The sequence below is a fragment of the Phaseolus vulgaris genome, chromosome 10 (assembly GCF_000499845.2).
Source record: "Phaseolus vulgaris cultivar G19833 chromosome 10, P. vulgaris v2.0, whole genome shotgun sequence".
Lineage (NCBI taxonomy): Eukaryota > Viridiplantae > Streptophyta > Magnoliopsida > Fabales > Fabaceae > Phaseolus > Phaseolus vulgaris.
In genome coordinates, this window is record NC_023750.2 from 38,095,425 (window position 1) to 38,167,513 (window position 72,089).

Sequence of the window (72,089 nt, forward strand, 5' to 3'; positions counted from 1 at the left end):
ATGAAATCAAAGTATTATGGATTGAAAGGAAATCAAATTATTGTGATTGATATTTGAATTTGGTATGACTGTGTTTGAGTAAGAAGAAAACTAAATTAATTATGAATTAATAATCAAATTAGTTATTTAATCAAATTCGTATGTCATAATAGCTTTGCCTTCTATATTTTTGTTTGTTTATGAACTGTGATGATTGTATTATGTATATGAGCAAATATATATACAGATGTAGGAGTGAGATTTGAAAAGAAATATAGAAATGATGATTTTTTTTATTTTCTTCTTTTATTTATAGATAAATTATGTTAAGTGAATTAATAAAGTTTATATATGACTTTTTGATATTACGAGGAGTGTTATGGATAATGTTTTAAATATTAAGCTTTAAGAATTTAATTCAATAAAAATATATTTTAAAATGTGTAGATTACTTCGAGACCTACATAATACTGGAAACACTAATGTTCAAATCAATCATGTCGCCCACACTCGTAATCATCTCGACTTGATATTAAAAATTATAATGCCTCACATTATAGAAATAAAGAAAAATAATTAAGAAATTTGAAAAAAAAAATCTATTTGATTTGAAAGAAAGGAGTAAAAAGAAGAAAACAAATATATTAATAATTTTATTATTTTTATTTAATATTTTTTAATTACTTATTATTATCACTTCTTTAAATTACTTGTTTTTTTCTTTAATATTTAAAAATAAATCTATTTTAAAAATAAATCATATTTTAGAAGATAACATAGCTTATCACAATATGACATAGTTAGAATGTGTTTTTCATAAATCTGGCGTTTGTAAGAGGTTGTTCTCGAACGCATGTTGAGGGTTCAATTCTTTTCTCTAATTTTGATTTCTTGGTTAGTTCATATTATTCTAATTAATCTATTGGGTGCATGATTCAAGAGGTAAAAGAGAAACATTCCATAAGTAGACACATGCATACAAGTAGGGTATTGAATTCATTCGTAAAAACATGCATACAAGTATTGAATACATTAGTAGACACATGCATACAAGTGGGGTATTGAATACATCAGTAGACACCTGGATACAAGTGGAGTACTGAATATAATTGGAGTAACACATGTTTGATTTAGTTTAGTCTTATGTGAGAATTGAAGGTTAATAATATTTAAATAACATGTGAAAAATTTATTGGTGGAAGAACTTGAAAGTCACATGCTTTTCGTTCATCTTACAACATCTATTCTATTTTCTTGCTAAACAAACACAAATTCCCTTATAGTTTACTTTTTTTTATTGCTAATTTTTGTTGCTTGCACATTTGTTTTGAATTTTGTTCAATGGAATTGTTGTTGGATTCACTAGGAGCAGACCCAAACATCTTCGTTGATTTGATTTTAATTTGTGTTTATGTGCTTGGTTGGTTCCCCTTCAGACCATCATGGACCTTTACATCTACAACCTGCATCAGGATGTTGATTCAAAAAAGAAACAATATGTTCAATTCTTCATCTGGTTGGAATATGGACTCTCTCATCCATTGTTGATCCATGTATGGCCATCCCTTACAAGCCAGAGAAGAAGTTGCAACAACCTACAAAACATAACACAAGAAACCAACAAGGGACACCGAGAGTACATACCAAAAATAGACCTCACACCTGATTATATAACCCATTGTTATTGCTAACTCAAGCCTGTAATACACATAATAGGATCTAAGTAGTAGTCAGAATAAGAAAAAGATGTTTTAGAATAAAAGTTCCTTACCCAAACCCCCATAAATCTTTGTGTTGTGTAGAAAATTTATTGGACATTAAGCCAAGACATCCAAAATTGAATGCAATTTCGTTTCTTTGTTTCCATAAAAACCATATCAAGCCCACCCAAAAAGAAAATTTATTCTTCTCTATGATATATAACGATTAATTTAGCATCACATTGGAGTGTTTTCATCCAGATTTTTGATTGACAAAAGAAAAATCAAAGCCAAAAATGAATTTTTCAAATACAAATGTGAAAACAAGATATACAATGAAATAAAGAGAGAATGATGTGATACCATTTGGAACTTCCTTCACTCCAATACCAAAAAATCAAGGTAACTCATCTCCTAGTTCATGCAAACCCTTGACTTCAAACACATGTTGTTATGAAACCATAGGTATCCATGAACTAGCAGCAGAGGCATACCATCATATCTTTTCATAATTGGAATGAAAGAAGTTTCAAATTGGGTTTGATACCCTATTTCTAACATAACTAAGACATTACTTTGATACATAACAAAGAGAGAAGGATTGTAATGCAATATCCATGTCTAAGAACCTCACGTTTATATAGGCTGGGAAATGGTTGATGAAGTGGACAATTAAAATTGATGAATTGAATATGAAAGAAAATATCAATGACATGGGTGACACGTATATGGTATTAATTAAAAATATTTTGATGCGATTATTACATTTACAGACATGGATTAATATTGGTACTAATGTAAAGGTAATAGTAAGTGGGGCACCATATTATTCAATTATTAATCTAAGAAAAATGTTACTTTAACAACTACATAGTTAAATACACCAAATGTTACTTTAAAAATATATCAGTCTACAATCTTTTAAAAAAAAAATCTCCTAACATGAATTCACATTTCAGCAAAACATTATTTATCTTTCAACTCTTAGCGATTGTAATATACATGTCATAACTTCATTCTAAATAGAATTGTATGGCCCTTTACTTTTTGATTCGTTGACTTTTTACACTTTACCACATTTGATTTTCTACCTCCAAATCTTACATTGAATCTACTATTATATATTCTTACAAAGTTTCTTAATAAATTAACAATTAACATTGACATCAATTCCACTTGCGATTGTATATTAATTATTGCGATTGTATATTAATTATTTCATGGATAATATTTCAACTTCATATCTAATGTTTTGTTGGAATTATTACATTAAAAATATTTTTTTTATGTACATTCTTTTGAGTCACTTGATTAGGTTACTCGTTTGAGTTTCAAAAATAAAGTTTATATTTAATTAATTCAAACATAATTGGTAACTATATATAAATATTATTACTATATTAAAGACATTTATAGTATTTTAATAAATATTAAATTCTGATTCATTAATTTTAAAAATATTAAATGTACATCTCTTTTATAAATAAACAAACTGTCATGAAATAAAATAGATGATTTTATAACTTTTTTAAAGGAATTAACATCAATATTCTAAATATTAAATGTTTCATTTATATTTTTGTTACGTGAACTCCAAGCTCCTCTCCTCTCACTTTTTTTCTCTCTTCTATCTTCACTTTCTCTCCTATGATTCATTGATTTCCAAATCCAATCATAACCCGGAGTAGTTGAGGAGTCATACTACATTTCTAGCCGATCAGATTTTCAAAAAGAGTAAGTTCATTTTTACCCTAAAGATCCTTTATTCTATGTTTTTCCTTAAAATTTAGTTATCAATCTTGATGGGGACAACTGAGAAAAATGTTTCTCTTAACTTGTTCTATCATATGCTAAATTTTAGTGATGTTTGAATAACTTGTTCTAGGTCTCTAGATTGTAGAGTGGTTCCCCTGCTTGAACACGAATATACTCGGGATAAGAAATTACTGGTAAGAGAAGTTATCTATATTTTTTTAATAGAATCTTAGATAGTTAATTTAGATAATAAGTTAATCTATTAAATTTATATATATGTATATATATATATATATAATTGATTTGAGAATTCTTAAATGATGTATGTATGAGTTATTGATATGCATTGTATGTGAATGATATGTGTTGTATGTGATTGAAAAAAGCTTGCATAAAACTGATGTCATACATTCGGGATAATGTATGAGATATTGTGTTTTGGTACATTAAGTATGAAAAACCTACAAACAGGGATCCTCTTGCTTTACTGGTGAACTAAGTCACATAGACTAAGGTATCAGTTGGTGAGAAGCTTAAAAGGGTGTTCATACACACTGTGACCGCTTGTAGTTACACGGTATGGATGTTTGGACTTATCCTAATCCGATTGGAGTTGATTAGATGTTAGTTTCTGGTGCATACTTCATGAGTCTTCCAGAAGATAATAAATCTATATGTTATCACTTATTGAAATGAAATAAATAAATACAAAAAAAAAATACTGGAGATTGAAAGGAAAACAAGGTACCACGAGACCAATGGATTTATGTGGCCACAATTTCATTAACGAGTCTTCTGGAAGACAATAGATTCATATGCAATCACTATGATTGGCCTGAAATCAAATGTACCGATGATTGCAAGGAAATCAGGCTACTGTGAGGCAAATGAATTTATGTCAAGTCAGTGTGATTGAAATGAAATCAAAGTATTATGGATTGAAAGGAAAACAAATTATTGTGATTGATATTTGAATTTTGTATGACTGTGTTTAAGTAAGAAGAAAACTAAATTAATTATGAATTAATAATCAAATTAGTTATTTTATTTCTATTTTCGTATGTCATAATAGCTTTGCCTTCTATGTTTTTGTTTGTTTATGAACTGCGATAATTGTACTATAGATGATTGTACTATGTATATGAGCAAATATATAGCCAGATGTAGGAGCGAGATTTGAAAATAAATATAGAAATGATTATTTTTTTTATTTTCTTCTTTTATTAATAGATAAATTATGTAAAGTGAATTAATAAAGTTTATATATGGTTTTATGATATTCTGAGGAGTGTTACGGACAATGTTTTAAATATTAATCTTTAAGAATTTAATTCAATAAAAATATATTTTAATATATGTAGATTACTTCGAGACTTACATAATATTGGAAACGTTAATGTTCAAATCAATCATGTCGCTCACACTCGTAATCATCTCGACTTGATATTAAAAATTATCATGCATGAGATTATAGAAATAAAGAAAAAGAAATAAGAAATGAGTAAAACAATCTATTTGATTTGAAAGAAATGAGTAAAAAGAAAAAAAATCTAATAATAATTTTATTTTTATTTAATATTATTTTAATTACTTATTATTATCACTTCTTTAACTTAGTTGTTTTTTTCTGTAATATTTAAAAAAAATATTTAATAATAAATCATAGTTTAGAAAATATCAGAGTTTATCACAATATGACCTAGTTAGAATTTTTTTTTCTGAAATTTTGCATTTGTAAGAGGTTGTTCTCGAACGCATGTTGAGGGTTCAATTCTTGTCTCTAATTTTGATTTCTTGGTTAGTTCATATTACTCTAAATAATCTATTGGGTGCATGATTCAAGAGGTAAAAGAGAAGCATCCCATAAGTAGACACATGCATATAAGTGTGGTATTGAATACATTAGTAGACACATGCATACAAGTGGGGTAGTGAACACATCAATAGACACATGGATACAAGTGGAGTACTGAATACAATTGGAGTAACACATATTTGACTTAGTCTAGTCTTGTGTGAGAATTGAAGGTTAATAATAATTAAATAACATGTGAAAACTTTGTTGGTGGAAGAACTTGGGAGTCACATGCTTTATAACATCTATTATATTTTCTAGCTAAACAAACACAAATCCCCCATTATTTTACTTTTTTTTTATTGCCAATTTTTGTTGCTTCCACGTTTGTTTTGAATTTTGTTTATGTTTGATTCACTAGGAGCAACCTCAAACATATTCGTTGATTTGATTTTCATTTGTGTTTATGTGCTTGGTTGGTTCACCTTCAAGCCATCATGGACCTTTACATCTACAACGTGCATCAGGATGTTGATTCAAAAAAGAACAATATGTTCAATATTTCATCTGGTTGGAATATGGGCTCTCTCATCCACTGTTGATCCATGTATAGCCACCCCTTACAAGTCAGAGAAGAAGTTGCAACAACCTACAAAACATAACACAAGAAACCAGCAACGGACACCGAGAGTACATGCCAAAAATAGATCCAACACATGATTATATAACCCATTGTTATTCCTAACTCAAACCTGTAAGACACACAATAGGATCTAAGTAATAGTCAGACTAAGAAAAAGATGATTTAGAATAAAAGTTCCTTACCCAAACCCCCACAAATCTTTGTGTTGTGCAGAAAATTTATTGAGCATTAAGTCAGGACATCCAAAATTGAATGCAATTTCGTTTCTTTGTTTCCATAAAAACCATATCAAGCACACCCAAAAAGAAAACTTTTTTTTCTCTATGATATACAAGGATTAATTTAGCATCACATTGGAGTGTTTTCAACCAGATTTTGGATTGACAAAAGAAAAATCAAAAGCCAAAAATGATTTTTTCAAACACAAATGTGAAAACAAGATATACAATGAAATAAAGAGAGAATGATGTGATACCATTTGGAACTTCCTTCACAACAATACCAAAAAATCAAGGTAACTCATCTCCTAGTTCATGCAAACCCTTGACTTCAAACACATGTTGTTACGAAACCATAGGTATCCATGAACTAGCAGCAGAGGCATACCATCATATCTTTTCATAATTGGAGTGAAAGAAGCTCCAATTGGGTTTGATACCCTATTTCTAACCTAACTAAGACACTATTTTATGCATAACAAAGAGAGAAGGATTGTAATGCAATATCCATGTCTAAGAACCTCACGTTTATATAGGCTGGGAAATGGTTGATGAAGTGGACAATTAAAATTGATGAATTGAATATGAAAGAAAATCTCAATGACATGGGTGACACGTATATGGTATTAATTAAAAATCTTTTAATGTGATTATTACATTTATAGACATGAATTAATATTGGTACTAATGTAAAGGTAATAGTAAGTGGGGCACCACATTAATCAATTATTATTCTAAGAAAAATGTTACTTTAACAACTATATAGTCAAATATATCAGTCTACAATCTTTTAAAAAAAAATTATCTCCTAACATGAACTCACCTTTTAGCAAAAAATTATTTTTCTTTCAACTTTTAGTGATTGTAATATACACATGTCATAACTTCATTCTAAATAGCATTATATGATCCTTTACTTTTTGATTTGTTGATTTTTTACACTTTACCACATTTGATTTTCTACCTCCAACTCTTACGTTGAATCTACTTATGTTCTTAAAAAGTTTCTTAATGAATTAACAATTAACCCTGACATCAACGCAACTTGCGATTGTAGATTAGTTATTTCATTGATAATATTTCAACTTCAAATTTAATGTGTTGTTATAATTATTACATTAAAAAAAAAATTTCGTACGTTCTTTTGAATCACTTGATGTGTTACTCGTTTGAACTTCAAAAATAATGGTTATATTTAATTAATTCAAACATAATTGGTAACCATATACAAATATTATTAATACATTAAAGACATTTATTGTATTTTCAAAAATATTAAATACTCGTTCATTAATTTAAAAAAAATATTAAATGTACATCTCTTTTATGAGTAAAAAAAATGTCATGAAATAAATATTTATAACGGTTTTAAAGTAATTAGCATTAATAATTTTTGTATGTGAATCATAGGCCCCCATCCCCACCTTCTTTCTTTCTTTCTCTTTCTTTCTCTTTCTTTCTCTCTTCAATTTATCTTACATGATTCATTTATTTCCAAATCTAATCATACCTTGTAGTTGCTGAGGAGTCAGATTACACTTCTACCAGATTAGATTTTTTACATTAAAGATCTTTTATTCTTTATTTTTTTCTTAGGATTTAGTCATCGATCTTGATGGGGACATTTGAGAAAAATGTTTCTCTCAACTTGTTTTGTCTTGTGCTTAATTTTAGTCATGTTTGGATAACTTGCTTTAGGTCTTTAAATTTTAGAGTGATTACCTTGCTTGAATAGGAATCTCCTTAGAATAAGAAAACAAATATTTTATTTTCTATTGATAATATTAATATTTTTATTTAATATTTTTTAATTACTTGATTTTTATCATACTAATTAAAACGATAATTGGAAGAATTGTGAGTTGCTTCTTTGAATCAAAACGATAAACGAATTCTAAGTGAAAGAATTGGAGAATTAAATTTGCAATATCTCAAAAACATAATGGTAAGAAAATCTTCTAGTAAACCTGAAATTAAAATCACTTGTTAAAAACACAAAAAAGTAGACATTGTTCAAGTAAACCTTCTTCAAATATATCTCACAACAACACTAAGTTTAATTATAATGAATGTGCAAATATGGACTTAGTTTGAAAGCAAAATATTTGAAAGAGAAGCGAGAACGAGATCTAAAACTTAACGAGAAAGAAAATATTTTCTTAATAATTCGAAACGGATAAATGAAACATTTGATAATTATAAAGAATGTCCTTAGGCTGATTATGAATTTGAATTTGTGCAAAGAAAAGAAGATTATAAAAAAGACGTTAGAGGAAGAACGTGGAGCGTTTTTTTCCTTATAGCGTCACAGCACACTCTAAACCTAGTTTTATTTCCTTTTTATATATTTTTTTTTGTTTAATCTTCGTCATGAAAGGCTAAACCTTTTGGGTTGATTCCCTTGTAATTCTCCATTGAGTTCCGAGACTCTGATCAATAAAAATTTTGTTTTTCAATTCTCTACAGCATTTTGTTCTAACCTTTTAATTTTTTTTTTAAATCTAGTTTTTGTAAGAGGTTGTTCTCAAACGCATGTTTAGGGTTCAACTCTTTTCTCTAAATTTGATTTCTTGATTAGTTTACATTTTTCTAATTAATCTCTTGGGTGCATGATTCAAAAGGTAAAAAATAAACATCTCATAAGTAGAGACATGCATACAAGTAGGGTATTGAATACATTAGTAGACACATGGATACAAGTGGGGTACTGAATACAATTGGAATAATACATGTTTGATTTAATTTAGCCTTTTGTGAGAATTGAAGGTTAATAATATTTAGATAAGATGGAAAGACTTTATTGGTGGAAGAACTTAGGAGTCACCTGTTTTTCGTTCATTTTACAACATCTATTCTATTTTCTTGCTAAACAAACACAAATCCCCCTTTACTTTACTTTTTTATTGTTAATTTTTGTTGCTTGCACATTTGCTTTGAATTTTGTTCAATGGAATCGTTATTAGATTTATTAGGAAACGATTGGGATCATCTATCAACTTCTATATTATCATTTTTTTTGTTCTAGACAGGTCTAACACAGTTGTTAGACGTCTTTGCACTGGATATTTGAGTGTGAATGTGACTTTTACTAGTATGAATGTGATATTTGAGTTGAATAGATTAGTCTCTATTAATTTAGCTACCTGTTTTGTTTGTGAATATGTTTTCTAAAAGCAAATTAGAATTTTTCAAAGTTTTATAACTTTTTTATATTTTCCTAAAGAAGCATAAAGAAGTACAATAATAAAGGTAAGAGGAATAAATTTCTTTTATTGAAACTTATTTGGATATTGATTTGTGGTTAAGTTATTGAGTTGGAAATGAAAGTGTTAAGATGATTTGGAATTAAGATGGAGAAAATGAAAAATTATTAGATTTTGGAGGATTATCATTTTAACTTTTGATTTTGACATGGTCGTTGATCAATTGTTTGTTTGAAGTAGTTATATATGCATGTTTGTAAAGAGGTTATAATGTATATATTAATTAAAGTGAGTTGAAATTAATTTTATCCAATGATATTTGAATTGTGAATCACTTGTCATTTATTTTTTAATCGTGAATTGAATTATTATGAATTGCAAGATAAATAAATTATATGATAAATTTAAGAAAAATAAGTGAAGGAGGAAAAAATATTAGAAATATCATATATAAAAATAAAGTTAACTAGTTAAGTATTCAACTCGTAAAACTAAAACATGATGATAAAAGACAACAATTTTCTATATCTAAATATTACATTTTAATACTATATTCTCTTTAGTAATCTTTGAGATTAATGCACTGCTTTCATCTTCTTCCAATAATTGACCTTTCCTTATTGCTCATCTGCATCATCTTCCTCCACTTCTCTAACCATATCCTCAATTTCACTTTCACCTGTTGTAATGGTAGATTTTATCTTTTTATGAATATTGATAGTTTAATTTATTGGACCTATTAAAAAAAAAAACATTACAAGTATCGTAGCATTTATAATTAACTTAACTGCACAAGTTTTAATGTTTAAACAAATAATCATCTTCCCTTTTTTATTTGGAGTTTCCAATTTAAGAGTAAAATATTCATTTATATTCATCCAGGAAATATTATTTGGTAGGTAAAGATCGAATCTTTCGATAATTCACTAATCACTTAATTCAATATCAGATAAACATATAGGATCATAAGTAATCTCTTTCTCCTCTTTAATAGTTTAACTCATCTCAAGTTGAATACTAAACTTAATAAAGACAAAAGCATTTAATATTTGTTGTTCTAAGCCATTTGTTCCTTTAATATGATCCAATTTATTTTGCACCTAGTAGCACTACAATTGAAACTCAAACCCCTCATTGCTAGATTTTATAACTCTTTATCCTCATTGCACAAGGAGACCAAACTAATTTTGTTTATCCTCTAATATCTTTTTTGCTCGTCACAAAATAAGAAGCATCATCGGCTTACAGGATTCTAAGAGGTGTGAATGAGGGGGACTGGGCGAGGATGTTTAAATTGTTTTAGAGGATTAAGGCTATGCCTTTAGCTCTGGTTACTGCTTGGAGGGTGTTGGAAAATAACATCGCTACCAAGACTAATTTACACACACGCGGGGTTGCGGTCGAAAGTGTTTGTTGCTGCTTTTGTGGGGTAAGAGAGGAGGAGCTAAATCATATGTTTTTTTTACTCTAGAGTAATTTGACTGGTGTGGAATCTTTGTCATGCGTGGTTAGGTATTTCGTCAGTTGTTCTTCTTCACGCTTACTCCCATTTTCTACAGTTCAGGGTGAGTAATGCTTCAGAGTCGGTCAATTTAGGGATGAGAAATATTTGGATTGCGGTGGTTAGTGAGATTTAAAGTCATAGGAATAACATTATTTTTAAAGGTGGAGTTTTGGATTCTTCAGAGATCTTTTCTTTGGCTCAATTGAATGTTTGGTCTTGGATCACTTCTAAATTCCCTTTTACTTGTTTTAATTTTTCTGATTGGTGTCTTGATCCGTTGGTTTGTCTTTCTTCGCTTTAGTTTGTTAACTGTAGGAGTTTTTGGCAGGGTTATATTTAGAGTAGATGTCTGGAAGGTTTTATGTTGTTAGGTTGTTCTTGTTTTCTTTGTATATGGGTTGGATCACCCCTTAAGTGGTTCATATGTATATATAGTTTCTTGTTGATCAAAAAAATCTATCACAACTTGCATAACATTATCCTCTCCAATTTCTTCTGTCACGGAATCTAATAGTTGAAACATTTGTTTGACATCTTTGATCACATTACCAGTAACAATAGATTTAAGAAAAGTATTCCACTTGAACTATTTACCAAAAGGTTGCTAAGAAATCTCTCTTCTCCACCTGTTTAACCACCACACATCAAAGTACAACCATATTTCTCTCATTCAACCTTATATTTCTTCAAAGTATCTTAAATATTGTTAATTGCCTTTTTCAAATAAGATATTCTAACTTCATGATAAGTAAGAGGTTTTAAACCATTTCTATGTCAAAAAACAAATTTTAACATTTGGACAAATAAAGAGCTTCTTGCCAAATTAAGTAAGAGCTTCATAATTTTTTGCTTTATATATAACTCCTTTTTTCCTTTTTGTCAAATGATAATGATGTTTTTTTTTATTTTTCTTTTCATATCCACCTCTTAAAAACAATCTTGACAATTTGCTCTTTTTTTTCTCTTTATTTTCTAATAATTTCAAAAATATATCTTTAATATCATTTTGAAAAAGTTGTACAAACAATAACATTCTTTATTAATCTAGTAAGATGATATTTCATTCTTACAACACGATAAAATATATAAAGAAAACCTTCACTTAGACTAAAAATATATAAGGAAAAACATTCTCACGATTTCATATATATTATATTTATTTCTTTCTTTCTCTTTGACTCATTACCTCTACTAAAAAAATTCAAACTTTAATTTTTTTTTCTAAAATATAAAATAAACAAAATCCTTAAACAATAACTACTTTTATAAAAAATTAGAAAAAATAAAAATTATTTACTTCAAACTGTTTTTCAGAAAATATAAATAAAAAATTCTTAAATATCAACTAATTTTGTACAAAAATAAATAAATATAAAAATAATTATAAACTCATTTAAAAATAATTTCAATTTTAAAAACTAAAATTAAAAAAATCATTAAACAACATTGTATTAAAAAATAAAAAAATATAATAAAAATATAATAATATATATATATCAATTTAAACAAGAATTAATTGTTAAATATACTTATCTTTAAATAACAATTAAATTCTTAAAGAAAAAAAAAACAAATAAAAAAACAAAGTATATCTTATATAAAATATCACGGTCGCTTAAAGAAAAGGTAAAAGTGGATTTACATCTTAAATTATTATAAAAAAAATATTAAAGTCGTAAAATCTACATCATATATTATAGGCATAATATTATTAAAAAATCATTAAATGAAAATTAAATTTTAAAAAAAAATAATTAATTATTGTATTAACTAAATTAGATACAAAATTAAAAAATCATTGAAATTTAAAATAATTTCTCTTATTAATAAAATTTTATAAAATAAAATTTAAATTAATATTTAATTTTTAAGTGCCAAAATTTTAGTTAGTAACTATTTATATTATAAATTAATGTATTATCAATTCCAAAGTTTACTTCCCAGCTTTTCATTTCTACATATCATTCCTCATATACCTAACAGAAAACATGTAACAAATAGCTTTAGATACTAATATACAATTGTAAATAGTTTAATTACTTATATTTGTGTTGTTGCAATAATATTTTGTAATCTCAAAATACTTACTATTTTCTACACTTTATTTAAAATTCCTAACTAAAATATGATTTTCATTTTATATTTTTTTATTTCTTGAAAAATATTTTGAAAGAGAAACAAGAATTTTAGTTTTCTAAAATAAATTGAAGCGGCTTTTGAAAAAATGATTTTTTAATAGTAATTTGGGATTTGAGAATAGTAACTTAAGAAATGGACAATATATTCTAAATTGTTATTATTAAAAAATTATTTTCATTTTATATATTTTTTATTTCTTAAAGAAATCATGCTGAAAAATATTAAATACATCTTGATTAAATAAAAACTATCTTGATATAAATAGTCCATGGAAATCTGAAGGCAAAACCAAAAAATTAATTAAAATTCATCCATGAAAACAGAATTAAATTTCTTAGAAATAAAATTATCAAAGCAGAAAAATAAATGAAAAATTAGCACTCTATTTGTTTGATGAATTTAAATTTAGATGTGATATTAAATAAAGCCTTCTAAGCATGTGCGAATCACAGAAATGGAAAGAAGTTAGATTAGGCTCAGTTTGCTTCCAAAAGACGAATCTACACAAACGAATAGAAAGAAGTTAAGTTAGGCCCAGTTTGCTTCCAAAAGACGAATTTACACAAACGAAACAACATCAAGAAAGCACAAAAATCAAAAGATAATTAAAAACAGAAAACAAGGAATTAAAATTCCAGCTTCTTTCTTCACAACTATAAAAGGATTTATAAATCATGAATTTCCGTAATGAATTATGTAATTCATTATGAATATATTTTTTTATATATTTTACAGTTATTATACTAAATATATATTATATTTTTATATTATTAATTCATTAACATTTATATTTTAATGATAAATATAATTAATTATATAATATAAATAATTATTATTATTAAAATAATAAAAAATATTATAAATTTATGTAATGATGACTATAATAAAATAATTATAAATAATAAATAATATTAATAAAATTAAATAATAATAAAAATTATTAACTAATTATAAAATTATTATCTATTATTTAGTTAAAATTAATTTATAGTAACATAAGTAAATTCATTATTATATATATATATGTTATTTTATAATCTTTTAAACTGTATTTAAACTTTTACTTACTTTTTCTTGTATTTACTTGATCCAAACAACTTGACCTCATTTCCTATTTAGCTTTGAAAAGATTACATGCTAGCAGGAAATGAGAATTTAAAACCTAAATAAAGAAAGGTGAGTGCTACGAACTGGAATAGAAGTTTACAACTAGAAACGATGTCAGTGTCTGATGGTGAGCTCAGCTCTAAGGTGGAGGACACCGTTGATAAAGTAAAGACTATCCTCAGCCATGAAGGATGTCCATGGTATAGCAAACAAGTTTCTGTACCCAACAGCCTTTCCCCCTGTGAACACATAGTTGCCTTTGTACTTGCTAACAAATTCCTCTGTTGGCCTAGACCTTGCAGCAAACTCATAGTCAACAGCAAAGCTCACTGAGCCCTTCTCCTGCATTCCCAAAAACAGCCCAAAGCAATGGAAAGAGCTTTGTTGATCCATGTTGCAATGTGCTGATAAGAAAAAACCTTGACCACCCAAATGGAATGCCTGAGAATAAACTCGGCCCGATGGGAATAGATTGGCGCACTCCTCCCGCTTCAGATCCAAGTACACCACACACTGCTGCCGGGGAAGTTCAAATTCTACCACCTTCACAGGGCGATATTTGTATGCCCTCTCCACAAAACGATGATTTGAAGATGCGGAGTCTTCCGCAGCCAGTGCCCGCTGACGGTGCGGAGCCTCAGCCTTGAAAAATAGGCCCTCCAGTACAAGTTTAGAAGCAACATCATGGTCGAAGTCAGAACAGGTCAAGACCTTCTTAAGCTTTCGACAGGTCATGTAAGGGAAGCGAATTAAACGAGCTAGACGGGAACCCAAGACTTCTCGCCTTTCTTCCAGTTTAGGGTACTGCAGTCGCGACCACTTCAGCACAAAATCATATACAGCATCTTCTGAGGCAACCTGGAGATCATCACTAGACAGTATTGCCTCTATTCCAGCTAGGGGCAAGGCCAAAACCTCTTCCTGGAACCTGGACGTAAACAAGATTCAGAAAAAAATATGATACGAAGACCTAAACGGTGAAAAATGGCAACCAAAGAAACAGGTGTTTTCTAAAGAATGGAATTTGTCATGGAATTCCATAATAGAGAAACCCTATCTAAAATATTTATAACCTATTAATAAAATGTTCAAAATGCCATTGTAAAAAATGCAGAATACAGATAGCTTTGAGAGAGACACTCATAACAGGCATTCAAATGCAGGATCAAACACACTAGAAGTTGATTCACTAAAAGTAGTAGCCATCCACCAAAAGTATTATACACAAGAGTACCAATTATTAGATGCAATGAACACACATATAGGAGTCTCTTCTATGAATATGAATTTTGTTTCCAACTCTTCCCAGTCTCCAACAATATGAGCAATTGAAAAAATTCAAACAAAGCACAAAATGTAGCCGCCACAACTGACAAATAAGATATTTTAGTACCATCACAAACAAGAGAGGCTGGATGATGAGGAGTATTATAGGCCATTCAATACAAGAAAAAAGACAGATCAAGGCAAAGAAACTCCATCCAATATATGTATTAGTTTGTAATGCTTGAGTGTCAGATAATATAACTGGAATTAAAATTCAAAAGGCAAACACTTACTTGGTTATATCCTTGTACCGACCAGCCAGATACTGCTTTGCAGCATCAGTCAATGGTTGGACTGCATCAGCCATTAAGACACTAGAAGGAAGCTCCAAATAAAGCAATGCAGAGTCAGGTGTCATAGGCATATTCCGCAATAACCGGCTACAGCATCTCATGCATGAAGCAACTTCAAATTTATCAGCAGCCATCAACACATCCAGTAAAGCAGGTGCTGTAGTAGTAGTATTCAAGGTGTTACTGTACATAAAATTCAGCAGCTCCATGAGAGCAGCTTCTTCTGCAACATGAAAAGAAGTATGGTAGTTGTAAACAAACATTTGAGGGAAAAGAAAAACAATTGTGCAAAGAATCTAAAAATCATATTCTTATGTTTATACCAGAAGCATTAATTCGGAGGGTGACATGTCTCTGCTCAGATTCTCTCATCCCATTTGAGAAAAGCTGCATAAAGTAAATAAACTGCTAAGAAAACTTAATTTTGGAAAAAATATTCAAAATGCATCCTATAATAAAGACAACGATATTCATCTACCTTATAGAAGAAAGGACTTTTTGCAGCCAGAATAGGAGAACTTATGTGCAGCGTTTTAACTCTTACAACTGCACCTGCAGAGCAGTCCATGCTCCAGTCTGAATCAATACTGTTGGTAGCTTCATCACCTACATTAATCCCACAAAACTCAAGCCTTCATAGAACAGAATTTATAACTTCATACTTAAAAAAAAGGAACCAAAAGATATCCATGTCTGTTTCCTCACACAAAGGGAGAATGTCATACTTTCTGGAAATTTTCTCTTTATTAAGTAAATCGCACTCATGTTTCAATCATATTATTCAATTAAACTGGAGCATTTCATTGGAAAAATGTAAGTTCTCAAAAACCTATACAACTGGGACATATTTGATTCTCTTCTCATTTTTTGGATTTAAAAACTGTTCGCTAAAACAATTTTAGACCACTCAGCAATCAATTTCTCATCCAGAATCATTTGAGTTTTAAAAACTATTCCCAAAACAAGTACGCCAAAACAACTAGGAGATTTGTGTTTCTTCTGTTTTCATCTTGTTTAAGCTCTCCCTCAATTCCACACTCTACGCTATGCCTTACATCACCCCCTCTACTGCCTGAACACTTCAAGTAGAATTTGAACATATTAATCAAAAACACTCTCCAAGCGTAATATTTTTAAGACATTCAATTCAAATACCAGAATTGGGTTCTTCAACCATTGCAACAGCATCCTCATCTTGGTTTTCACACTCATCCAAATCAGGCTGATTCCCGTTCAATATTTGCTCGTCTGGCACCGAAGCAATATCCACACCTGAATACAAAAGAGCATAGATATATATATTAAGCATACAATTTGAAAACACACGCTTCTACTCAAATAATATCCATCTAACACACTCTTTTTAGGCAAAAAAGACTTTCAAATTCATACAAAAAAACACAGCCAAATCGTATTTCCAATTTTAACCCTACAATGGTCCTCTTTTTCTAATTTTGTATAAAACAACATGTTGTAAGTGCAATAGCAGGACCATTTCTACTTCTACCAGTGAAGAATTATAGAAACCCTAGAATTTTTTTTTTCAAACAAACAACAGAAACAGATACATAGAGGGAGTGACAGAGAGAGGGAGAGATTACCGTTATCCTTTTTTACATCCTCGCGGCGGCGCTTGCGGTGGCGCGCCCAGTCGGCAATGGTGGTGCAGCCATCAGTATCGGGTCGGGCATCAACCGGGTCAGGCATGATCTCGATCCGGAGAACCCTGTCGGAGAAGTTACTGTCGTTGAAAGCGAAGGCGAAATCGGCGTCGGAAGTAGAACCGCCGCGGGACCACTCGGACTCCATGGCCACGACCGGGTCAAACAGATCCGAATTCGAATCCTTCATGCGTTAACGCAGAACCGAACCTAAGATAAGGTTGAAAGAAGAGAACAGGAGAAAACGGTTTTCCTTTTGAAGGATTTATTAGGAAAAAAAGTAAAGGGGTGAGAGAAACGCAGAATAATAACATCAGAACCATGATCCCAAGATTTATACTTATGAACTTCTTCGCCAAAGTAGACTACGCTTTTTTTTTTTCACTCTCTTAATTTTTTATTTACTTAATTTTTATAAATATTTTAGTTCTTGGATTTTGTTGTCAAATTTCTTATATTTCTTTGTTGCTAAATATGAGATTATGTTAAGTAATTTACATTTATTGAGAAAGTTGCTTGAATTATATTAGAAACATTAAATTAGTTTAATTGTCTTTATATTTAATAAGAAAGTCGGTTAATTTAGTAAGAAATTTTTTATTGGTAAGAAAGTTTAATGTTTATTATATTTAATTTTGTCTCAATGTTATTAATAAATTGCTCAATTCGATCATTTAAAATCAATTTAATTTTGTATTTTTTATCTAAATTAATTTAACATCCTTAGCCTGGATTATAGACTCTTCATGTACGTATTTAATTTGAACTAAAGTCTTTAAACTCGTCATATACTATATATTGAAAATTACTTTTATGTTTTGTAAAATATCTTTTGTATTTATTTATTATTTATTAATAATGAAGATTTAATGTTTTTCATAAAACCATGAGTTAAAGTGATAAGCTTTTCAAGATAAAATAAAGGAAGACTTTATACATCTTGAAAACCTGACAAATATCGTCGCATTGAAGAATGACCAAAATATAAAAATCAACTTTTAAAAAATTACTAATGGTGACAATAAAAAGTTGTCATTATCTAAAAAAATATGTTTTTAAATACGTGCATTTAAAAATGATTTAAATTATAAAAAGGTTAATATTATTTAAATTTTAACAGTTTGTGGATAAGAAAATTTAAAGCATTGTAATATATTTATTTAATAATTATCTCCTCTTGAATTCTTTACTTTTTTTCTATTATACATTAATGTACTATCTTCACATATTATTTCCTACCTAAAAAAAAGTGTTACAGGTTAATATATGATAATTAAATCATTATTATATTATATCAATTATTAATTATTATTTTTAGAAATTAAAACTATGCACCGTGTATATATGTCATCAAATGTTAAAAGCATAAACGTTTTTCATATATTCTGCAAATATGCGCAAAAGTTGGAGATTAAGAAAATGTTAATAAAAAGAAAAACATTTAATTATGCCATAATTTTATAATTATTCTTCACGTTTTTAAGGTAGTTTTCTTTAAATAATTGATTTTATTATACATAATTTTCTTACAAGTTTACTCAATTATAATACTATTTTACTAACTTTCTCTGCCTATTGTTAAAACATTCTTCCACTAGTTAATTAGGTAATGAATATTCAACCCTGGTCAGAGAAGAGAAAAATGGTTTTAAAAAAAATTGAATGAAGAGGTCAATGGAGGAGGCTAATTATCTTTGAACAATAAGTAAATTCAAAATTTGGAAATTCTTATACCAGAAATTCATTGTTAGCCTGTGCTTCTAATTTTATGATAATCTTATATGTTTTTGTGTCATAATATTTTAATAATCCTCTTCAAATTCGATAAAAAAAAATATTTAACAGAAAAAGGTAAGCATAGAGATTTAGTGTGGATGTGGACACCGTGGTGTTTATTGCTTTATTTCTATATAGATGGTAAGATTATTTAACTTTTAAGGTTAATATGGATAAAATATGATAGAATAAAATAAATATGTGATAATATAAAAATTTGCTATGTTATAATCATATTTAGTATTTGATGCACATAAGATAACAAATTAAATAATTAAATAGTATATTATAAATTATTTTTAAATGAAATTATTTTTTAATTTATATTTTTACAAATTATGGGAATTATAAAAAATATAATTTTAACTAAATTATATTTTATCTATATAAATACTCTCTATATTAAAAACTATATAATATTTTGAAAATATCTAAATAATTATTAGCATAAATTTAAATAAATAATATATAAATTTATTTTATGTATGTAGTTATTTTTTAAATTAGAAAAAAAATTATATAAGTTTTATAAAATTAATATTATGAGTGGACTATTTTTCTTTACAAACATTTAACTAAGAAGTTATTTTTTAATATTTTAACAATCAATATAAATATAATTTAATGGTGTGTAGGAGGAGAGAGGAGGAATAAAATCTGGTTGAACTTAATCCACCAATCTTTCACCATTAAAATTATAAAGGACCTATGATAAAAACTTAATAAATAAATAATTGTACGCAGGTTAAAAAACTAGTATTTGAACCGTTAGAATTTTTAAGATTTTATTTTCTAAATTTCTCTTTATTAATATAAGTTATTCTTCTTTATTCTTAAATTGAGTGTATATCCTTTTAAGCCCCATGATCTATCTAAGTGCATGAGATGGTTGAGGGTATTTTTTTAAAATAATTAAGATATTTTAATAAATAAAAATATATTTATTGATAATTTATAAATAATTTATAATATACAACATTAGTGTAAATTATATACAACATGAGTGTTATGTCTCCAATAAAAACACAACACTAATGCATATTATAAGTATATATTTTTAAATCCCATGACCTACCTAAGTGCATGCATGAGATTGTTGAGTGTATTTTTTTAAACATGACTTACCTAACTTAAAATATTTAAAATTTTAAGATATTTTAACAAAAAAAATATATTTATTGGTAATTTAGAAATAATTTATAATATACAACATTGTATAAATATTTTAATGATTATACTATAAATATAAATATAAATTCCTGCAAAATTAAAAATAGGGTGTTTGGATAATCATTAAGTATTGTGTTAGATCTTACTTAGGAGATATGGTTTGAGTAGAAATGTGTTACAAATCGTAAGTACAAATATTTATTGAATAAATCCTCATTCAAGTCTGAATATTGTAAGTGGTGGTTACTTTCACCACAAAATAGAAAAGATCAAAATAATCATGTTTCAAAGCTCATGAACATCCTAGATAGTGCATAATGATATTTGAGTGCTCGCATTGGTATATTTGAGCTTTCAATCATGATTTACAATCATCTCCTTTCAATTTCATATCAAAGCAAACTTAATATTGATCCATTAATTGAACACCCTAACACATTTCTAATAGTAGTTTGAGATTATTGAAAGTGTATAACTTGTAATACGAATGATTTTAATCTTAGTATGCCTTGGATTATATAGGTGTACCAACCCGTCCTCGGGCGTTGATCGAAGTCAACACTTGGTAGGACCCATTAGGGGCGCAATGAGGTAAAAAAGGGGGTCGACCAGGCCTCGGGCGTTGACCAACCTCGGGCGTTGACTGGGCTCGGACCAAGAAGTGCTCGTAGCTGGGTGGTGCCACCCCCCGATACCCATGGGTAGGAGTGACCGTGGAGGGGACGGCACGGTAGGGCGTGGAGGCCTCGGGCCTTGGTACCTCGAAGAGTGATAATAGGCGAGAAAGGTGGTTTCCAAGCCACACCCCCAGTACTAGCAGGGAGAGACCCAACTCACGGAGTATCTATGCATGAGGCGTGGGGACGCGATAGAACGCGCCACCGTCAGGGAACCACTGGGATAGAGACGACCCATGAGGGGGTCACGTCCGAGGGGGTAATCTGCATGCATGGCATGTGAGGAGGGCATAAACACTCTCAAGGTGAGTGACTAGAAGCTTGGGCGCATGAGTTGGCACCCACGTAGTCACCCCCCGCGGAGGATGCACTTCAATAAGGGAGACTTACACACTGGGATTTCCCTAAGTTGGGTTACAGTGTCATAAGGCCACCCACACAGAGTTACGCTTAAGTCAGAAGAAGACACGTCACAGAAGCACCGGAAAGGTATATAAGCTCTCGTTGTTAGCAGACTAAGGTACGTTTTTTCACACTTTACACACAAGTGATCTGAGAACAAGAGAGAGAATTCAGTTACGATTCAGTTACGCACTTCCTGAACACGATGTTTGTGGTGTTCTTGGTGTTCTGTTACGGAGGTGCAACGGTGTGTTCTGCCCTTACTGACTTGAGCGTCGGAGTACAAACGGTCGCGAGGGCACCCATTTGTCTCTCTGTTTCAGGTATTCACGACGATGAAGGGTAAGATTGGAACGAAGACAAAGGAGTCATTGCTACGCACGAAGACAATCTAGTCAACCGGCAAGAACAATAGGCATAAAAAAAGAAATTGAATTTATTGATTCATCTTGGTATATGATTTAAATTAAATGTTATAAATGTAATATTTAAAGCATTTTTCTACTTTTAAGATTCTTTTATAAAAAAATTCAATCACATCTAACATTTAGGTTGTTAAAAGTCAATTTTTCCATAAAACACAAGTTAAAGAAAAAACCATGCATCTTAATTGCTATGAAGGAAAAAATAATAAAGATCAACCATTTTAACATTGGGTACGATATTGTATGCAATTATATGCAATTGTAGTTGTTTTTTTGATAAACTTCGATCCCACAACTCATAAAAAAAGAAGAAAAATTGAGTAGTGCTTTCGAAATCTGGACGAATATCAATCATTTTAACATATATTGATAATATATTATATGGATGAGACAACCGTCACTATAGTGATATATGAAACTTCTGATTCTATTTATTATAACATATATGATTTCTTATTTATGAGGGAGGCTTTCTCTTAGTTCAAAATGTAGGAAAAGACACTAGAGAAAATTTTCCCAAATTTTTTAGAAAAGGTAATTCTGAACTAATATACTTTAGATATGAGATATGATATACGAGTTAAAATAGGTATTTCGGCAACAATGACACTAGAGAAGAGTTTTGCTCGTTAGAAAGAAATTTGCTCTTCGGTGGGATAACACCGACATAATTGTGTGTTCGTGTTCATTATAGAGCGACACTATAGACATCACAATGTGAATAATTATAATGGTTCAAACACCCAACCCAATAGTCTTGACGCTTTAATAGCTAAATTAGACGCTCACTGTAACTTTTAATTTCAGCAAGATGACTTGAATAACTTGAATTACTTGAGTTGCTCTTGTTTCATTCTTCACCTTCAACCTCTTTATATAGTTTTCAAAAAATTTCATCTAATACTTGAATATGTTCATTTTGGATTTTGCAGTATCCTAATATCTTCATCTTTTTTTGTGCTAGACGCTTAAACCAAAAAGATTGGATTTGTAATATTTTCAATTTGTTTTTGTTTTGAAACTGTTTAAGAAACTAATTTGAATGTATTTACAATATGAATTAGTAAAAATAAATCATAACATAATCAGAAAATAACTTTATTCTAAATAACACATGATGCAAAAACAAAGTACTTATGATTTTCATTTATTTAAATCATTTCCTTTAAGAAAATATTATAGAGATATTCACAATATATTAAAATAATATTTTCAAGATTTATTTTTGAACAATTCTTATTAAGAAAAGATGGATTTTGAAGATATTAAAAAAATAGGGTGAATTGAGTATTTTATAAACCACGTAAATTTAATTATTTTCATTTTTGGATATAATATATCTTTGATTGAATGTGTTTCTAAAAGATATATGTATTCAAAAGATTTCGTTTAACCATTATGATAAAAAAAAACTTGTTATTCGTTTAACACATTTATTAGATCGTCTAGCATAAATAACATTGTAAACCATCTAACATGAACAAAATTTGTAAAAGCTCAGTTGGTCTACTACATACTGTAGTTGTTCAAAACACTATTAAATCATTATAAACACAAGTAAAATATTCAATCTGAATTATTAACAAGTTTTATCATAGCATCTATCACGAACACATGTTATAGACTCTCAAAGGATCTACTAAGTACTATACTTAGAGAAACATTGTTTAGATCATTCAAGATACAAGAAAAAATTATAGTTAGTTTTGTTATCTTCAAAACATAAGATAATAAACTTCACAAAAGATTTTCTAGTCATCAAATTGTCTAATGGTCATAGGAGCTTGACAAATCATCTAGGTCTTTACACCTGTTTTTGTATATCTCTAAAATCTATATTTTCCTAATTTCAAATTAAATCTTGCAAATATCTTTTTAATATATTTCTAAATATTTTTAAATATAAACAATTTAAAAATCTCAAGTAATTTATTTCGGTATCATGTGTTATCTAAAATGAAAAGATTTTTTAATTATGTTTTAATTTGTTTTTATTAACCTATATTGCAAATAACTGAATTAGTTTCATAAATACATTTGAAGCAAAAACAAATTAAAAGATTACAAATCCAAACTTTTTTTTGTTTCGAGCGTCTATCACCAAAAGATAAAGATATTGCAAAATCCAAACTTAATCAATTCAAGTATCAAATGATAATTTTTAAAAACTATATAAAGAGATTGAAGGTAAAGAACAAAAGAAAGAAAAGTAACGCAATTCAAGGGATTTTGCTGAAAATACAAGAGCCACTATGAATGTCTAATCAAGTTGATAGAGCATCTAGTCTTTGAGTTAAGTGTTAAACCATTGTAATTCTTCACATTGTGAAGTTATACTCTTGTGAGCTTTCTCTGTGGTCCCTTTGAGAGTGTTTTTTTTTTCCAATATGTTGACACCCTCGACACATGACACACATTTGACGCTGTAGATGTGACAATGACGTGACATAGTGAGATTGTGCGCGAATGAGCAGTAGGGTAAAAAATAATATATTACATCGGTTCTTAGAAACAACCGGTGTAATATATATTTTTTACTCAGAATGGCTCATATTACATCGGTTAAGTCATCCAACCGATGTAATATATGATCCATATTAAAAAAAATTGATTTTTTTTCATAAAGAGTGGGTGGATCATAAACGTCACATAGGTAACCACTTACAGACACATGGGTAACCAGTTTTGCGTGTGGCAGTATATGTGGAGAAACCTACATCGGTTAAGCCATCTAACCGATGTAATATATGATTTTTACATCGGTTAAACCATCTAACTGATGTAATATATGTTTTTTATTAAAAAAAATTGATTTTTTTCTTCAGGAAGAGTGAGTGACCATAAACGTCACATAGGTAACCACTTACAAACACATGGGTAACCAGTTTTGTGTGGTGCCAGTATATGTGGAGAAACCTACATCGGTTAAGCCATCTAACCGATGTAATATATGATTTTTACATCGGTTAAGTCATCTAACTGATGTAATATATGGTTTTTATTTAAAAAATGATTTCTTTTTTCATGAAAAATGGGTGACCATAAACGTCACATAGGTAATCACTTATAGACACACGGGTAACCAATTTTGCGTGTCCCAGTATATGTGGAGGAACCTATGGCTGGGTAGTTATGGTAGGGTTATTACACTGATTAAGTCATCTGACCGATGTAATATATGGTTCTTATTAAAAAAAATTGAACTTTTTTTCATGAAGAGTGGGTGACCATAAACATCACATAAGTAACCACTTACACACACGGGTAACCAATTTTGCGTGCGTCACATAAGTAACCACTTACAGACACACGGGTAACCAGTTTTGCGTGTGCTACAGATCATATATTATAATATAGAGCCAGTGTCACATCCTCACCAAATGTCACGTCTGCAGCGTCAATTAATGTCACACAAGCGGTGTCAAGTCTGTGTTAGTGACAGAGGGTGTTAATAAAACATTTTTTTTTGTTTTCTTGAGAGTTCTTAATCTTAGGGTGACGTTAAAAAGGTATAACCTAGAGAAATTTGAATACTCATTGTATCCTGAAGAGATTCGAAGTCTATCATAGTCAAATTCTTTGGGGGCTATTATGGTATTGTTATCAGGCTCTTGTTAAACCACCCACTAATATCAAATCTCACACTTGAGATGTTCATTCCTCGACATGAGGGGTATGTTGGAGATCTCACATCAACTAATAATAAGGTTGAATTATAATATATAAGTGAGGTGCAATCCTCATTTTACAAATTGGTTTTGTAAGATTGCAACTCACTTACGAAGATGCACTCATACATATAAATTATACATCGATCCACATATTAAGGATTATTCAAAGAATACCTATAAACAACACTTTAAAAAACCCATATTAAGTGATGATGGTAATATTATCTCTGTCTAACATTTTTTCAAATAAAAAGAAACTGAATTTGATATCTAGATGTAATAGATTTAATGTTACATACATTATGTACATATGTAAATTTGTCCTTCATTGAAAAATACAACCTTATTTACACATAGTGATAAAACCTTTATTTAATGTTAAAACATAATTTTGAAGAGTATATTAATTAGGTTTTGACCTAATGTAATAATACAATTTTGATAGTCCTGAAATATACTTTCCTTGTTAATTTAATCCATGACGTTATAATAAATCAAATTTAGTTCTTTGCGTTGATAATTGTTAATAATACGATTCCAAAAATTTGCTGTAATAAGTTTAATTTCAAAACATTAAGAAATCAGTCAACTTAGTCATGAAACTTTACAATTTAATTGGAAGAAAGCTAAAAGAATTAGCTGAAAGTCGATAGCATGGTGACTTAAACAAAGGATTTTCTTCCAAATAAATAAATTCATTCTATTAATATTTTAGAATATTTTAAATTAAATGTGAAATAAGTTTATATTTTTATTTAATAAATTTTTTTATGAAAAAAATATTTTTACTCTTTATTTTGTGCTTATAATTTAACTGTTATACTGAAATTAGTTTCATATTCTCTTTTTTGGGTATAATTTAATTAATAAATATTAATCATAATTATCTTAATTAATTTAAATCAGATATCTTTATATTTTAATATTATAAAGGATAAAATTAAAAACAGATGTGTATATTAAAATATGTCTTAAAAAACTAGATGTGTATATTAAATATCTCTTTTTATATTGTTATAGATATTAGAATTATTTGAAATAAATTTTAATTAATAAAAAATTTAATTAACTTCGAACTTACTTATAAATTTAAGTAACTTTAATTAAGTTTTTATTAATTTTTTATACTGAATACTCAAAATTTTATATTTATTAACTTTAATTTATTCATTAGATGACTGTTTCAATATCTTACTTAATGACCACATGTTAATAAATGTGATTAATATAAAATTATATTATAACTATTGTAAAGAAAATAATTAACTTTTATTTCTTTTACTGAAAATCATATTTTTAATTAAAATAATAAAAATTAATTTTGTTTTAGATATGTAAAACTATGAAAAAATCATATTTCTTGAAGAAGAGTAAGATAAACGTTATGAAAAAAAATTGAACAAAAAATATTTAATTAAAAATATAATTTTTTTAAATACTAAATATATATAAAAATTTGTTAGAAATAATCAAATTTATAAAAAACTTAAAACTAAATTAAATCTATATAAAATTTACAGTTGATTTTAGAAAATCAGTATTAATAACTTTAAAAAATCGATAAATTAAAAAAATACAAGAAATTTAGTTTTATTCTATTTATTTATGAAATATTTAGTTTTTAAAATCTAATTCAGTTTAATTATTATTTTCAGTTAATTCAATTTTTTTTTGACAGCCTGATAAAAAGTAAAAAGACACTTTGGTTTAATTAGAATAAATTTTGAGAGAGAAAAGAAAAAGAAAACAATTTTACCTTAGTGATGAAGTTCAGAAATGTATGCAGTATATGGGGGTCATGGTTTTTGCTCCTTCTTCTTCTTATTATTCTGAGTTCTTTCTCTGTCAAACACACTCATCTCTCTCTAAACCCTTCAAAACCATAACCTATTATCCATTTTTCGACCTTATCATAACTTCGATTCTTCCATAGACGCATGAAAGATTCGATTTCGGATCTATTTGACCCGGTTGTGGCCATGGAATCCGACTGGTCTCACGCTGGTTCCACTTCCGACGCCGATTTCGCCTTCGCCTTCAATGACAGCAATTTCTCCGACAGGGTTCTTCGGATCGAGATCATGGCTGACCCTGCCGACGCCGGACCGGATTCGGACGGCTGCGCCACCATTGCCGATTGGGCGCGCCACCGCAAGCGTCGCCGTGAGGATATCAGAAAGGATACAGGTCCTCTCTCTCCCACTCCCTCTGTTTCTGTCGTTTTTATGGGAAAAGTAATTTCTAGGGTTTCTAGAATTATTCACTGGTAGAAGTGGAAATGGTTCTGATTTGAACTTACAACGTGTTTTTTACAAAATTAGAAAAAAAGGGCCATTGAAGTGTTGAAATTGGAAATACAGATTGAGTGTGTTATTTTGTATAAACTTGATAGTTCTTTTTTTTCTTGAAAGGGAATGCTAGATATTGATTGCGTAGAAGCGTGTGTTTTCTCATTGTATGGCTAATATAGATATTTATTCTCTTTTGGGTTCAGGCACGGATCCTGCTGCGATGCCAGACGAGCAAGTTTTGAACGGGAATCAACCTGATGTAGATGAGCGTGAAAACCAAGATGAGGAAGCCGTTGCAATGGTTGAAGAACCTCATTCTGGTATTTGAATTGAGTCTTGTACATGTAGTGTTGCTTGATTAGTATTTTAAATGACTGTTCCTTGTTTTCAAAACGTAATTAAATAATGTTGTCCGGACAGTTGATGGAGGGTAGTGTAAGGCGAGAGTGGAGTGTGGAATTGAGGTAGAGCTCAAACAAGATCAAATCAGAAGAAGATGAGAAAATATAACCTTGCTGTTTTTGTTTATTGGTTTTTTAAAGTAATTATTTTGGAAATCATTTTCAAAAAAATTGGATGAGAAATGAACTGCTGAATAGGAAAATTGTTTTTATATGAGAAGGGAATGAAACATGCCCCTAGTTTCCCAATTATGTAGTCTTTTTAAGACTACATTTTTGCAATGAAAAATGCTCTAATTTAACTGTAAATGGATAATATTATTTAAACACGAGTGTGATTTTTAGAGAAGTTTATTTGTTATCAGAAAATATGACCTTCCCCTTGCTTTTAAACAAGGAACGGATATAGATATCTTTTGGTTCCTTTCTGTTTTAGTATGAAGTTATCATTTCTGCTCTATGAATACTCATGAGTCTGGTGTGGTTAATGCAGGTGATGAAGCTACAAATAGTCATGATTCAGACTGGAGCATGGACCGCACTGCAGGTGCCGTTGTTAGAGTTAAAACACTGCACATAAGTTCTCCTATATTGGCTGCTAAAAGTCCCTTCTTCTATAAGGTAGATGAAGATCTTTCTTCTTTACCGGGTACATTTTGAATTGTTTTACCAAAAATGTATTTGCTTAGTAGTATTTATTTACTTTATGCAGCTTTTCTCAAATGGGATGAGGGAGTCTGAGCAGAGACATGTCTCCCTCAGAATTAATGCCTCAGGTATAGGAATGTACTTTTTAGATTCTTTTTACAAATTTGCTTCTTTTACCTCAAATAGTTACCTTAGAAATGACTTACTTCTTTGTATGTTGCAGAAGAAGCTGCTCTCATGGAGCTTCTCAACTTTATGTACAGTAATACCTTGACCACTACTACAGCACCTGCTTTGCTGGATGTGTTGATGGCTGCTGACAAATTTGAAGTTGCTTCGTGCATGAGATTCTGTAGCCGGTTATTGCGGAACATGCCTATGACACCTGACTCTGCTTTGCTTTATCTGGAGCTTCCTTCTAGTGTTTTAATGGCTGATGCAGTCCAACCATTGACTGATGCTGCAAAGCAGTATCTGGCTGGTCGATACAAGGATATAACCAAGTAAGCGTTTCAGCTTTTTATTTTTATTTTTATTTTTCTCTCATCACATTATCTGATACTCAATGATTACAATCAAACCCTTGTCTAGCTCTGGTGTTTTACTTGTATCAAGTGGCGTTTAGTACTTCCTCTTCATTTTGCCTCTCTTGTTAGCTGCTGGTAGTAAAATTGATAGCAGTTGTAGCTGCTTTACTGTATTTTGTTTTAATTTTTTTTATTTGTTGTTGGAAACTAGAAAGAGGCGGGGAAGAAAAAGTATGTTTTTGAAAGTGACTCCAATGTGTCTGCAATTGCATCTAATAATTGGTACCTTTTAGATAATACATCTGGTCTACTTTTGGTTAATCAACTTATGGTTTATTTAGGTCCTGATTTTGAATAACCTGTTATGCATGGCTCTCCTGAAGCTCTCAGTTGTATATTCTGCATTTTTAAATTGGACTTGATATTTCCCATTTCAGAGAAAAGTGTCCAAACAAGTTATTAATAGGTTATACATAATTTAGAGGCTTTTCTATTATAGAATTCCATGGCAAAATGTCTTTTGGAAAATACTTCTCCTGCTGTGGAATTATTTATTCTTAAATGAGTTCATTCTTTTGTAAAACACCTGTTTTTTTGTTGCTATTTTTCATTGTTTTCGTCTTAATTTATGAATGCTAATAAATCTTGTACATGATCAGGTTCCAGGAAGAGGTTATGGGCTTGCCCCTTGCTGGAGTAGAGGCAATACTGTCTAGCGATGATCTCCAGGTTGCATCAGAAGATGCTGTATATGATTTTGTGTTAAGGTGGTCTCGACAGCAGTATCCTAAACTGGAAGAAAGGCGAGAAGTCTTGGGTGCCCATCTTGCTCGTTTAATTCGCTTCCCTTACATGACCTGCCGAAAGCTTAAGAAGGTATTAACCTGTTCTGACTTTGACCATGATGTTGCATCCAAGCTTGTACTGGAGGGCCTATTCTTCAAGGCTGAGGCTCCACACCGCCAGCGGGCACTGGCAGCAGAAGACTCTGCTTCTTCAAACCGTCGATTTGTGGAGAGGGCATATAAGTATCGCCCAGTGAAAGTGGTTGAATTTGAACTTCCCCGGCAGCAGTGTGTGGTGTACTTGGATTTGAAGCGTGAGGAATGCGCAAATCTGTTCCCATCTGGCCGGGTTTATTCTCAAGCATTCCATTTGGGTGGACAAGGTTTTTTCCTATCAGCCCATTGCAACATGGATCAACAAAGCTCTTTCCATTGCTTTGGGCTGTTCTTGGGAATGCAGGAGAAGGGCTCAGTGAGCTTTGCTGTTGACTATGAGTTTGCTGCAAGGTCTAGGCCAACAGAAGAATTCGTTAGCAAGTACAAAGGCAACTACATGTTCACAGGGGGAAAGGCCGTTGGTTATAGAAACTTATTTGCTATTCCATGGACCTCGTTTATGGCTGAGGATAGTCTTTACTTCATCAATGGTGTTCTCCACCTTAGAGCTGAGCTCACCATCAGGCACTGACCCCCATTTCTAGTTGTGAACATTTCTATTCCAATTGGTAGCCCTGACCTCTTTTTAGATCTCGAATTAAATATACAGGCATGTGCACTAGGTGACTAGTGTTGCGTGTGATTGAGAAGATATCTAGGAGAAGAGAACTTGCCTTCCATTCCTGTTTGCAAAAAAAAAAATCAGTTTCTAAGTTATCCGAATTGAAATCATACCTTAAACATAGTATGACTCGTGTTTTAGCTATTTGCACTCAATGCCTTTTATCAAGGAGTTGTACAAGAACAATATTTTACAATTTTTAGCAAATTAAAATACATTGAATTTAAATTATTTTTAATTAAAAAATATTTTATTTAGACAAGATAATTTATACTTATTAAATTTCATTTTTTTTTTGTTTGGGTAAAGAAGTTGAATTATTACTAAATATAAAAATAACAAATTAGAAAATCTCCATAAAATAATACTAGTGACTTTGATTAAAATATAATGTTTACACCGATAATGACAATAATTAATCTCTGCACACTTGTACTATAAAAATTTGCTTAATATGTATTGAAAAATATTCAAAGTCAATAAAACTTTAATAAATGTCAATTGACATGGGTAGATAAATAATTCAAGAATGTTAATAGGAAAATAATTTCTATGTGTTTACTTAAAAAAAAGACTTATATCGGCCAAAAAATAGTTTTATTAATGTTGAAGAAAACTTTGATTAATAGAAATAATACTGACATTAATACTAACTTGTGTTATTAAGGTTGGTCGAAAAACTTAGTTAAAAATATTTTGGTTGACATTACCAAAAAATTTATGTACGAGGTTGATAAGAGTTGAATCTTAACTACCATTATCCTTATGTGAAAAAAAAAACTCCACTAACATCATTCAAACAAATCATATGTTAAAAAAACTCCACCAACATCATTCAAACAAATAATATCAAGTTGACTACGTCGAAATCGTTTGAGCCAATGACATTCTTACTATATTTAAATTGATGATGAAATTTGAAATTTTTAGTCTTAATTAATCAAATTATTCTTCTAAATTTTCAAAACTTTAATTTTAAAAAAATATTCATATAAATAGAAGGTAGATATGTGTCATTATTAAAACTATAAAAAATATGAATGACTATTGAAAAATAAGAAGAAATGTAAATGTCATTTAGTAAACAAACATAAGAGATAAATGACTATTTTAAAACTTTCTCAGGAATGTGAATATCATTTAACATAAACAGAGTGAAAGTAAGCGTTTTTTTTTTTCATTTTTAGGTTAAAGAAATTACTCAATAAAATAATTCTGCACTGTTCAGCAATTAATTTGTCATTAAGTTTTAAAAATTGTTTTTGAAGTAAGTATATCTAAAATAAACCGAAATAGCAGAGGTTTTTTTTTTCTGCATTCTTGTTGAATTTCTGATTTCGATTATATGCATTTACATTTAGAAAACTAAAACATTTCTTAAATTTAATGTGACAAGCTCTATTTTACATTCGTGTATTTCTTCCAATAAGAGAAAGGAAAAGAGATATAAACACAAAATCTGAACATGAGAATATCTGTATGATGAGGGCATGCAGAAGCATGCCTTTGTAAAATTAAGCAATGAGTAATGTAGTAGCATGAGAATATTCTTCTTGTTGCTGGACAGGAATCCAATTCTAACTGTATTAAATATCACAAAGGATAAGAATTTGAAGTGAGGGTGTGTGGAATCCAATTCTTTATCAACTTAGGATCTAAATTTAGAAGTTTCAACATGTCATTGTAATATAGCAATCTATAATGTGATAATGTTACCAGACTCTATCTACAATTCACATTAAACCAGATATACTAGCAGAAATAAGGTGATTTTCCACCACACATGTCACTTTTCAGAGACTGTGTGGTATCCATTTTTCCACATATGATTTGGAAATTAGCTTATTTTTGGAATTTTCACATAAGAAGGGGACTAAAAAGCAAGTTGCAGATATAGGAAACATTCCCAGTGAGCAAATTTTGCTATAAAATAACATGTACTATAACCAAATTCAGCAGAAGAACACATAACAAACACAAATATGAACACTACTCTTGAAAGGGAAGAGAAAGGAGATGAGAGAAGAATGGAAGATTGTATCAAGTACAAACCTATAGCATTGCTCCTAAAATCACTCAAAATAAAATAGAAAAGAGATGACAGAAAAATCGTGTCCTTTGTAACATCATGGACTATAACAACTAATAACGGCTCTTTTCCAAGGACATTTTACTTGCACCATGAGTATATAAACTATTTAACTACAATTCAAAAATGTTATTTCTGAAATGTAGCTCATACATTCTAAAATTGTTCTCTTCTGTGACACAAACTTGCCATTAGTATGGTAATGTTGTAAACTACTTTGTGTTTGGTGTTATTGCTTCTGATCTCAATTCCCATCAATGAGAGAAATTCAGCATGGTGCAACGTAATATATTTGGATGATTTCTAATCAAGATTTTAAAGGGCAATACCGTTCAAGATGTAAATTGATCAAAGCGTACGAACGTTTAAGAAGAAAAGGAATGCCAATAAACATTACTCTTGAGGCAGAAATATTGTGTTTGACATAGATTTATATTACAGTTGGGAATTTGTATATATTGTTTGTGAAGTAGTATCTTAGGAAGTTTATTTTATTTTTTTCTATTTTAGAAATTTTATAAAACAATTTGTCTAAATATATTATAGAAGCATCAGTAAGTTTGAATTAAAGTGAAAAATATGTTAGTTTAAGAATGAACATAGTTCACTAAGTAATTACTTCTTTTACGTAAATAGTCACACTCCGAGAACTAAAAGAGATATATTTGTTATTCATCCTACTATAAGGCCCTTAAATCTAACAATTTTTAAGTTTTTTTTTTCATAAAACTATTGAGAAATGATCAAGTTTTACATCCACAAAATAGTTACTCGATCCTTTGTCTCAGGTAACATCGAATCAAACATGACAAAGATAATCATTATGTCCCTTTTTAAGGTAGGCTTTCTTACTTCTCTCAAAGAATTTAAGTCAATTAGTTTATGCAATATCCTTTTCAAAGTCATCCAATGTGTTTATGACTCATCTACACTCACAATTGGCCTCTCTATATGCCCTTTCCAATGAAGTTTCATGTTGAAGAGATTGTCTTCAAATAATTATTCGATTGTTCACTATAAAAAAATGGAAGAAAAAAGATCTAATGTTCTAGAGCAATTTTGAAAATATGTACGATCATGTAAATTAGAACTTTTAGTTGTCTAATAGATTGTTCACTACCAAAAAAAAAAAAGGAAGAAAATGACCTAATGTTCAAGATCAACTTCGAAAACATGTATGACAAAGTGGACTAAAACTTTCAGTTGCCCAAAAAATTGTTTACTATAAAAAAAAAGGGAAGAAAAATGACCTAATGCTCAAGATCAACTTCGAAAACATGTATGACCAAGAGGATTAAAACTTCCTCAACCTCACCTTAAGTGACTTTGGCTTCCCTCGATTAACTTCTCTTATTATGAATTTAGGGTTTAGGGTTTAGGGAACTTTCAGGGAAACTGATATACCTTGATGTTTCAATGCTTACTGCCACGTATTCTTCTGACTTGATCGTTACTCTTCATGGAGGGCCTTACAGCGTCGTAACCCAACTTAGGGATAATCCATCGTGCAAGTCCTCCTTTCTCGAAGTGCATCTGGCGCAAGGGGGTGACTTTCTGGGTGTCAACTCATGCGCCCCAACCTCTAGTCACTTGCCCTGGGAGTGTATCTACTTTTCTCTCGTACCATGCACGTGGTTCTCCCCTGGGCGTGACCCTTTCATGGGTCGTATTTGTCCCAGGGTCTCCCAGCGGTGGCGTGGGTACTTCACGAGTGAGGTTACCCCTTACTGGTACTAGAACTGTGGCCTTGAAGCCACCTTTCTCTTCTCTTTATTACTGTTCTGAGGTACTGAGGCCTCTTGCGGTGTCGCCCCCTCCACAGTCTTTCCTACCCATGGGTATCGGGGGTGGCACCGTCGATGCCTTAACCTGGCGACGCCTACACCTGGCGACGCCTCACCTTGGCGACACCTCTTCTTGGCGGCGCCTACACCTGGCGACGCCTCACCTTGGCGTCGCTTTCAGCGGTCAACCTGTTGACTTTCTTCCCTTGGGCTCCCTTGATGGGTCATAACATACGTTGACTTTGACTTTGACTTTGGTCAACGCCTGGGGACGAAACGGTACAAGTATTATAATATGATACATTGTTAAAGTCCTTGAAATGTTAAGTTGTTTATGTAATAATAAATTAATTAAGATTGGATTGAGGTTAAGACTAATTATATGAATTGTGTGATAAGTAGTTACTTATATGATAATTTGACCTAATTTAAATATAATGTCAATATAAAAATTATGAAATCATTACATATAATTGCATAAACAACTTTAATTGCTGTGATTGCATGACCACAAGTTCAACCCATAAGAAGTTTTAAAATTAGGACACATCTTTCGTATTTGTCTTTTTATAAAGTTATATTTCACATGTATTTAGTAGAAAAACTTTAAAAATAGTAAATTTAGGACTTAGATTAACAATTTATACTTTTTTTTAGAATTGTTTTTAAATTGTTAATTTTTTATGTAAAGATTGCAATTTGATCAAACTAAATCAATCATTTATTTTTTTTATTTTTACAAATATTTCTTAAATTTTATATAAATCATTAATTTGCACAGAGAAATTCGTGGTTTGTGTAGTTTATAATAAGCCTTAGTTAATTGTCCTGTTATCTTTTGAATCTGAATTGATATTAACTAATATTAATTCTTAAAGTTTGTATTTTTCTCGACTCGACCGATTTCAAGTATTACAAACATATATGTCTTTATTTTTTTAAGATTTCTGAATAGTTTTATTGAATTTCGTGTTAATAATTAATAGACCATGTAACTAAATAAAAAAAAAACGTGACATTGAAGAAATGATAATCCTATCATTTAATCTATTTTAAAATAAAATTACACCTCTCATTCTTAATCTTTACCTAAATCTTGATTAAGTAACAAAATAACACTATTTTACATTAGAAAAAATAGTGATATTATTATTATTATATCATAAATTTATAATAATTATAATTTTTATTAAATTAGTATATAACATAAATTTACCAATATCATTACAAATTTTATTATATATTTCTATTCACACATGTTAAAAAGAAAAAATTAATTTAAAAATTGATAATTTTATAATCTTATAACAATAAATTACATGTTAAAAATAAAAAACTAATTTAAAATATATAATCTTACAATTTTGTAAGATGAAATCAAAAATTAATGTTCATAAGTTCATTTGAGCTTAATTACAGTTCATAAGAAGTAAAAGATTTGTTAAGTAATTTATTTATTACATTATAACAATAATAAAGTATATTTTTTCTTTAAAAAATAAATTATCATATTAAATGGAAAACTTATTTAATTATTTTAAAAATAAATAAATAAATTATTTTTTATTAAAAGATGAATAATTTAAATATTGTATACTTTTGTTTTGAAAAAAAAAATTACTATTATTATAATAACTATTAAAATAAAAATATGTTATTAAACTATACTTTTTTATTAAAATTAATTATAAAAATAAATAATTATTTTAATTTTATTGTATGTCATTTTTTTTTTATTGTGCAGGTGGTTTTTATTGAAAGAATTATTTTTAAATTTTTTTTATCTAAAGTGTAAAATTGTAAAAAAATTACATTTTTCTAAAATTTCTCTATTTTTTTAAAATTCAAAATTTCAATTTAAAATAAATAATTATCAAATTTGTTATATTTTAATATTATAAATTATTATCCACAAAAGTTAGTTAAAGAGATAAAAGAGGAAAATTTCAAATGCACCATCGGTACGAGAGTGACGTTATACCGGGGACAAGAGGGTCAATTCCAAACCACCCTTAATTCGTATTCCCCACGCATACCCAACCAAACAAATACCAAACGAGCCCAATTTTGCTGCGTCTCAACGCAAGGCAACGCAAATTCTCCATTCTTGAAACAGAAAAACAAGAAAAGAAAAGCAGCTTCTGTGTGCTGAGAGGATCAATTGTTAGGGTTTCGAATCGAGGATGCCGAAGAACAAGGGAAAGGGAGGGAAGAACCGGAAGCGTGGGAAGAACGAGGCGGACGACGAGAAGCGGGAGCTGGTGTTCAAGGAGGACGGCCAGGAGTACGCGCAGGTGCTCCGCATGCTCGGCAACGGCCGTTGCGAGGCCATGTGCATCGACGGCACCAAGCGCCTATGCCACATCCGCGGCAAGATGCACAAGAAGGTCTGGATCGCCGCCGGCGACATCATCCTCGTTGGCCTTCGCGATTACCAGGACGACAAGGCCGACGTCATTCTGAAGTACATGCCCGACGAGGCCCGTCTCCTCAAGGCCTACGGTGAGCTTCCCGATAGCACCAGGCTCAACGAGGGCATCGGCGCTGGCCTCGATGAAGAGGACGATGGCGCTGGCAATGATTATATCGAGTTCGAGGATGAGGATATCGATAAGATTTGAAATATTAGGGTTTCGGTAACGGTTTTTGGCTTCTTTTTTTGTTGAGATTATGTAATTGTTATGATGTGGTGCTGATGGAATGGATGGATTGACTTTGTGTGGTATTAAGGTGTTGTCTGTCTGTGTACTGTGCCATATATGGATGGTGAGTGTTAATGAAATAAGAGAGCCTGTTATACGGTGTTATACTTACACTGTTCTGTTCTGTTTTGTGTTTCTTGATTGATTCCTTTGTTCTATTTTTGTGTTGATCTGGTTGTTGTGAATGAGATGGATTAGAACATGCTTGGTTGACGGTTTTAAACGTACTTTTTGGAGAAGGGTGTTTATTGTGTCTTTTATTCTGAGCGTACTTTTGGAAGGGTTATCCAAGCATGTACTTATAAGTTATAGTGTGTTTTGCTTTGTTTGGATTCCCCTCTAGCACATGGTTACCAATAAAATGGGCGTGTTGGATGGTGATCCAAACACTCAATTTGTAAACTTGTCTTGGATGGAGGAATCACACTTGGCATGTAAAAGTTATAACCATTAATTCTGGAAAGTCATCTCGGTCATGGTTGTGGTTTTGTTCACAGGAGATTGCAAAGTGGCCGATGTGACTGTAATTGCAATCATAGTAATCCTTGATGATTGTGTACATTTGTTCACTCTTTTTAAAAAAAAAATTTGGTGGTTTTGGGGTGTAAGGATGATGAAATGGGGATGAAAATATCTTTGATTTAGTTTGAGGCCTTTATTATCTTTTTTTATTGAACATGTAACGGGTGTTCGGATCTGTCCTCCTGGTCCCTTTGTCTTTGTTTCTCCAACATCATCGGACGCAACAAACAAGGTCACGAGGAAGTTTGGTTTGAATGTAATTCTTGTTATGGTTTTAAAGGAGTTAAGTTTGTGTTGGTGGCTATAGATTGATATGTGAAATCTGTTTGTCATGGAAAATTAGTGAAAAGAGTGTTCAGTCTTCGGAGCATTATTATGTCTTTGGAGCTAGTTTTTCATAGGTTAGTTTGTCCTATATAGAATGTTAGCAAGGTAATGTTTCACAGATTCTACGTTTTATATTTCTTGCCTATCTGAGCAAACCTGGCCCAATCCGTTAGGGTATGTGATGGGATTTTTATTTCCTTGGCAGTTGTTTGTTGGAGTGGTTGATTTTGAGTAAACAAGCAAATTTGATATTTTTAGGATAACTCCCTCTTTAAGCAGTCATAAAAGTATTAATAAGTAGTCGCTTAAGTTTTATAAGGCCCTTCAAATAGTCCCTAAACTTAATATTCTTAAATAGTTTTATTATTATTTTATGGACTATTTATGCCTGTGTCTACATTTGCTGCTTGTTTTATAGTTTTGGTCTGGGTGTAAATCATGAAATGTATTTCTATGGTGATTAATGTTGTGGAACTGGGATGCCATCCGAAATATAGCTTCGTCCTGTTTTGGAAATATGAAGATAAATGTATGATGCTTAATGCACAGATCAGACTGCGGTTCAAGGTTTTTTTAGCAGAAAAGCATCATATTGTTAAACTTTATTGGTAGCAGCTACAGTAGTATGATGAAGATATAAAGAATGGACAACTGTTAAATGTCAGGTTCTAAATTTACTTAACAGATAATATGACTTTGCCTCATTCTGAAGCTGAAGATTATGCTTCGTTTGTTTAAAATATGAAGTTTCGGCAGCTTCAAAACTCAGTGGAAATACTGAGGATGGTTTCAAGAATTGACCCAGTGAGGCCCAAAATTTTATTCCTCATTCACTTCCCTAAGCCATGGCCCAGTTAGTGCATGATGCATATTCTGCATTCAAGCCCAACACCCCATCTTACAATGTTATCATCCATGCACCATCGTATTTTTCTCAACTGCAGCATTTTCTGTGGTGTATTAAAAACACATTCTGGATTTTACAAATATCTTCTGAATTTTATAATTTATAATATTTTTTTTCTTAAAAAAATTAGATTCTGGATTATAGAATTAGAAAGAGATTTTTGAAAATATCTTTTGAATTTTATTTCTTAAAAATAAATATATTGTGGATTTATATTTCTTAATCCAAAAATAATTTTGAATTATATAATCCATAATATTTTTTTAGGGTTAAATGGTCTTTTTGTCTTATTTATTAGATGACAAAAGAAACTATGGAGGTGCGGGAAGAAAACATCTACTTTTTTGTTCGGTCCGTTTTACCTGAGATTAATGAATTTGTCTGGTTCTGTTGGTCCATTCCCAGATTTCTGGAAGATAAAAAGTTAAAATATAAATAAAAAACTATTTAAATAAGTTTTATAATACTCTTGTATGGCCTTAAAAAAATGAGAGAATGAAACTTATCAAAAAAAAACTAAGACATCATGTCTCTTGCATTATAGAAAATTATCTTTAAAACTATGTCAACAAATATAAACAATTATAGTTATTTGAAATTTAAATTTTGTATATTAAGGTAGTTTGAACAAGATTTTAAGAGTAGAAATGAAAAAGAAAATTAAATGATTTTTTTATAAATTAAAATGAAATTATTTATAAATTTAGATTATTTTATTGACAAATCAAAAATAAGAATTTAGATAAAATATAGAGAAGAACTTTTACAAATTATTTTATATGTTAACTAATTTTAATTTATAAAAATCATTTTTTCTCTTAAGTTCTTTCATAAAAAATGTTTATAAATAAATTTAACGAAACATATCTTAGAAAGGTAATTGAGAAAAGGCCATGTTTAAGATATTTCAAATTATTGTCAGGATAAATCAGAAAAAAACAAATTCTTTTAAATAGATTAAATGAAAATAAATTTGAAATAATTTATTTCCACTTATTATTTTAAAAAACTCTCAATAAAAATTAAAACTTTGAAATTTATAATTTGTGTATGTGTATTTAAATTAATTGTAGAAAGAATTTATTAGCTTTTCGTGTATTTTTCAAAAGTTTATTTAGTATATAAGAACATTTCCTTTATGGTGATTACAATATTTAAAGTTGATGGCTTAGGGATAAGAGGTTTAAAACCTTAAATGAGAAGTATTATCAATGTTTTTTTTATATCATTCAGATTATAGTCTAAGAATTAATTTAATCCAAATGCAAAAGACATGTTAAAAGACAACCTCTAACCTCTGCCAAAATTGCTTGCAAAAGTATAGAAACCAAAACTGTTTTTAGTTTATTTTTTATCGAAGTATGATAATTTTATAAGTTAATTATCAAAATGAATTGGCTAAACTTACCTCAATTTATCCATTTCGATAACTTACAGAGTTTATGTACAGGAAACTGACAAGCAAAGAACTGGTCTATAAAAGAATTTAGATTGCAAAATTTAGTTGATCCATCCCTCAGAAACTATTAGCACCAAGCTGTAATTTAGGGCTTGTAATGTGCCAAAATTGCATAATCAGCCAGTGCAATGACTGGTTTCAGCCAGCAGCTACAACATCAGCTCTATGATTTGTATCCAGTAGTTAATGCAGTGTGCACCAGAATTTGGTTTGTTCTCAGAGAAATCATTCTCATTCTCTGCACTTTTATCATTAGACGGTCAATTGGTTTACACAATTCAAAACCTAATCCTTTCAAATTGTTCATCGAAAAACAAGGTGAAATGAGACAGAAACTTGCAACAACTAATGTGTAAATGTAATGAATTGAAATAAAATCACGATACCATTAGAAGATTTCATCCGATACCTCAAAATGAGAGAAAACAAAACAAAATCATCGTCACATTTCACTTCATTCAATTTCATCAAACTTCAAGCCATCTAAATCGGCTAACAATAATTGCATCGCATACCTCTAAACAATAACAAGTTGGTTCCATCTCAATCCATCCCATATGATCAATGAACAAACTCTCAAAATAACAACACACAGCAATCAAAAACATCAGACTAAATATATTTCATTGCCATCACATTACATTCTATTTCAATCAGTCCAATTACCAACCAACATTATTTGCTATTCCATGCCATTCCACCAAACAGTGGACAAAATTCACAAACAAAACCAATTCCATTCCAATACAAAAATCACCTAATCTTCTCCATCCCACTGATCTTGTTAGCAGCTTCCCTAACCTGCTCAATGTAACCCTCAATAGGAGGAGTGAGAGTAGCCATAAACCTATTAACAGGAAAAGGACTCAAATCAGGAACCAAAGCAGCCTCTCTCAAACCTTCAGGCAAAGCCTCAATGGCCTCCTTTTTCATCTTCAAAAGGTTCGATTCCGCAGCCTGTCTCGCCCTATGCTTCCTCATCAAAACCCTACTATATTCCTTCGCCAACCTCCTCCCATCTTCAACCGTTAACTCATACTTGGGCAACTTCTCCTCATCCACCAACCCCAGTGAGATATAGTCCAACCCTGGTGTCCCAATTATCGTGGGTTTCTCCGAAACCTTAATTTTGTTGTTTTTCTTTCTCATCATATCGATTTCCCGCTGCCGTTCCTTGCCGATGAGCCCCATCTTCTCGCGCTCCGCTTCGCGCTCGCGCTGCCGCGGGGTGAGGTAGCGGACCGGGGTGGGGGCCTGAAGACACCGCTCGTATAGATTCTCGCGCTCTTGGCGCTCGCGCGACATGGGTGGCTCAACGATTTGGGATGCGGATCCGGATTTCTTGATGGTGATGCGGGAGCGTTTCAGGGCTTGGCCCGCTTTGATCTTTGCCTTGCCCTTCGCAGTGCCGCTCACGGAGCAGCGCTGGATGAGGTGGTACCCGGAGAGAAAAGGGTTCGGCTTTGCGAGGCGGAGCATAATTCCGGTGACGGGTCAGTGGCGGTTTGTTCTCAACGGACGAGGAGGGTGGTGGTTTGAAGTGAGGTGAGTGTGGGTTACAGAGGTAGGGCAAGGAAGAGCAAGGGGAGTGTGATGGCTGGATAATGGGCCGCCCAAAAAGGAAAATTTAAATGGGCCGGCCCAAAATAATTTTTCAATGGGCTGGCCCAGCATAAAGGACCCAGCTTTCTTGGAGTATTGAAGTGAAGCAATTGTATTTAGTAGGTATAAGTGTAAGCTTGGTAGGGTTGATTTTGGGAGGAGTTGAAATTTTGATTGGGATGTGGATTTAGAAGATAGGGAAGTGGCCAATGAGGGAGCGAGGTTAGTCCACGTGTCAATAGGGTGGAATAGGTCTACCAGATTGTTTATGGTAGTGGATAACAAGTCAGTGTAAGCAACATCTTCTTCGCTTCTTTCTTTTATTTTTTTCTAAAAATAAATATATTTGAATAACAAAGTGAGACCAACCAAAGTGCCAAATTTCTTGGTTTGGGGATAGATAGAGTGTTACCCATCACACTATTCTCATTTCTCACATTAATTAATACTAATAATGGCAGCGGCGGCGGCGGCAGTGACGGTGCTACTCCCTCGGGTTCCAACCACCACCAACGTTACCCGCTGTTCAGCTTTGCCTTCTCTGCCTCCACGTGTCACCAGCACCACCTTGTTCTCACCTTCCGTCAACCACTTTTCAGGTTCTCTTTTTCCTTGTTGGTCTTGTTACATGTTTCAAAAAATTTAATCTTCAGGAATACTACGTTTTCTAGGAAGGTGTTTCAAAAATTTGTTAAAAAGAAAAAGAAAAAAGCGCCTTTTTTTTTTTTACAATTGATATGCATTTGCTTTTTCTCTCGTTTTTAATTTGGTATGCCATTCTCCTTGTTGGTCTTGATTTTCAAATCTTGTTTCCTCCCAAGTTAATGTACAAAAAGGTGTAAACTTTGGTGGCTCCAAAGAATTGGGTAGAAATGTTTTAATTGGAGTGATTTGATTTACTAATGGGGTTAGACTTCAATGAAGTGACGAACTGTTTTCAAATTCCTTTTGGGTGATGCCAATGTTTAGTTTCCGACCGCGAAGATTGGTTTCAGAATAAAATGAAAAAGGGAAAAGGGTTTCAGTTACATAAACTCATGAAGTATTCTGCATTATTATTGTCATATATAGTATGTTTGTATTTTTACATTGTTATATCTTTAATTTGAGGCCTGTCGGTGCTAATAAGCTGTTGTCCAATTCTTTTATCTTGTTCTCTCATGAAATAATTTATCTCACTTCCTCTTTTATGTGTTTTAATCCTTATTAACTGATTAAGAAGGATTGTTACGTACGTATCTAGCTTGAACTTATTCCATGTTTTGATCATCCCTGTCCAAGGTGATGCTCATTGTGTAATGAAACACTTCTGCATTTTGAAATTGATGAGGGTGGTAAACATCTTGTATTGAATGGATACACCTGGCTAAATCAAAGTTTAATCCAGAAAGTTAAGCTAGTTTCTGCAATGTGAATGGGCCAATTCATGCCCACCACCAATTAATACTTGTCCAAGGGTCTTAGACTTAGTTACTTGGTTAAGCCTTTCAATGCCCTTCCTACCTTTAGGACTAGTAATTCTTCTGTTGCTTATTCATTGTTCATGTTATTGTTTCTTTTCTTTTTTTTATTCATTTATCTAATAATAATTCTAAGTTGATGTTTCTTTCCTTTTTCAGTGTCCCGAAAATCTTTTCTGCTTCAGACCAGAGCTTCTTCAGAGGAATCATCCTCAGTAGATGCCAATGAGTTGTTCACAGATTTGAAGGAAAAGGCAAGAAGTTTACTACTTGGATGATTTCAGCAATTTGGTTTTGTCATGAACTTCCTTTTAACAAATCCACAAGCATGCGCAATGTTTGGTTCAAACTCATTTTCTTCCCCTTCCCCTTCCCTCTGAGCAAACAGTATGTTTAGTTTTAACCAAGTGGAAATAATATCCTCCATTTATCATAATCAGTGGGATGCTGTTGAAAACAAGTCCACAGTGCTTATTTATGGTGGTGGGGCTTTAGTTGCTGTTTGGCTCTCTTCGATTCTCGTGAGCGCAATCAACTCAGTTCCCTTGGTAAGCCATCACTCTTGGTGAATATAATTCACTTTTACCTTATTGTATTGTCACTTCTGGTTATATATGTTTGAGTTCATAAGCTATATAAAAAACCTTGGTGAACCATTCTGAAATACTACTGTTTATGTTTCAGCTTCCAAAGATTCTGGAGTTGGTAGGTCTAGGATACACTGGATGGTTTGTCTACCGATACCTTCTGTTCAAGGTAAGTAATACACATCATGAATACTTCACTATGTTAGATTTTAGAACATAAGATTTTACCATGCCTTCAGATTGCATTGGTGTTAACACAGTTGTACGTTTTGTTTTCATTTTTTTCCTTTCTGGTGCTATGATGTTTTGTTATGGGGCAAATGAGCTATTGAATAAATTCAAAAGTGATTGAATGATCACTTTTACCAAGAGATATGCTTACCCTTTTATACCTCTGCAACACGTCTTATTCAGTGTTCATCTTACAAGTAATTTATGTGTATTTCTATACAGTCTAGCAGGAAGGAGCTAGCTACAGACATTGAGGTACTGAAGAAGAAAATTACTGGAACTGAATAGAATGGTGTTGGCAAGTACCAAGTGAAGTTTATCTTCTGTGAGCACCATTTGTTTTTGTTTGCTCTTATCTGCTGTGTAAGAGTGGTATGTATCCCTTGGTGTAGAATAGAATTCCTCTCTACCTCTATTACCCCTGTAATGAACCCATTTCATTGTTAAAATAATGTAGCAAATTTTATGTATATGGCTCTGAATGGAAACCATTATCTTTTCACTTCTTCCCTGTGTAAGAAATTTAAGTCATATATGAGTATAGAATGAGGAATTATATCTTATATGGGACCAATTGTTCTGTGTCTAGACCACTTGTAGTTTTTAAAGCAGATAATTTGCTAAAATTGAAACTTTAATGGTGTGGATGCCTATGATGTGAGAGAGTGGATTCGGAAAGTTTGAAAAAAATTAGGTTGTTCGGATTAAGGTATATAAAGTGGATTTATAGGAAAATTTCATTGAGAGTGTGGATTTGATAGAAAAGTGTGAAAAAAAGTAAGATTGTTCGGATTAAGGTATATAAAATGGATTTATGGGAAAATTTTATTGGGTGAGTGAGTGATGAAATGGTTTAAGAGAATTTTTAACTTTTTTTAAAAGGTTTAAAATGTAAGTTTACAAAATTACTTTTATCTTTAAAAATATTTGAATAATAAAATATGAAATATATATATATATATGTAAATTTTAGTTAATTAAAAAATTATATATTATTTTTTATATAGTTAAATTTCTATTTAAAAAAATATGAGTTACTTAATATTGTAAAAAGGTAATAAAAATAATTTTTTTCTTTATAATAAAAATTGTAATATTAAAAATTATAAGAAATATTTAATTATCCATGTCTTATGTTAGGGTGTAGACTTTATACCTAGATCACTTTAATATTTTGGAATTTGAGTATGGGTTAGGGTTATGCTTATAATTTCAATTACTATTATAACTAATTATAATATCGAGAAATAGATTTTTATACAATAGAAAAATAATAATATTAAAACAATATTCTTAAAATAATAGCAATTATATATAAATATCTAACTTAAAAAATATAAATGATTTATTAAATAAAATAGAATGGAATTTAAATATTTATAATTATAAAATTTTAATTAAAAAATAATTTTTATACTATATTTAAATAATATTATTTTTTTATAAATAATATTATTATTATATAATTTTTTTTATCATAGATAATTATGTTTTTTTTATTATATAAATTTATTTAATATTATTTTATTTATATTATATATAATCCATTTTCCGTTTAACATATAATCTATATATAATTGATTATATTTTACTTAATATATGTTTTATTATTATTATATAAATTTATTTATTTTTATTTTATTAATATATCTATAAATTATTGTAGTTGGATAAGAAATAATTTGGATAAAAAAAATATATTAATTAAAGTAAACTTTGTGTAAATATAAAGGGTATCATGGTAAAATAATTCTTTCTTTCATGCTTAATCAGTGCCGCAACTGGAAACAACCAGGGACAATGAATGCTATAGACATTTTGAAAAAAAAGCATAATGTAAGTGGGAAATTTACAAATTACAATTTTACATAATTTAGAAATTTAGCATTTTTTTGTTATTTTTAACTACTGTCCATATAAAAAAAATCATATTTTTACTTAATTATATATTTTTATCGTTTTCATAAATTAATTATAAAAAGTGATTTATTTTACATGTGGATGGAAATATTTTTGTGTGTGTACATTTTAAGGTAATTTTACTCTATACATGGTATGACATTAATTGTAAAAAAAATAAATGATCTGGAATTTAGATGATTAACCCCTTCATTCATAAGATGGGATATTAGTATGCACCTATCACTACAACACCCTGAAAAAAAAAACTATTTACTCTATACTCTTTTTGTTATGAAAATAATTTTGTTTGAGGTAATGAATAGAATTACTTCTTTCATGCAAATGGTTTTTTATCAAAAAAAAGTTAACAACAAACTAGTATTTTATCTTATACATTGCTTTTGGGACAAAGTTTATTTGCATATAATCAAAATACAGAATAAATAAAACTAATATATAAATTATACTATAATTAAAATTTATAATAGATAAAATCTTTGAATAAATAAATTATATTATCAATTCACAATGGAGAAATTAAATTATAATTTTATCTATTAAGACTTTCTTTTAAAGAAACTATTAAAATATAATTTAGAAACAGGAATAAGTGTGAGCAGAATGAATGATATACAATTTTTTTTTTATAACTATTGTTGTTATATCTTTTTTGTCAGCTAATTTTTTTATATCCATTTTATGATTCTTTTTCACATGTAGGGAGACAGTGACTCAGTCTTCCTGATCGAGTTGACCAAGATCCACGGACAGTCTCGTCAATCGACAGATATAACCATTAATACTTAAACCAATGTCAGTGAAGCTAAACTACCATTAAGAATTAGGTAATACAACCATAAGTGTGATTCATTCCACTAATCAGATCCAATGAGGTAAGTCCATTAAAATAATATAAATAGCATACATTCAAAGGAAGAATGTGCGTCATTATCACTATACACATGAACACCATTTTTACCGACTTGAGCGTCGGAGTGACTTCTGCAGGTACCTTCCCCATTTGGCATTCACCCGAGACTGAGAGCCGAAGGAGTAGCGTGAACACAGTGAAACCCCAACGAAGGAAAGAGAAAAACGAAGACTTCAATAGTTCTCTATGTCCATCTCCCTAGCAGAAACAACACACATCTCTAATCAAACGCCATTAAATGTGAAATAATATATGATTCACAAATGAAGTTTATATATCTCTAGAACCTCAGCAATACTTCGGCAACGTAACCTACTCTGTCACCCTACTCTGCACAACTACAAAGATCCTGCACTAGCACCTGAGATGAATGAAGAAGATAAACTAACAAAGAAACTCCAGTACCCCTTTTCAAATAATAGGTCAAGATCAGTTTTGAGATTTTCAAAATTGTGGGGGACGATGGAAGAAGAAGCCTAAACATTTTGTATAATAGCCCCAAAAAATTATACTCGATCCATTTACGACCCAACCTATTCATGATTACTCACATTTGTTCGCCTAAAAAATTCACCTAATTATAATTATAATCTTAGATTGAAATTTAATTTTTTTTAATTTATTATATAAACAATTCAAACTCTTGGTACTGATAGATAAAAGTAATCTTAAAATTAATAAAACTTGAAATTTATAAGGATTGAAGAGTAAATTATTATGACATTTTTAATTTTACAATTTATTATATACTCTTAATTTTTATTTTATTCTGCATTCTGTATTTAATTCTTAATTCTAAAATTTTAATTTGTTATATATGTGTTGCTTAATATATAAGAAAGATTATTTTTTTTCTTATTTTAAAAGCAACTATTTTAAATGTTATGTGATCAAGTTAGAAATAAGTTAATATTTTTAGAATTATATATCAAGTAAATTCGACCGCTTTAACACCAAGTTGATCAACTCTAGTTAACTTATTTTTACAACTATACATCTTGTTATGAATAACTTATTTTAAATACAAATGTGTTGTAAGTAATGTATTCAATAAAATACTAAATATTTGTAATTAATTAACCACATATATATAATCTAACAAATTTTTTTGAAGATTTTTCTTTCAAACTACTTTACTATTTTCCTTTTTTTTTCTTTAACCTAAAATCCTCATTAACATTATTGTCATTCTAATTTCTTAAAAAAATATTATTTTGACATCCACCTTTTGCATTACTCCAAATTACACATTTCAAATGATAGTTATGAAATGTAAAAGAATATTTTTGTCATTTGAAGAAGTGTAATTTAGAGCCAGAGGTGTCAAATTATCATTGCTCAATTTCTTAATATACAATGTCGCCACAAATGCGTATTCCTAAAATTTGAAGATCCAGTTTAACAATGTTTATATTTTGAACAAAATTTAGTTATATAATTTGTAAAAAAAAAAAATATTTTTATAAATATCCACTGTTTTGCTAATGGCTAATTTTAATATTTAAAGAGAAGACTTCTCCTTTACCCATTTTTTTTCTAAATTAAAACCTGGAATTTTACTTAAAGAATATAAGCTAAATTTTAGCCTAACCAATGCCATCTTAGCAAATAATTAACATATATTTAACCTCACTACACTAATTACACCTAGACCAATGAGAATTATACTAGTAATTTGAAACTCACAAACTAATTTGTCATTCCAACAATGGTTTACCTAAAATAGGCATTGGAGGTGCATGCCTTTCGCCCCATGTTTTGTACCAGACTGTTCCACCCAAGTCCTGGTTGGCACAGGTGTTTACCAACTCATTCTTTCCCTTTTCTCTCCTTGACCAAAACTCTAAATATAATGCATGTAGGACCAAACATGTACCTCAATTAATATCCTTCTTCTTCAACAATCCAATAATTAATAATGACAAATGGTTAATAACAAAATAACACCCTATTAGGCATCACCAACTCTGAAAGGTTCCATGCCCCTTTTCATTTCTTGACCAATGTCATCACAATACAGCATATAGCCACATACACCTCTCATTTCTAGCCACAACAAACCTCAACAGGATCTCCACATGCATATAACAAGACTTCAAGAATTCAGACTTGTGTTCTTGTTCCTTTTTGGAACCTAATCATATTTTAAGGTGGTACACATTTAACTTCTCAACCAAATCCATAAAGTGTCTCCATAACGTTGCATCATCAAAGAACCTTGTACAAGTTTTCATATGTGTTATAAGAAACTCTTGTGTGAAGAAGGAAGAAAAGAAAGCCAAATGTGTTTGTTGTAAAGATATTCTGGTCTGTTGCACCTTCTCAACCAAAGTTTGGCATATACTTGGTTAGGGAAGGATTCTGATTGTGTGTTACATTTAGTTAGTATATTGTATTTCTTTAATCAAATTAGAATAGAAGAAAGTGGAGTTTGTGTCTGTGGTGAGAAAACTTCTCCTTCCTTCCATTGATGAGTAGTGAAATTACTACTGCATCGTAAAAGCTTCAATGGGTTTAGTGCATGCATGGATTTCAATGAGAATCATTCAAGAATTGAATATTAGAGACAAAAGAAGGCTTCTGGGGTGACATTCATGGGGTTTCATAGATGGTGGCAAGTTACATTGGTAATTGTGTGTCTGTTTTCATCATCTATTGTTGAAGGTTTGCAGACTTATTATGATCAGGAATCATTGGATTCCTTTCTTCGCATGCAAGCAAATAAAGAGATAAAAAATCCTAGAACAGGTGTTCTCTACAATGTTTCCATTCCTTCCAACTTAACAGGTATGGAAGTTTCAGTTGTTAGATTGCGCAGTTTTTCTTTATGGTCAAGAGGAATGAACTACAGTTTCTTCAACCTTCCACCACAAATTATGTCTCGACCAAGCCAGAAAAGAATAGCCATTTTGTATGAAAACTTAGGCAATTGTTCTTCTCATTACTACAATGTGCCTAACTACACAATGGTGGCTCCAGTTCTTGGTGTCATGGCTTACAGTTCTTCAGAATCAGCATTGGTGGGTGAGAAGATTAACTTTATCGTCCGTGGTGATCCCATCAAAATTTGGTTTCCTCATGTTGATGAACGTGGGAGAAAAGGCACTCCTATTTGTGCTAGGTTTACTGCTAAGGGGTTGGTGAAATTCAGAAACATGACTAAGCCATATGTTTGTGAAGTAAATAGACCAGGACATTACACTCTTGTAATTCCATCATTTTCTTCCCCAAATGAATTTCATACTCAGAGTCACGGCAAGAGATTCACCACATGGTGGGTGTTGGGGTTTGCAATAGGTTTCATTGGGTTGGTCATTTTGGCTTTGATCTTGTTAGCTTTGATTATGGAGGTCAAGAAGAGAAAAATAAGAAAAATGGAGAAAAACTCAGCTGGGGAAGAGCTTTTTGACACATTTTGGATTGGAGAAACTAAATTACCATTAGCTTCATCGCTTAGAACCCAGCCAATCCTTGAAAATTAAAATGTAATTAATATTTGGTGATCTAGTTTTCCTCCTTTCTCTCTTGTAGCACTTCTGATACTTTATGCAAACGAATGAGTACATAAATGTTATCTTTTTAACTTTGATCCTTATCAACAGAAACTATCCTATATTTATATAGTTACCACAAGTATCAGTAGCACTTTGATTTCATGTTCTGTTTGTACACGAAGTACCAGAGTTTTTGTGGCTTGATTTTTGTCTCACACCCTTTAGTTTTTCTTAAATTAATGAAAGTGACAATCATTAAAATTTAAGAAAATTTTATTGGAACTCAAATCAAAGCACTACAACACACTCATAACAACCTTTCAAGGAAGATAAATCAACTCTGGAAGCAAATTATCTTCTGCATAACATGAAGCAGGATAGTTCATATCACATACCATATACAACCAAAGTCCAACCTTTATATCATAATATGTTTTTTTCTCCAAACAACAATAAGTACCATGTTTTTGTTTGAACAGCTTCAAACAAGGATGAAAATCGAAACATTATTTAACAACTTGATAGTTGACTGTTTCAAAATAGTTAAATAGGTAAACAAGAAAGACCTTTACTTGCAAGCACTGGATCAACCAATAGGTTGTAGATCACAACGTTCATGGAGAGGGAAAGGGGGGTCAAAAAGAGAACCATTTAGAATAGCATGTGCAACAATCTTGTTTGCTGCTTCTGTGAAATGGATTCCATCCCAACTCACATATTCTTGGGGCTCAGCACAAGCACTTGCTAGCACATTACCACACAAAATTTTGGGATGAAAGTTGTGGTCACCCCCTCCATACCCACAACATGTTTTGGTAGCATACTTAAATCCTGTTCAAAGAAAACAAACATGAACCATTAACCAACTTTACACATGTTAAATCAGAATGGTTGGTGTATAATTGCAGCATATACAACTTGGTAATGAAATTAATTTTATGCATAAGCAACCATGATCATCATGTATAAGTAATTTCAACCATTCAAAATCAGCAGTTAGGATTACACATATAAACATGCAAAGGGAATGTGTTTGTTTGTACCATAAAGTGTGGGATGGTGAAAGAGCTCCAACAAAGCAGAGTGAGTGTCTACATGGATGAGGGAAACATCTGCTAATCTTTCTCTGGTTTGGCTCAATGTCCACTTCAACAATTTGTTATAGTAATTTACAACATTCTGGTAAGAAATCATGCATCCAAACTCATCAAAGTCAAAAGAACTAGCATGAGGAAGCTCCACCAAATATCCTGGATAGCATCCCACAGGACCAAGATTGAATACCATAAATGTGCGTGCCCCTAATGCATATAGCTCCTAAAAACATAATTTTTTTTTAGTACAACAAATTTATACAAAATGTTACATAATACAGAGGGTGTGTGTGCTGTAAAATATTGATAAGATAAAAGAAATTGAAAGAGAAATTAATGCAAAAAAATGTTATATGAATTTATTATATATACACACCCGAGTAATCTCTTCCAAGAAAAAATCAACTTTGAAAAGGCAATCAACTGATATTATGTTGTAGAATTCAAAAAACTAAAATTCTATGTTATTATCTAACTTGGAAGTTATCCTCCAACAAAAGAGAAAAAAAAATAGTTTTACGTTTACTATGTTTTTAAGTCCTTAAAATTGAGGAGTAAATAATTTTTGGTTGAATTATGTTTTTAATTCTTAAAACAAACAAAAAATATGATTTTGGTCCTCCAAATTTAAAATAGTTTATTCTAGTTTTTCAAATTAAAAAATGCGATTTTTATCTTATATAATAAATTTGAGAGACTAAAATAGTTTTTAAAAATCCTTTCAATTATTTAAATTTAATATTTTGAGATTAAAACCATATTTTAGTAAATGTGAGAGATTTTTTTTTTAATTTGAAAACCTAAAACTATATTCACTGTAAAATTTAAATATCAAAGACATAAATAAGTCCTAATTATGTTATATATCTAAAACTCTCTTTTTTTACACTGAATTCCTTTATATTCAAGCAAATGAGATTATTTTCTACTATGTAAGAAAATATTTTATAAGAAAAGTTTGTAGAGCTTAAGAAAACTTACCATTGACTTTTAGGGGTGGAAGGAGTATAATTGTTTAAGAAAGCTTTTTCTTAAGGATTGTGACATGAAATATATAATTTGCCAACAAGGTTGAATGAACATAACTCGAAAATGTTCCAAAAAATGACTGCATAACATGCAGAATATATATACTCAAACCTTGATAGCATCATTAATTTGTGAAACAATTTGAGGAAAGCTGTCCCTCACTCCATCAATACTACCAGTGGCTGCTATTTTGGAAGTGAGATCATTTTGGCCAATATAGAACATGTAAATAGCCTTTTTGAATATATCTGGTGAAGAAGGAATTTTAGTTCCTGAGGAACGACCAGATGATGATATAGTTCCTGTGGGGTGCATGAAAAGGAAGACTTATAGGTGAGTGCATTATTATTAGATAAAACAAATGTAAATTTGTAGTGACATTTTTCTGTGTACCTGTTTGATGAAGTTCATCAACTCTGGCTTTGAATTGCTTTATCTGACTGAGTTGAATGGAAAGGGAAAATGGACTGAGTCCACTGAGAAAGAAGGAAGCAATGGGGGGAATCACAGTGGAGGCTGAAGATGCAAAGTTAGCTCCATGACTATAGTCTGATCCAATAGACTCAAGATATGGACTCAAATGTGCAAGTCCAAGACCCTCAGCTGCATGTTCAATATCAAATATTAATCAATAGAATAAGGTAAAAACACTACATGACACATTCATTTCATTACAAATTTTTACAGTGCAAAATAGTGTTATAACAATTGGTTCATTACCAAGAAAATCAAGAATGAGCCTTCCATCAGAAGCACGACCAACTGGTTTTTTGAAATAAGTCATTCCATAGGGACCAGGCTGTGCAGGAAAAGCTGTATGAAACCCACCCGTATCCGAATTTGAATCCCCAAAATTGAAGATTGCCTCAAACTCACACACACAATAACTTGAATCAACCAAAGAAAATGCCACCATGCAAATTACTAAGATTTTTGAAAATCTGCATAAACTGTTGGATACCTTAAGGGTACCCATTTTGCTTATTTTTTCACTTTGACAAAGTTCTTCCACTGATAAAGGTAGCAAAGGGAGAGCCATATTATAGGAACTGCATGCTTCTCAAGATATAGCCAAACACTGAATAGGTTATTACAAAAGTTGACTAGTTAACAAACCTATGAATGATGAGCTTTGCTAAAACGCATATAAAGGGCTAAAAGCTTCCAACATATAAATTCATATGATTCTAGTAATAACTCATTTTTTTACTAAGAACTCTAAAGTTGTTACAAAATCTAATTCTGCTAAAAGGAGCTTAAGGATAATGACATTTATAAAAATATAGCATTATAGGGTCAATTCCTTTCTGTGTATTCGAAGCTAAATTATTCAATTAAGTAAACTAATGTTAACTATTTAACAAACACTAATGGTGATTTTTGAGATATTACTGCATACATACATATAGCAACACTTCAACCTATTTCTCTTCTCAAAAAGTGAAAGTGATCACTGTTATTTATTACTATTACTATTAAAAAAGTGAATTTTAAATTTAACTAAAGTAAAACTGATCTATAAGATATTTGCATTCATTTATACAATATAAAAAATATTTATATATAATAATTGTGGAATCTCTAATAATTAATGAGTGTATTATGGAATGGAATGTAATATATGTTTTGTCCAATGATATAATTAAAAGGAGTACAATTAACACTACAAGAAAATTATAAAATAAAAACTAATTTTAGAGACAAAAAATAATTAGTTGTTATAGTAATTAAATTAGAGATTATTTTAAAAACTAAAAAAATGGTTTCTAAATTAGTTTCTATTATTGTTAAATAGTTTCTAAATTGGTATCTAACTAGTTACCAAAATTTTAACTATCAATTATTTAGATTCTAAATTTAGTAGCAAAAACTTTGGTTGCTAATTAGATACAAATTTAGAAACCATTTAGCAATAATAGAAACTAATTTAAAAACAAAATTTCTTTGTAGTCTCTAAAATGGTTTATAATTTAATCATTATAGCAACTAATTACTTTTTATCTTTAAAATTAATTTTTATTTCATGATTATGTTGTAGCATATACACATTTAAAAATCATTTAGGTTAGAGATGAAACCAAGAGCATTTGAACTCACTCTTTGTATCTATTCTTGGTTAAAGTGGTTTTCCAATTGCTTGGTGAAAAATATAAATCATTTGTTTTGACGTAATTAAATTTATATTTGGAGTTATGATATGATACGTTTGTTTGGTAGAAATAGGAGTTGACAAAAGTAGTTTCATCTACTTACTACCATGAATAGATGGGCCGAGCTGGCCCAAAGGAAAACCTCCTTTAGTGAGACTGCCTTTTTTCAACTCAAACGTAAGGAAAACATAGTTTGTCCATTTCATGGAGGTTTGTACATGGAGAATTGGGCCAACTTCCTCTCCATAATCTAATTTAATAAAAAAGCATTAATGTTTTAAAATTGAATATTATTTTAGTCTATCAAATTAAAAAAAAATACTCTCTAACTTTCAAAAATATTTTTTACCAATAACATCTATATATTCATTGTGAAGATAACTAACATTTACAATAATGACATAAAAAAAAAAAAAATTGGCTAAAATTTTTTAGTCCCTAAATGTAAAATTTGAGGTCTTTTATTTTTTAAATAATTTATTTTTATTTTTAAAGTTAACGTTGCTGAAAATTTACTAACTGTTTGATTTAAATTATTTTCACGACATACAAATTTATTTATTTTTATCAATAATCTTTAGTTTCAGTTTTTAGTAAGTATTTGTATTAAATATAAGAGAACAAATTTATGTTTATTATAATGTACTTGATTAATGTAAAATTATTTTTCAAATATTTTTTCACTCTTCTCTTTCTAACAAGAATCTACAAAAGAGTTACTTTGATCGATTCTCCTTACAATAATGCCTGATCGGTAAAAATTACGTTCTGTGAACACAAATTATTTTTTTATTCTAATTGTTCATTCGCTATCTTCATTGAATAAAAAAATGAGCTCCAAGAACTATCACAACTCAAGTGAGAAACGTCCACCTTATTATTTAACACACAAAAATGCAACCTAGAATAAATATAAATATAAATGAGTTAGGTTAAAAAAAAGTCAAATTTAATTTAGACCTAAAATTTAGTAGTATTATTTTATTGAGTTTGTGAGCGTCATCGTAAAATCAGCCTTAAAATTAGGGAGAATAATTTTTATAAAAATATTTTAAAGTCATTACCCATTATTGAAACTAGGAAAAATATGTGTATTTGCATTTTTTTTTACTCAACTTTTATGATAGAAATTTAATATACATATAAAAATAATTTTATATACATACATAAATAATTGCATGAGTCGAAATTGAAAAACAAAAAATAATATGTAAAAGAGAAAACATGTGATTGGAAATTAAAGTTATAAATTAAAGTTATTTTATCTTATATGTGAGATTTGGAATGAAAACGTATGAGAGTATATTTTCTCTTCTCTTATTATTCTCTTAAAATAAGAAATTAAAGAATGGAGATGAGAGTATGTTCTATTTTCTTATTGTTGCCTTAAAATAAGAAATTAAGAAAAGTACATTAATATTAATTCAAAAATTAAAAATAATTTTATTTTTTAAAGAAATGATAAAATATTTTATACAATTATATAACTATAGATTACTTATTTATTGATTGGAGTGATCAAATTATATTAATGTTTATACAGTAAATGAGATGATAGAATAACAATAATGCTACTACACTATGCTCCTACCACATTCATTCATTATTCATGAAAAAAAACACAAGGGTAAAATGGTCCATTAAAAAAGTGGGTTGGGCCCCACCGTGTGTAGGTAGTGAAGAAAGCGGCATGTGAATGCGGGGACACGTCATTTTGTCGGTAGCGAGAAAGGAAGACATTGGAAGAGAAAAGCAAAACACGTCACAACGCAAATCCACCGCAAAAATCGCATCCTCCACAGAAAATCAACGGCCAGCGTTTCTATCTGACGTGTTCCCTTTAATGCACGCGTCACACCCCACTAGGCCCACTCACATGCAATGCAGCCATCATTTCTTGTTTTATATTATTACAATTAAAATAATATCATTTTAATTTCTCACTTCTTTTAATTCTTAATTTCACTTTTCTCATTTCAAAATTAAAAAAATCTATTTGTTAAAGTTAATTGTTTTTTAGCTCAGTAGAATTAATTGAGCCATAATTAATGTCATGTTAACTTTACAAAGTAGGGCGTCATATTTTGATTTTTTATTAATGTTAATTGTCATATAAATTATCTTCTTTTATTTTTTATGACATTTTTTTTTTTAGATATAGTCATGAAATGTCAATTAGACGTATATGAGTTGGTCAGTGTTAATATCTTCAATTTCGAATTTTAATGTGCACAATTTGATTAAAACCATATATTTTAAAAACTGGAAAGCTAAACTGTCTTTGTTTTTTTTTTAAAAATAAAAATAAATAAATATATATATATATATTGTTCAAATAAATAGAGAAAATACATTTTAGTTTTACTTAATTAAAATCAACTCTTTTATGTTTTATTTTTATTTAATTCAAATTAATTCTCTTACTTCAAATCACACCTACACATGACTATTGTCTTAGGGTTGAAAGTTGAGTTAAGCAAGAGAAATACCATTACGATGCGATAATTTTGAGTTTATCTTCAATAATGAATAAGAGAATTAATTTTTTAACTGTACTTTCTTTTTTTTTAGATTTTGTATCCTTGTTAGAATTTTACCTTTTATGTTTTAATTATAATAATAACTATATTAATTTTCTAATTAAATTTATTTATTTTTTATTATCATAAGATATATGAATATATAGGTATAGGAATGGAGGTATTTTCATAGTTGTAAGATTTAGGAAATAGTTTTACAGTATAAATAATATAATTAAAATAATATTTAAATATTTTACTATTAATGTTAAAAGTGTATATAAATAAAAATAAGTTATTTAAGTTTTATTTTAAAATAATCATATTTTTGGAAAAGTTTTCTTTTCTCTCCTTTGCATTCTTCTTAGATTTCTAATCCCATTATTTGTCATATTGATCATTGGAGGTTACTTTTGGACTTCTAGTGGTGAGTTGAGTAAAATTGTTCAATCAAATTTTTTATCATAGTAAGTTTAATTCTTCTCATTTTTCTTTTGAGTCAGTTTTTAGTTTTCGTGTTTACCTAGATTGATGCTCTTTACATATGGTACTTGAGATTTCAGAATTAGTCTCTATTAGTTCAGAGTTCTAATGGTATGTTTTTATCATTGATAAGGACTTTATGGTTCATGTTAGAATATTTTTGTTATCTTTAATCAAGTAAGGGAAGTTAGTTTTTAACTTCAATAGAATCCTATATTAGAATATCTAGATGTGAAGATGATGTAGTCACAAGTTTCAAAATGCTCTTGCAAGGTTTGTTGTTGAGTGAATTATAATGGTTTGATTGAGATTGATTGTGAAAGTATAGAGATAGTAGATTTTGAGAATTTGGTAATTTGTATGATGACCATGACGTTGAAGAAATTATTGAATGTGATTGAATTGTGTTATGAATTATTTGAAGTTCAAACAATAATAAATGTTGGTTGTTTGAAATGGAATTTGAATGAATCTTCTTTAGAAATCTTGAATATATATATATATATATATATATATTTGAGTAAGGTAATCTACATGTTTTATAAAAATACAAATTTGCTTTTTGAGTTTGGGTGAAATTTAGTTAACAAGAAAAATTTACCTTACTTTTGGATCCATTTTTGTTCAAGTGAAAATGGAGTAAAATTTTTTGACCTATTCTCAAATCTATTTTTGCTAGACGAAAATATTTTTGTCCAAAAAATTAGTAATAGATGGACGATGAATAAGAATTATTCAAAATAAATGTATCCAATATTTTTCAAAATATCATAATATTATAAAATTGAGCATTTTATTATTACCCGTGCAAATATATACTATTTGTATTCACATATGGTGATGGATCAAATACATGATTATTTTAGTTATAACATCTATAAAATATAAAGATTAACTAATAAAAATCATATTAGAAATTTAAAACTTAGATGTGTTAAAATAGATATCAAAATTATTTTGTCATTATTTATAATTACACAACCAATAACAAGTTACAAATAAGTCTATCAATAGCACAATCAACTCCAATAATGACCCCTAGGAAGTTAACCTAACAACTTCATGACGACACATAATAAGCCCTTACAGGATAGTTTACAATTAGTAAGGTAGTTTCATGCATGTACATAATTAATATTCATGTAAGAACTAAATTACCAACTTCATCAAATTAATTTAAAAGTTAGTGAAACTTGGATATTCCTTTCATAAATGGTTTCAATACTCAATACACACTACTTCAATTGAGTTCATATATTTAGTTATATTTTAGAAATCTATTAAGCAAAATTTAATAAATTGGTACACATTTTTTCCATATCTTATTTGTTGAGCAATTTTTCATAATTACTTTTCTTGTGTTACTGAAATGATTTCAGTGAGTGAAACCTCGATATTCCTACGTGTTTTTCTCTTCTCTTTGTTGGTTGTCGCAAGGAATGACGTTGTAGCTCCGACAGAAGTAATAACAATCAAAGTCGTAGGTGAGTATTCAAATAAAGGGGAGCACCTCGCTATCATGAAAATGACATTTGTGGTCATAGTAGTTGCATGAATCAAAGCGGACATCGTTAAACGAACTATACAAAAAATATTATACCTATGTAAAACTCTAAAATCACTTGACACCTCAACTTTGCACACCTAACTGCTTTGACAAGTCACAAATCATATATACACTAATTTCAATAACTAGATTTCATGCAAAAACATATATAACTCAAAGTCACTATCTCAAATCTCATTAATAATATCAATTTCATATAATTTTTCAACGTTCGACTTAATCAAATTTAAAAACATATATAACTCAAATTGAGTATCTCAAACCTCATTAATAATATAAATTTCATATAAGTTTTTATCGTTCAACTTAATCAAAATTATTTTTAAAACATTTTAATTTCAATATGTTAAGTGTTTAGGATTTAGGGTTTAAGGTTGCATACATAAGTTTTCAATTCAACATCAACCATACAAATTAAATATATATTTCATGCATAATCGATTAAGCACTGTAACAAATCTTGAAAATATCTAACTTGAGCGTGAATGAGTATATTTATTGATGTATTTATGATATTAACCTAGTAGTCAATGCATTCAACACACACTTGGTCAGTGAGATTTTCTGAAAAATAAGGAATCTCTCCATGCATGAATAAAGAAGGTTAGTAGCTATGCATGGCAATGACATTAGCATTTACTAGGAGTGAGTGATCAATTCACTAAAAAAAATGCATATATTAAAAGGGCCCCTAAGTAAAATCACATATCCTATGTGTTTTTCTCTTCTCTTCGTTGGTTGCCGCAAGGAATGATATTGAAGCTCTTGCAAAAGTAATAACACTCAAAGGCGTAGGTGGGTATTTAAATAAAGGGGAGCACCTTGCTATCATGAAAATGGCAGTTGTGGCCATAGTAGTTGCATGAATCAAAGCGAACATTGTTAAATGAACTATACAAAAAATAAATATACATACGTAAAACTCTAAAATCACTCAACACCTCAACTTTGCACACCTAACTATTTTGACATGTCACAAATCATATATACATTAATTTCAATTTTGACTATCTCAAATGTCATTAATAACATCAATTTCATATAAATTTTCAACGCTAACTTAATCAAATTCAAAAGCATATATAACTCAAATTGAGTATCTCAAACCTCATTAATAATATTAATTTCATATAAGTTTTCATCGTTCAACTTAATCAAAATTATTTTTAAAACATTTTAATTTGAATATGTTAAGTGTTCTTAAATTTCATGCATACATAAGTTTTCAATTCAACATCAACCATACAAATTAAATATCTATTTTATGCATAACCGATTAGCGATTAGGTACGGTGACAAATCTTGAAAATGTCTAACTTGAGCATGAATGAGTGTATTTATTGATGTATTTATGATATTAACTTATTAGTCAATGCATTCAACACACACTTTGGTCGATGATATTTTTTGAAAAATAATGAATCTCTCCATGAATGAATAAAGAAGGTTTTTAGCTATGAAAAAAAATATATATCCTTAAACATGAGCTAACACAAATAGGAAGGTGCACCCTCACATCCATCTGCGTGAAAAGTACACCCCTATATCCAAACACATTGTTAAACAAACCATTTGCCTTTAATAAAAATCTAAATCTCACCTTCATACTTATCATATTTAAAATGATTGCAAATCAAAATTTCACCTTTCTAATTTCTACTTCACCTAATTCAAAACAATTATAAATATAATTTTTCAAAAACTCAAAATGCTCAAAACCAATTTATAAAGCATATAACATACATTCTTAAATAACAATCTAGCTTTCTCTACCCAAAACCTTTGCGTTTCTAGAAAATGACCAAAATAGCTATGCAGAGTTTTAAAAAAAAGTCTTAGTTTATTCCTCAAAAGTATGATTCAAAAGCCAAAATAATCACTGAATGCCTAAACTAATAAATCTTACATGCAGGCAGTAACAAATTCTATAAATGCAACTTCACTAAAAAAAGAAATCGAGACTTGAGATAAAAGAAAAATTGTATTAAATTTTGGTGCATTATAACTTGAAGACCATAACAAGATTTATAAAAAAAATTACGGAATAATTAAAGTTCTAATTTATATATTAAATATACTTTAAAATTTTAATTTTAATTATTTTTAAAATCACTCTCTAAAATAAATAAAAACTGGATGTTACTGGTTTCATTAAAAAAAATTAAAATCTTCTACAGCTAAGAAAATTATCTATATCTTGTTATCGTCATATTAAAGTGTTGTAAAAAGCTTTAATATAATCCAGTTATCATTATTTATTCTGAACTAAAAAAACATGTTTATATTTTCATTTTCACCTTCTTCACCACAAACATATGAATACCAAAACTACTCTGTATTTTTTTATTACCGTAGATAAGTTTAAAATTTCATATAGGTTATTCAGTATTTATTAGAAAATAAATTTTAATTTAATTTAATCTTATAAAAATAGTTTATAAAATAATATTTACACTTATTATATATTATAAAATGTTTTAATCATGTAAAAAAAATTGTTATTTTTTATTTTGATATATTCAATATAATTTCACATTATTTATTTAAAAGTGATCAGTACACTCCCTGATGCAAATAAATGCTTAGAAATTAACATATAAAGATTTGAGAAAAAGGGTTAAAATGATTTTGACATATTGATATAGGTGGGGTAGAAGCAGATTTGGTGTGAAAAGAAGGTTTATGAAGAAAAAACGCGTTGAGTTGGGTACGCAACAAACACCCTCTATCGTATCAATCATTCATTCACACCGCACTTAGACACACGTCACCACTCTCTTTTCCACTGGACCACATTCACCGACATCACCTATGAGGGACCCACCTATATATTCATTATTTAACAATTTTACTTTTTATTTTTAAATTTCCTCAAATTAGTTTTTCTAAATTTAATTTTAAATCCTTTTCTGTCTTATTCCAATACGTGTTTAACTCTGCTACTCCTTTACCAAATCAAAGCTTCATCATTATTCCATCTCTTTGACCATTTTCAATATAAGGTAGTAATAGTGTTTATGAAAAAATTCCGAAATTATATTGATTAAATATACACATAGTTTTAAACCGTTGAGGTGTATTTTGTTTGCGTATATCATATGCTAAATAGAAATTTATGAGATATTATTACATCCGTAATGAATGAAAAAAATTGCAACAAAGGATGAGAAAATGTCTCCCACTCTTCCTATCAAAAAATAAACATCAAAGTCTCATAAAAGAAATTTAGTGATTATGTTTAAAAAAAAATTATAAGTACGATTGTTGTTTATATAATTGTAACATTCCTTTCTTATATTTATATCATCTAACATTCATTCATAATATTTATTATACTCAAATTTATATATATTTATATTTATCTTCAAAATAAATTCATTCATAATACTTATCTCCAAAATAATTTTTTTCTCTTTATTAGGAAATCAAAATACATATATACATAAATAATATTCGAAGACCAATAAACAAAGTAAGTTAGAATTTTAAAACAAAAAATCATATACACACATTTCAATTACATATCATCCATACACTCTAATGATATAATTTTAATTCAAACATTAACATTTATCCCAACCAAGTATTTAAATCGTGGTCAAAGTAGCTACATCAGAACAATCTCAACTTTAACCAAATTTATCACATATACAATATTCTAACATAAAACGATACATGGACTCAACATTTTAAAACATTCAAAGGAAGATAGAGTTTCATTTCAATCACAATTCAATCAAGACACAAATTAATTCTTGCATAATTTTCAAAACAATGTGATCAAGTTCCCTTCACATTCAGATCGTCTACCTTAAGGTACTATTAAAAAATAAACTAGATTCCTTACTTGTTTAGCTTGATCAACACAAAACCAAGTTCCAACTCTACAAAACTCATATGTAGGGATAAATTTGTACACAAAAAGTTATGATCAATTATATGAATATACTCATATAATCCTAGACTAACATAGACTTCATGGCCATATGAACACCACATGCAAAGGATCCCCCAAGCATAGAAAACTTCTCAAAACTTATTCAAGAAAAAAGGGATGAAGAGAAACTTACTCTGAGGAAGATTATGATTGGATAAACTTGTTCTATTATTCATCAGGATTCCTAAGACAGACTCCAATCTTCAAAAAGATGAACAAATGTTTCAAAAATTTATAGAAAAGTTAAAGAAAGTAAAGAGAAAAGAGTTTTTTTTTAAAAAATTATGATTTTTCTGAAATGAAGTTTGAATAATTAACTTTTTCCTATTTATAAGTTTTATACTAAAATAATGAAATATTTATTCATCTTAATAATACCACTTCTATTTTAAACAATTTTATAGATCTTACATCAATAATAATTCATTCACGAGAAATCAAAATTGTTGTTATGAATGTGAGTCTATGATATTAATGTTTTATTTAAACATATTGAAGAAATACCCATTTCAAAGTTTGGATGAAAGAATAATGAAAGAAGAAAGTGTAATTAACAAAGCTAGAATAAATATAACATAACTGGAATATTGTTTTCTAAGCTTAAAAGTACTATACATTAACAGGATGTTTATTCTAAGAGTTCATGTTAAAAACTCAAATGTATACAAGCATTGGGTGAACATATTTTACACATTAGCATTTAGCTTTTAAATAATTAATTTTTCCATAAATAAATATTTTTTAGAAAAAAAAATCTGTTAATTGATTTGTAAATTTTCTTTAAACATTCATTTTTAACTTATGTATAAGCTAATTTGATAAGAACTTGGTGTTTTAATATAAATACTTGAAGTAATTTAAATAATGACAATTAAATTTAATTTATATCTAAACTATGATTTATTTAAATTATGAAATTAAAATATGTATTTGATGTTATGTCTAAGATAGGTTGGAGAGTGGAAATTTGAGTATTTATGATAATAGCTTTTTTGAATTGCTATGTTGGATTGAAAATTAGTCAGAAAATTCAAAAGCAAAGAAATATGAGTGATCTTAGTATTTTACGGAGGTGTAAATAGAAATTCTCGTCATTATTTTTTTTTCCACAAAGGGAATTAATCAACTCATTCTTCTCTTCCTCCCTTTTGTTCTTCTTCAATATTTTATTCTCTTTGTTTTTAAGTTATTTTCTCTTTTAAAATTCAATTTCCAAACTAGTTAAAGTCTATGTAAAATCTTTTATAAAACCTTGTTTTGATGTAGGATCATCATTGAAGTCATAAACAAATTTTCGGATGTTCCTTAACCCCTCATCCTCTTTAATTTATATTTTCTTAAGCTACAAGAAAAACCAAAGTAAGAGAAAATATTTTAAATTTTAATGTAGGTATAAGTGGAGTTAGGATTTATACATTGAGAAACTAGTTTATAAATTTAGAAACTACTTTCTAATAATTTTTTAGTCTCTAAAATAGTGTCTAATTTTGTCAATATATTGACTAATTAGTTTTTGTCTCTAAAATTAGTTTCTATTTAATGATTTTCCTGTAGTGTTATTTTTGGGGTTGTTCACTAAAAGATATCTTGTGAGGTGTTGATAGATCAAATTTTGGAAGTTATATAATTGAATGGATGTTGTGGTTATATGAGAGGTGATTATTAAGAGATTAACCTAACCTTTAGTATTATATAAGTATTGAGTTAGAAATGGTTGGTAATGAGATATTCAAACTTTACTAATAATCTGACTCATATAGGTGAAGATATCAATGGTGAGAAGTTGATGAATGTTATTGATATCTATTCAGAGGTAAAGATCCACTAGGGCTCAATGAATGTAAGGAGATAAGTCCGACATTTGTAGATGCGTAATAGATTAAATCATGGAACAATTTGATAAACTGGTTATTTTGTGAAATTATGATAAGTGTTTAGTCTCAAATGTTTGATCTCAATATAGTATTTCGAAAGTTATATACTTATAACTATTTCAATTTCAATGCTTTTGTATGCCTTTTGCAGGAATTGAAGGTGTTTGATGTGTTAATAAAAATAATTTTTATGAATTATCCTTTTTTCAATCTCACCCTTGTATGTATGATTATTTTTTAATTATGATGATAATGTTTAAGAGAGGAGAAAATAACAAGATAGATTAAATAAATCCCATGACGAGCAATAGTAGAAAGAGAGTCCATATTTTAACTTTAAAACTTTTATTTTCACCATATATAACTGTACGTATTTATTGTTTTATTATGCATAATAAAAATGTCTATTGGGGAGTTTATTTATTTTGGACAAATGTTAGAAAGTTTACATATTATTTACAACAACTTCATTATCATGACTAAAATAAAAGAAAATAATTTAAATGCAGATAAATTAAATATTTACTTTGAATTCATACATATACATATAGATAACTACATACTTTAATATCTATACGTATGCATTTTTACAAAAACGTGTCAATGTTTCAAGTATACGTATATAATATGGAATATAGAATTTTTCAAAATATAAACAAAATTTGAAACATATATCATCATGTGGTTTAGTATTTTAATTCATTTAATAGGTTTATCACACACGTACTTGTGTGCCAAAGATATCAAAAAAATAAATAAAACACTTGATAGTATAGTTGGACTTGGAAAAGTTGTACTGAATTTGAACCAACACCTATAATATAATTTTATAATTAAACATTGAATTGATTTTCAACTGACTTACACTGGAATTTCATGCACACTTATCTAATTTCTCTTCACCCAAAATAGGTGACGAAAAATTTCATAAGTTTTTCACCACTTGATAGCATCTTTTATGTGATTTAGATCATCGATAAAATTTTCAACATATTTAATCCATACAATTCATAACTCAATAGACATTATACTCATGCAAGGATAGATTACCTCCTTTACAATCCACCTTTCACTCAAAGTATATCATTGATTTCATTAATAAAATTAATCAACAATTGGTATTATATGTTTGAAATATTATTTATATAAATATTAATCATTCAATTTAAACTTAAGTAATGCAACTTTTGAACATTCTAATTCTTTCTTAATAGCTTTTTGCATTTAATGAAATTTATTCTGCTGAGTGAATCTTACATTGTAATTCAATATGGTTAATTAAATGCTATAATAGTATCCAAAAATCATATTCAAATGAAATCATATAGAAAACCAAGGTAAACCAAAATCAATTATGAAGTATCATTATTTATCTATTATACCATTTAGTTAACAACATTTGTATCTCAAAAAAAATATACCATGTACAAAAAAATTTAGGCATTTGTATATAACTTCATATACCATTACTATTTTTTTAATTTCAATTGTTCAATGACCCATAAATTAGTAACCAAATAACACAAGCTTGCACGCTTTCTACAACCTAAATTTACTCATTTAATTATAATCTAACTTAAAATTTAGTAAAAACATTTTCTAGAACATTTAAGGAGATGATGAAACAAAACGCTATGAGAATTCTTTGATTACCTCAGTAATCAAAATCTAATCAACAATAAACTCAAAATATAAACCTATATTAACAAAAAAAATGCATCTTAAAAACCTCAAACCATGTGCAAGTATATATCTTAGAAGAGGGAGAATTTAAAGCTAAAATAGGAAAAATGATGCTTGCTTAAGAAAAAGGATTTTAATCTCTCTTTTAAGATAAGAATGGAGGAAAGAAAGGACAAGAATGAAGTGAGGAGAAAAGAAAAAAAAAATAGAAGAAATGAAACATTACCACCTTATCTTCATATTATTAAGTCTAGTAATCCTAATAAGTTAAATTTAAATTGGTTTTCAATACACTCATTTTTTTTAAAAAAAATCTCACCTCACTAATTACACATAAATCACAGTAAAATGTTTCAAATCCTCAAACATAAATTATAAGTACAATAAAAATCATATTTACCTCACAAGATCATTAAAATTTGGTCATTAACTCAACATTCCATTAAAAGAAATATCATAAACAATTCAACATGTAATATTCCATTATATTAATTCAATTTATAATTACTTTAACTAAAATATTTACTCTAACACTTTACAACATCAAACAAAACCAACTCGCATCAAGAACGACACTTAATCAAAAGTGACTACTCCAAACCCTCAAACTCTAAATAACTTTTCACTTTCTCATCTCATTCTAAAACATTAAATATCAACTCAAGATCCAAATTCATATAAACTCTAACAAAATCTAAAATAAAATAAAATTATCAATCCCCAAACTTTAATTAATATGTTTTTAAAGGATTTGTTTCAAGAACTTAAAAAATCTTGAAAAGTCTTAACTTGTTATACAGACTAAACATATTATGACTAACTTATTTTAACATATATTCCTATATTAATCTCTATTCATATATTCAATTCTATTCGAGATTACAAAACTTCCACCCTCAACCGAGAAAGAAAGAAAACTTAGATGCGAACAATGAAAAAAACTTACTTTTTATTAAAATTTTGATTAATTAGAATTGATAATCACATTACTATCCTGATTAGAATTTTTATTGACAGTATATTGCTATCCTATTATTGACATTACATGATCAAGAAAATGAAGAGAATTGGCTTCAAGAAATTAAAGAAAAATAAAGATAAAAGTTAGAAAAAAAATAATTTAGAAAGATGGTAAAATCGAGGAATATATCATTAAATAATCAAAATTTTAATTTACATACTTAACGTAACAATAAAATTTTAACCTTTAATCCCTTTTAAAAGAAACATCCTAAATAAAAATAGGATTTATAAAATTCATATCCACTTTTATATTTTAAATTATACTCTTTATTTTGTTATTCTTTTACTAGCTTGGATATTGAACATCATGTTTTCTAGTGCATCTTCCTTCCACCTTTATTAAAAAAATATGTTGACATTCTAAGAGTTTTATATAATTGTTGATGATATGGTTTTAATAAAAAATATATATAATAAAGTAAATTTATAATTAAATTTATATAAAAATTAATAAAATAATATTATTATTGATTGTTAAGTGAATTTAAAAAAAAAAGTTAATTTCATAAGTATTAAAATCCTTACTTTTTTTTTTTTTTTTTTGCAAAATGGACAACTCAACTATAAAGCTTAATTTTTTACCTCAACAATACCTATTCAACCAAATAGCTTACTGTTTATAATAAAAATATGTTGCATTAGAAATTATGAAAACCAGTCAATTCAAAATAAAAAAATGGCCAAAAGAAATATTTAAAAAATGACACTATCAAATTAACATTTAAATTATTTACTTTAAATCTAAAATGTATAATAAAAATATTTAAAATATAGACTAAAAATGATTGAAGTAGGAGGGAGAGAGATGTGAGATGGGAAATGGAAGGTGAAAGATGAAATGAAAGCTGCAGCTGCATGCATCAGACATTCAGTGCTCTCCACATCCCAAAGCAAAATGTGCCTGCCACTCCACTTTCTCTTATTACCTTCTTTGCTTCTTTACAGCAGATAAAATACTAGTAACACTTGTTTTTTAATTGAGTCATCATATATTAACACCTTATCATAGTAAAATATATTTAACGTCACGGAAACTATTTTATACTGGTTACTAAAAATCAGTAATATATATTTTTTTATATATATTTTTTATATACCGGTTAAGTCATCTAACCGATTCATATTCAGAGTTTTGTCTTCGATCTCACGGTAGGCCTTACACCAACGCTTCTAATAGTCGAATCATCAGATGGCAAAGTTCTGAGAGTTGTGTGGATCTGTTTCAATGCCGAGCAGTTTCGCGCCATCGTCCACGACAACGACCGCATGCGGTCCTTACGGTTAACGGCGGAGTTGTTTCCGGTGCGCCGTCACGTCGAGCGCGACAATGACGATCTCGACGAGGCGCTGGAGGTTCTTAACGGCATCGAGGTCGAGAGCGACGACGTTACAGACGTCAAGTGATTTGACGACGCAGTCGAGGAGCTCCGAAAGGAGCTTGTCGAGTGGCAGCTTGGCAATATGGAAGGGGTTGCGACCCATGAGAACGACACCTTTCAACTTGACCTCGTAATAGAGGAACTCGTCGAGGAGGCGACGAAGCCAGGATATGAGAGGAGCGTCACCGGAGTCCTCGATGGTGGTGGACAAGAGTTCAAAGAAGTAGTCTCTGACGTATTTATGAAAACATTATTGTTACAAAACTGTCCTCGCCACTGTTGGAGATCTCACATTGACTAGAGATTAGAGCCTTTCATTGTATATAAGTGGGTGCAAACCTCAACCCTATGAACCGGTTTTATGGGGCTGAGTTAGGCTTAAAGTCCACTCTGTAATATGGTATCAAAGCCATTTCGAGCCTATCCTAGCGAGTGTTTGTGTTGGACCTATCGTGCCACCCGCTATCGGGCCGCTATCGGACCACCCATAATATATAGTCCACTCTTTCTTAATATGGTATCAGAGCCCTTTCGAGCCTATCCTAGCGAGTATTTGTTGGGCTTATCCGGCCACCCGCTATCGGGCCGCTATTGGACCACCCAAAATATATAGTCCCACGCACGAGTTGGCAGTCTCGGCGTGAGGGGGGCTTAAAATCCACTTTGTAATAGCTACGTCATCATTTTTTGCCACGTTGACAGCGTCAAATGTTTCATGATGCAGAGGGTGTTAACAATTTTTTTTTTTAATTAACCTTTTTACTCATTCCAAATAATTACTTTTAATATTTAACTTTTTCCAAATAACATTTAATTTTAGATTAAATTGTTTATATAGTGATGTGATAAGGATGTATTTTAAATTATTATTTACATTGATTATTGGAGTTACTAATATATATTTTAAAAATAACGTGGTAACCACACAACCTAATAAATATTTAGGGTTGAACTTAGCTGACTAATTTAAAATTTGTAAAATGGTAAAAATTTAGACTACTTAAATGTTTTGTTTGAATAAATTGATTCCAAAACTTTACTTTTCAAACTATTCAGATAGAATACTTTAATTTTCTATATGACAAAAAAAAAAGGAAGATAAAACTACAGCAAACACAATCTCAATGAACAAATGAGTCATATTATGTCATTTGAGTCAGTTATTCACATTAAATAAAAAATTAGTTAGAATTTTTGGGAGAGTAAAAGATTAACAGAAGGATTCATTAAATTTTGTTTAATTATATTTTGCATTTCATATACTTTATTTTAGACGAATTAGTTTCATTTAAAAAAAAATCAAATCAAATATAAAAACTAATTATTCAATTTAGTTTTATTTTAATTTAATATAAAATTTAATTTAATTAAATAATAATTTATAATTCAATTTGGATTTGATTTTTTAATTTTATAATTATTAAATTATTAACTTTTTTAAATTGTAAAATAAAAACAGAGTAAGTTTTTTTTTTATAATTACTTCATATTTTTTCAATTTGATAAATAAATTACTAATCTTAACATTAAAAACTATATACATATTTACATTTTTGTTAACATGTTCTCAAAATTATAGATATAATACAATTAATATAAAAAAAATATTAATAAATATATTTTTTGGTTGTTAACTAACTTTAAATATATAATATTATAATTTAATGTATAAATAATTTAATTTGGTCTGCTTAAAAAAATTAATATAAAACTTCAACTAAGAAACGAATGAAATAACAAATTCATCAAAAATTCAATTTTAATTGATTCTTGAGTATTTAAGATAGTTTTAAAATATTTATTTTTTGAATTCTTTTAATTTTGAATACTTTACTCTTTTTTTTTGCAGTTTTCAATCATAATTAAATATTTATCTTAAAAGCCTAATATAGTTTTTAAATGTCAGAGTTATTATACATATTATAAAAAATAAAATCTTTACTGAAAAAAAATACTACAAATATAAAAGGTATAAATATTTGCAAGTATTTTTTCCACTCCAAAACCATTTTATGTAACATTGTTTTTGGATTTGAACTTAAAATATCTATAATTATTTTTTATAATGATTTTTTTTACCAAAAGGCTTAATTAGATACTGATGTTAAAAATTCTCTTTCCACCTATATATTTATTTATTAAAAAACTTGAAACCTAAATAAACGCTAAATATTGTTTCACTTAAATCTATGCAAATTTTGTTAGGTTTTAGAATCTTATTCTTTAATATATTTTTTTATATTGATTAAAATTTGTAAAAATACAAACTAACTAAATATTGAAAACAAATAACATGTAACGATATCATGGTAAAAAATATTCAATCAATATAAAAGCTATAGATTTAAAAGGTGTGTTTAATGGTAAAATATTTTCTAATAATTTTTTTTTTAATTCACATTCTTGTATGTCTTAATATGTATTCAAGATTTTAAACTGCAAAACAATAGTTAAATAAGAAGAAAGAGTTATAAAAATAT

The 72,089-nt window shown here is 29.3% G+C and overlaps 7 protein-coding genes across 7 annotated transcripts; 4 read left to right on the plus strand and 3 right to left on the minus strand.

Moving 5' to 3' along the window:
• Window positions 1–14,004: 14,004 nt before the first annotated feature.
• On the minus strand, window positions 14,005–17,687 carry LOC137812560 (BTB/POZ domain-containing protein POB1-like). The gene is made up of 6 exons (XM_068614636.1): window positions 17,264–17,687; window positions 16,818–16,934; window positions 16,141–16,268; window positions 15,986–16,049; window positions 15,603–15,885; window positions 14,005–14,971 (listed from the first exon to the last, which is right to left on the minus strand). The coding sequence occupies exons 1-6, from the start codon at window positions 17,511–17,513 to the stop codon at window positions 14,158–14,160; spliced, it is 1,656 nt and encodes a 551-aa protein (XP_068470737.1). The 5' UTR covers window positions 17,514–17,687; the 3' UTR covers window positions 14,005–14,157.
• Window positions 17,688–27,178: 9,491 nt separating this feature from the next.
• Window positions 27,179–30,904, plus strand: LOC137812568 (BTB/POZ domain-containing protein POB1-like). Its single transcript, XM_068614649.1, has 6 exons — window positions 27,179–27,631; window positions 27,939–28,055; window positions 28,630–28,757; window positions 28,849–28,912; window positions 29,008–29,287; window positions 29,971–30,904. The coding sequence occupies exons 1-6, from the start codon at window positions 27,382–27,384 to the stop codon at window positions 30,782–30,784; spliced, it is 1,653 nt and encodes a 550-aa protein (XP_068470750.1). The 5' UTR covers window positions 27,179–27,381; the 3' UTR covers window positions 30,785–30,904.
• Window positions 30,905–36,712: 5,808 nt separating this feature from the next.
• On the plus strand, window positions 36,713–37,560 carry LOC137819105 (eukaryotic translation initiation factor 1A-like). The gene has a single exon (XM_068622846.1). The coding sequence runs from the start codon at window positions 36,931–36,933 to the stop codon at window positions 37,366–37,368; it is 438 nt and encodes a 145-aa protein (XP_068478947.1). The 5' UTR covers window positions 36,713–36,930; the 3' UTR covers window positions 37,369–37,560.
• A 3,698-nt stretch (window positions 37,561–41,258) lies between these two features.
• Window positions 41,259–42,351, minus strand: LOC137819106 (uncharacterized). The gene has a single exon (XM_068622847.1). It carries the CDS (start codon window positions 42,141–42,143, stop codon window positions 41,418–41,420), a length of 726 nt encoding a protein of 241 aa, XP_068478948.1. The 5' UTR covers window positions 42,144–42,351; the 3' UTR covers window positions 41,259–41,417.
• Window positions 42,352–42,549: 198 nt separating this feature from the next.
• On the plus strand, window positions 42,550–45,050 carry LOC137819107 (protein CURVATURE THYLAKOID 1A, chloroplastic). Its single transcript, XM_068622849.1, has 5 exons — window positions 42,550–42,865; window positions 43,886–43,980; window positions 44,167–44,274; window positions 44,411–44,482; window positions 44,767–45,050. The coding sequence occupies exons 1-5, from the start codon at window positions 42,721–42,723 to the stop codon at window positions 44,830–44,832; spliced, it is 486 nt and encodes a 161-aa protein (XP_068478950.1). The 5' UTR covers window positions 42,550–42,720; the 3' UTR covers window positions 44,833–45,050.
• A 4,301-nt stretch (window positions 45,051–49,351) lies between these two features.
• On the plus strand, window positions 49,352–50,982 carry LOC137818737 (uncharacterized). The gene has a single exon (XM_068622317.1). It carries the CDS (start codon window positions 49,972–49,974, stop codon window positions 50,857–50,859), a length of 888 nt encoding a protein of 295 aa, XP_068478418.1. The 5' UTR covers window positions 49,352–49,971; the 3' UTR covers window positions 50,860–50,982.
• Window positions 50,983–51,212: 230 nt separating this feature from the next.
• Window positions 51,213–54,078, minus strand: LOC137819501 (GDSL esterase/lipase At4g01130-like). Its single transcript, XM_068623375.1, has 5 exons — window positions 53,715–54,078; window positions 53,388–53,597; window positions 53,106–53,296; window positions 51,915–52,188; window positions 51,213–51,702 (listed from the first exon to the last, which is right to left on the minus strand). The coding sequence occupies exons 1-5, from the start codon at window positions 54,031–54,033 to the stop codon at window positions 51,458–51,460; spliced, it is 1,239 nt and encodes a 412-aa protein (XP_068479476.1). The 5' UTR covers window positions 54,034–54,078; the 3' UTR covers window positions 51,213–51,457.
• Window positions 54,079–72,089: the final 18,011 nt, after the last annotated feature.

Excerpts from the sequence above, each read along its gene's own strand:
- LOC137812560 (XM_068614636.1), bottom strand. The coding sequence starts at position 17,513 with ATGAAGGATTCGAATTCGGATCTGTTTGACCCGGTCGTGGCCATGGAG. Across the intron at positions 16,935-17,263 it reads GGATGTAAAAAAGGATAACG|GTGTGGATATTGCTTCGGTG; the intron begins GTAATCTCTCCC and ends TTTTGTATTCAG. Across the intron at positions 14,972-15,602 it reads CGGTACAAGGATATAACCAA|GTTCCAGGAAGAGGTTTTGG; the intron begins GTAAGTGTTTGC and ends GTTTACGTCCAG.
- LOC137812568 (XM_068614649.1), top strand. The coding sequence starts at position 27,382 with ATGAAAGATTCGATTTCGGATCTATTTGACCCGGTTGTGGCCATGGAA. Across the intron at positions 28,758-28,848 it reads AAAGTCCCTTCTTCTATAAG|CTTTTCTCAAATGGGATGAG; the intron begins GTAGATGAAGAT and ends TACTTTATGCAG. Across the intron at positions 28,913-29,007 it reads CCTCAGAATTAATGCCTCAG|AAGAAGCTGCTCTCATGGAG; the intron begins GTATAGGAATGT and ends TGTATGTTGCAG.
- LOC137819105 (XM_068622846.1), top strand. The coding sequence starts at position 36,931 with ATGCCGAAGAACAAGGGAAAGGGAGGGAAGAACCGGAAGCGTGGGAAG.
- LOC137819106 (XM_068622847.1), bottom strand. The coding sequence starts at position 42,143 with ATGCTCCGCCTCGCAAAGCCGAACCCTTTTCTCTCCGGGTACCACCTC.
- LOC137819107 (XM_068622849.1), top strand. The coding sequence starts at position 42,721 with ATGGCAGCGGCGGCGGCGGCAGTGACGGTGCTACTCCCTCGGGTTCCA. Across the intron at positions 43,981-44,166 it reads TCACAGATTTGAAGGAAAAG|TGGGATGCTGTTGAAAACAA; the intron begins GCAAGAAGTTTA and ends TATCATAATCAG. Across the intron at positions 44,275-44,410 it reads CAATCAACTCAGTTCCCTTG|CTTCCAAAGATTCTGGAGTT; the intron begins GTAAGCCATCAC and ends TTTATGTTTCAG.
- LOC137818737 (XM_068622317.1), top strand. The coding sequence starts at position 49,972 with ATGGGGTTTCATAGATGGTGGCAAGTTACATTGGTAATTGTGTGTCTG.
- LOC137819501 (XM_068623375.1), bottom strand. The coding sequence starts at position 54,033 with ATGGCTCTCCCTTTGCTACCTTTATCAGTGGAAGAACTTTGTCAAAGT. Across the intron at positions 53,598-53,714 it reads GCTCATTCTTGATTTTCTTG|CTGAGGGTCTTGGACTTGCA; the intron begins GTAATGAACCAA and ends TTGAACATGCAG. Across the intron at positions 52,189-53,105 it reads AAATTAATGATGCTATCAAG|GAGCTATATGCATTAGGGGC; the intron begins GTTTGAGTATAT and ends TTATGTTTTTAG.